The 72,089-nt window shown below is 45.2% G+C and overlaps 2 protein-coding genes across 3 annotated transcripts; both read left to right on the top strand.

Moving 5' to 3' along the window:
• The first annotated feature begins 49,263 nt into the window (after positions 1-49,263).
• LOC123190175 (APO protein 1, chloroplastic) lies at positions 49,264-53,640 on the top strand. Of its 2 annotated transcripts, none has more exons than XM_044602771.1 (5): positions 49,264-49,714; positions 49,847-49,902; positions 51,504-51,861; positions 52,010-53,060; positions 53,148-53,640. In XM_044602771.1, exons 3-4 carry the CDS (start codon positions 51,674-51,676, stop codon positions 52,842-52,844), a joined length of 1,023 nt encoding a protein of 340 aa, XP_044458706.1. In that variant the 5' UTR covers positions 49,264-49,714; positions 49,847-49,902; positions 51,504-51,673; the 3' UTR covers positions 52,845-53,060; positions 53,148-53,640. The 2 variants fall into 2 exon arrangements, with proteins under 2 accessions (XP_044458706.1, XP_044458705.1); XM_044602770.1 differs by having other exon boundaries at positions 49,265-49,714; positions 51,500-51,861.
• A 312-nt stretch (positions 53,641-53,952) lies between these two features.
• On the top strand, positions 53,953-55,517 carry LOC123185903 (heavy metal-associated isoprenylated plant protein 33). The gene is made up of 2 exons (XM_044597714.1): positions 53,953-54,436; positions 54,556-55,517. The coding sequence occupies exons 1-2, from the start codon at positions 54,413-54,415 to the stop codon at positions 55,360-55,362; spliced, it is 831 nt and encodes a 276-aa protein (XP_044453649.1). The 5' UTR covers positions 53,953-54,412; the 3' UTR covers positions 55,363-55,517.
• Positions 55,518-72,089: the final 16,572 nt, after the last annotated feature.

The following is a 72,089-nucleotide window of genomic DNA, read 5'->3' as shown; positions in this document are numbered from 1 at the left end:
GTATCCTGATCGCAGATCGATCTTGGAAAATACCTTAGCTCCTTGCAATCGATCAAACAGATCGTTGATCATTGGTAGTGGGTACTTGTTCTAGATTGTTACTTCATTCAATCCTCGGTAATCAACAACCATCCTTAACGATCCATCCTTCTTCTCCACTAGTAGTACTGGCGATCCCCAAGGCGAAGAACTTGGGCGAATATATCCCTTATCCAGTAACTCCTTAATCTGCTTCTTAATTTCCACCAAATCCTTTGCTGGCATCCTATATGGTCTCTTTGATATTGGCCCTGTGCCTGGCAATAGCTTAATCAAAAACTCAATATCTCTATCTGGTGGCATGCCTGGCAACTCTTCTGGAAATACATCAGGAAAATCCCTTACCACTGGTACTTCCTCCTGCACAACTCCTGTTAAGCAATTTACTTGAGTCCTCTCTGGCACATGCCGGGATACATACTTGATCCTTCTCCCTTCTGGGGTGGTAAGCAAAATTGACTTACTAGCACATTCTATATTCCCTTCATACTTTGATAACCAATCCATGCCTAATATCACATCCAATCCTTGGGATTCCAATACTATTAGGTCTGAGGGAAAAACATAGTTACCAATCCTTAATGGTAACCGATCGCACCATAAACTAGCCACATACTCTTCTCCGGGCGAGGTTACTAACATGGGTGACCTAAGGGCTTGGGTTGGTAGGTTATACTTATCCACAAATCCCCTTGAGATGTATGAATGCGATGCACCAGTATCAAAAAGAACGAGTGCAGTAAATGACTTAACCAAAAACTTACCTATTACTGCATCGGGCTGAGCTTCAACCTCCTCCACGCTAACGTGGTTCACCTGTCCCCTGTTGAAAGGGTTCGGCTTCTTCCCAGAACTTCCATTGCCATTTTGGCCTTCAGGACATTCATTGGCATAATGTCCGGTCTTCTGACACTTAAAACAAGTGACTTGGCTTAGGTCCTTCTTGGTTGGGGTTGATGGGTTGGTGCGGTTCTAGCCGTTGCTTCCTCCATTGCCATTACCATTCTTGGTGCCATTGTGATTGTGCGAGCTACCTCCTCCATGGGTATGCTGAAAATGTCCTCCCGGTCTAGGGGTAAAACATGGCTTCTGCTGAGCTCCTGAAGTGTACTTTCCTTGTCCATACTTCCTCTTGCGGTTCTCAATTTGCTGCTGCTTCCCTTCAATCATAAGAGCACAATCTACCAATTCCTGGTAGTTGTTGAAGGTTGCTACCATCAACTGCATGCTCAACTCATCATTCAATCCTTCCAGAAATTTCTCCTGCTTAGCTGCATCCGTAGCGACGTCATCTGGTGCATAACGTGCTAACTTACTAAAATCCTCCACATACTGGCCAACTCTCCGTCCTCCTTGGCGCAAGTTGCGAAACTCACGCTTCTTCATGGCCATAGCTCCTGCTAAAACATGGGCAGTACGAAAAGCCTGCTGAAACTGGTCCCATGTGACAGTGTCAACTAGGAAAGTGGCTGTGAAATTCTCCCACCATGATGCTGCGGGTCCTTCTAGCTAATGTGCGGCAAACTTCACCTTCTCCGCATCTGTGCATCCTGCTGTGGTCAACTCCCTAGCTGTCTTGCGGAGCCAATCATCTGCTACTATCGGCTCGGTGCTACTGAAAAACACTGGCGGATTCAGCCTAAGAAAACGGGCTAAGTGGTCAACAGGTGGTGGTGGTGGTGGTGGGTTGTTGTTGTTGTTCCCTTGATTTTGATTCTGGACTAACAACTGCATCAATGTGTTCTGCTGCTGGATCAACTGGGTGAGCTCCGGTGGAAAGGCAAATCCGGGGTCACGTCTCGGAGGCATCTGAGGGTTTAGAAGAGATGAGATATAAGAATAGAGGGGGTTTAAAGAGAAAACACTACCCATATGCACATGAGGCAAAAGCAAACAATTCACTTCAATCAATCAAACAAAGGCATACAATTGATCTAACTATCGCAAAAGTTCTCGGACTACTATATTTACATGGTGGACTACTACTACTAATGAGGTGGTCTACTAGAAATATTCTTCAGTTGTAGACTCCATGATATCTTCTCCAGCTTCATCAACATAGTCATCATCGCTACTATCTGGTTCCGAGTCGGTGCCGTCGATGATGATGTAGTCTTCCGGGCTAATCTCTTGGGGTTCTTCGTCTTCATCTACTGGCGTAGGGCCTCCCATAAATATTCCAATCTTCTTGATCAGGTCGTCATTCTTCTCCATCAATACTCCAATTTCCTCTTCATAATCTTCACGTGTAGTCTTGAGTTCTTTCTTCAGTTCCTTTATTCTTGTCTTAGCCTTCTTCAGATCTATCATGTCGACGCACATCTGGTTCTCTTGTCGTCGAATGTGCTGATTTAACTCCTGGATAAAAGCTATGATTGACCTATCCTTCCTGGTGCTGATCATCTCCCAGTGCTCATCTCGGCGCCCACAAATCTGGTAGATAGTATCCTTGAGATCCTTGCGGTAGACTTCTCCAATGCGTCCCATGGAGATGTGAGCTGCCATGCTCTTTCCTAGACTCCAAGTTGGTGCATCAAAAGAAAACTCTATGGGCTCAGTGACTCGCATGAACATCCTTCCTGGAACTTGAACTTGAATCATCCAGCACTCTTCTTCAGGTAAAGTGGCATTGTAGGTTTCGGTGAAGCTTGGTACTCCTATATTCAGGTATCTAGTGACTTCCTTCAAGTGCCGTCCAAAGGGTGTATCTTCATCCGGTTGTGTGAACTTGTTCCTTGCATCCGCCATCCTAAAGAGTAGAAAAGATGAGAAGTCAGAAGAGAAGAGAGTGAATAGTGATCTAGGTCTCTAACTTAGTGGTCGTGTCCTACAGTCAGTGTGTGCTCTGATACCATCTCTGTAGCGACCAGACCTCAAACGGTCTGATCTCTGTGCTCCAGTGTCATCCCTAGATCAGTAATGATGACACCACATAGTACTCGGAGGATTTATAGCAGAGTAGCAATCACACACTTATTACATCGAGTGTCTCAAAAGAGAACTTATTACAATAAATATAGCTTAAGGCCATCTAATAACGATAACAACGGAAGGCTTGGAAGATAAGTGAGTCCATCAACTCCAACAGCATCACCGAGTATAGAACCACGACCAAAAAAACTCCTTAATCATTGTCTGAAAAGTCTGCAACATTAACGTTGCAGCCCGAAACGGGTCAACACATGGAATATGCTGGCAATATAACACATAGAGAGTAATGGAATGAAACATCTATACTATATGCATATTTGGCTGGTGGAAAGCTCTATGGTTACAGTTTTGCGTAAAGCCAATTTTTCCCTACTTAAAAGGAATAAATTTAATTACTAACATGGTAGTTGTTAAACATTGAGAATGGTTGACAGCATTCTCAATCCCAATTAAGCATCAACATTAAAACCCAACAATATTAATTTAGAGTAACATGTTGAGATTCACAGGATAATCCAGGTACTAGATACTCAAGATGTCCATAACCGGGGACACGGCTAATCATGATTAGTTTGTTACACTTTGCAAAGGTTTGCGCACTTTTCCCCAAAAGACTCGATCGCCTCTGTTTGGTTTCTCGCACTACATGGTGTTTGAGAAGACAGATGACCGAGACATAGTCTTTCAGAAGCGCTTGCACCTTACGATCGGGTAGATCGTACCACCTACATCCCCTACATCTGCTAGTCTACCACTGTAAGAGTTCGCACAACTTAGTCAACTATGCTAGAGCCCATAATAGCTTGTGGCTGCACACGGAAGTTTCTAGTATGAATAGTCTCATGATCCCTTTGAGCCTGGGTGGCGGTCCAAAAGAAAACATGCAAGTCCTGGAATACTCAGGTGCCTCAATCCACCCAGATGTGTGTTTAAGTTGCCACCTTAGATAAACCATTAATTAACAAAACTCACATCTGTCATGGATATCACTCACCCAATCCACGTCTACTAGCATAGCATGGCATAATAAGCAAACGTAGAAGTAACTCCCAAAGGTTTGATAATAACAGGTAATAGGTACTACCTCATCTACTTCCCATCCCACAATTTAATTAGATCCTAATCATGCAATGTGTGAGGATTGATCTAATGCAATAAAACTGGGTAGTAGAAAAGGTATGATCAAAGTGTTACTTGCCTTGCTGATGATCCGCGAAACCTAGAGATTCGAAGTAACAAGCAGCGCACTTCGAGTATTCTATCGCAGACAAACAAACAAGCATACAATAAGTACTCATCTAATGCACAGGTAAAACTCAAATAAGAGATCTAACCAGAAGGTTCAACTTAAGAACTCCGGTTGGCAAAAGAATCAAATCGAACAAAGCAACGAAAGTCAAACAGCGAAAGAAAACAACTTCGTTCTAGTATTCTGGATCTAGGGAAAATTTTACAGTAGCAAAATCTTGTTTAAGTTGGTTAAACGGCTAGAGGGTTTCGAGAGGAAACTCTAGGCGCTTGAATCGCCTGATTCCGATAAACGAGCGAAAAGTTAGACTAAAACGAAAATCGGATCAGGAATCGCGATCAGAAAAATCGCGGATTTAATCCGAGAAAAAGAAAAACGACGAACGCTCGCTATTTAAATAAACCGGAAAACCGATCTATTTAAAAAAACCAAAACTAAAAAACCCGATGAAAACCCATATTTTTTTAAACGATAGCACGGAAGTCAAGGCGGCGGCGAACCTCGGCGGTGGAATCCGGCGGGCGGCGGCGGCGGCGGCGCGGGTGGCGGCTGGGGCGGGGTCGGGTGGCTGGGCTAGGGTTTCCCCCGGGTGGGCTGCCCCGGCTTATATACCCTAGTCCGGCTGGAGTCCTAGTCGGACACGACCCATTAGGCCGGTTCGTTTTTTTGTAATTATTCCGCTCGGAAGAAAAATAAAAAGAAATACTAAACGGACTCCAAAAATTCCGAAATAAATTTTCACGGGCTTCTAAAATCAAGCCGCACAAGGTGAACATTTAGTTGGGACCTAAATGCAATTTTGAAAAAATGCATATTTTTCCTAAATTCAAATAAAACACCGAAAAACTCCAAAATAAAATCTTATTTGATTTTATTATTAAATCCTCAATATTTCTTTATTTTGGGAAAGTCATTTTATTCCCTCTCTCATATTTTTGTAATAGAAATAATTGACGATAAAATAAATAAAATCAAATGATCCTATTCTCAAAATTTGAGAAAACTCAAATATGAAAATAACGAAATCCCCAACTCTCTCCGTGGGTCATTGAGTTGCGTAGAATTTCTAGGATCAACCAAAATGCAAAATAAAATATGATATGCATTGATGATCTAATGTATAACATTCTAAATTGAAAATTTGGGATGTTACAAACCTACCCCCCTTAAGATGAATCTCGCCCTCGAGATTCGGGTTGGCTAGAAAATAGGTGAGGGTGGTCTTTGAGCAAGTCTTCCTCTCGCTCCCAGGTGGCTTCATCCTCTATGTGGTGGCTCCACTGAACTTTGCAAAACTTGATAACCTTGTTGCGGGTAACTCGGCTGGCAAATTCGAGGATCTTAACTGGTTTCTCCTCGTAGGTCAAATCATTATCCAAATGAATTGTTTCTAAGGGTACTGTGTCTCTCAACGGTATGTCAGCCATCTTCATGTGACACTTCTTTAACTGAGAAACGTGGAACACATCATGAACTCCTGACATCCTTCGGGCAATTCCAACTTGTAGGCCACTTCTCCCATACGTTCCAAAACTCGATATGGTCCTGCAAATCATGGCACTAACTTCCCTTTAACTCCAAAACGCTTTGTTCCTCGAAGTGGAGATACTCGAAGATAAGCTCTATCTCCAACTTCGTAAACTGTCTCCTTACGTTTAGAATCTGCATAATTTTTCTGTTTGGACTGGGCTACCTTGAGCCTATCGCGAATCAAGTTCACCTTTTGTTCAGACTCTTTAATCAAGTCAGGTCCAAACAATTGGCGGTCTCCAACTTCGTCCCACGATAACGGTGTCCTGCACCTTCTTCCATACAAGGCTTCGAAAGGGGCCATCTTTAAACTGGTTTGATAACTGTTGTTGTAAGAGAACTATGCATATGGCAAATTATCGTCCCAACTAGATCCATAATCTAGCGCACAAGCTCTCAGCATATCCTCCAAAATCTGATTGACTCTCTCGGTCTGTCCATCTGTATGTGGATGAAAAGCTGTACTGAATTCTAGCCTGGTACCCAAAGTTTCGTGCAACTGCTTCCAGAACTTTGAGGTAAACTGGGTTCCTCTATCTGATACGATACTCCTTGGAACTCCATGCAAACATACGATCCTGGTCATGTATATCTTTGCCAACTTAGCACTGGTGTAAGTGGTCTTTACTGGGATGAAATGAGCTACTTTCGTCAATCGATCGACTACAACCCAAATCGAGTCATAGCCTGAACGAGTCCTGGGCAATCCCATGATAAAATCCATACCTAACTTATCTCACTTCCATTCGGGTATCGGAAATGGTTGTAACAGTCCTGCTGGCTTCTGATGCTCTGCCTTTACTTTCTGGCATACATCACAAACTGCTACGTACTCCGCAATATCCTTCTTCATTCCGGTCCACCAGAAAATATCCTTCAAATCCAAATACATCTTGGTATTTCCTGGGTGAATTGAATATGGTGAATCATGTGCCTCTTGCAAAATCAACTTCCTGATCTCCGAGTCATTGGGCACGTAAACACGGTCTTCAAACCATAGGGTGTCGTGCTCATCCTCATGAAATCCTTTAGCTTTTCCTTTGCTTAGTTTCTCCTTTATAGCGGCAATCTCTTTGTCAGCTTTCTGAGCTTCTCTGATTCTATCCATCAAAGTTGACTGAATCTCCAATGCTGCTACATAGCCTCTCGGAACTATTTCCAAACATAGTTCATGAAGATTTTCGGCTAACTCCCTTGGTATTTCTCCCGTCATTAACGTATTGACATGGCTCTTACGGCTTAATCCGTCAGCTACTACATTAGCCTTTCCGGGGTGATAATGCAATTTTATGTCATAATCCTTGATAAGCTCCAACCATCTCCATTGTCTGAGATTCAACTCATTCTGGGTGAAAATGTACTTCAAACTCTTATGATCCGTGTACACCTCACAATGATTTCCAATGAGGAAATGTCTCCATGTTTTCAATGCATGCACTATGGCTGATAATTCCAAGTCATGCGTGGCATAATTCAACTCATGAGGTTTCAGTTGTCTTGAGGCATATGAAACAACTCTCCCTTCCTGCATAAGCACTGCTCCAAGTCCTCGACGTGAAGCGTCGCAATACACCTCATAATCTTTGGTCTGGTCTGGCAAAATCAACACTGGTGAGGTAACCAAACGTTTCTTCAACTCTTGGAAACTAGACTCACATTCCTCTGTCCATATGAACTTGGTATCTTTCTTCAGCAACTACGTCATAGGCTTCGCAATCTTTGAGAAATTCTCAATAAATCTCCGGTAGTATCCTGCGAGTCCAAGAAAACTCCGGATCTCTCCAACTGTTGTTGGGGCTTCCCACTTGGTCATGGTATCAACTTTAGTGGGATCAACTGCTATACCTTCTCCAGATATAACGTGTCCGAGGAATCCTACTTCCTTCAACCAAAACTCACATTTGCTGAACTTGGCATATAATTGATGTTCTCTGAGCTTTCCAAGTACCAAACGCAAATGCTCCTTATGCTCCTCTTCATTCTTCGAGTAAACCAGGATATCATCAATGAACACTATGACGAACTTATCCAAAAACTCCATAAACACTTTGTTCATCATGTTCATAAAATATGCAGGTGCGTTAGTCAGACCAAATGACATAACGGTATACTCGTACAGCCCATACCTGGTGGTAAAAGCTGTCTTAGGTATATCCTGTTCTCGAATCTTCAACTGGTGGTATCCTGATCGCAGATCGATCTTGGAAAATACCTTAGCTCCTTGCAATCGATCAAACAGATCGTTGATCATTGGTAGTGGGTACTTGTTCTTGATCGTTACTTCATTCAATTCTCGATAATCAACAACCATCCTTAACGATCCATCCTTCTCCATTAGTAGTACTGGCGATCCCCAAGGCGAAGAACTTGGGTGAATATATCCATTATCCAGTAACTCCTTAAGCTGCTTCTTAATTTCCACCAAATCCTTTGTTGGCATCCTATACGGTCTCTTTGATATTGGCCCTGTGCCTGGCAATAGCTCAATCAAAAACTCAATATCTCTATCTGGTGGCATGCCTGGCAACTCGTCTGGAAATACATCAGGCAGCAGACCCGGACGCTGCAGGCTTGTGGTGGAGAGCTCGTGTGATGCCTTCGTTCATTCACCAAGAGATTCAACTCTACTACTTCCACAAGAGATACGACACAACCACACAGGTAAATTTTCTTTTTTGCTTTGCTGGTCTCTTGATCTTTGATATCTTGCTTGTTTACTAGGAACACGAGTTATGGTTGTGGCCATAGAGATAATTTGGTTGCTATTCTATTCAATCGATGTTCAATAACAAGTTGTAATGAAAAATAGTGTCGATTAAAATCGACTTCAATGCATAGGGATAATTTGATCGATATTCGATTCAATCCATGGCACCCCCGAAAAAAATAAAATAAAAAATCCATGGAAAATAACAAGAAAACCAGTGTAATCTACAAAATTGATTAAATTGGCTTTAATACATGGGATAGAACTTTTTATTTAACAAGGGAGTGTCTTAACGAGCGACTGTGAGAAATTTTGTTCTGGCGGTACCAATCCTTTTGTCGTTCCATCTGCCGCAACCACGCGGGGTGGCGATGGGGTAGGAAAGGTGAATCGAGCTGGCAGCAGGACCGGCAGTCATGCCATAGCTATAAACCGTTCATAACAAATTGATTAAGTTGGCTTCGGTTCATGGAAGATGACTTGATTTTGTCCTGTCATTATAGTAGAGGCAGAGGTTCCAATGCTCTGTTGCTGCAATGCCGAGTTGTGCAGTTGGAAATCGGTGCAGATGTGGTTGTTTGGATAACCCTATGCAGAAAACTAGCAAAGTTTAGTGATGCAGAAGTGTCGAAATGATAATAAAACATGACAAAGTATAATGCTTATACCATTAATGCGTCGTATTGTCGGAATCCCATTCTTTGGTTCATTGGCATCGACAATGTATTTCCATGTGGCAACTGCATTGAGGCACTTAGCAGTGGGTTGTACTGCAAGTGCGGTGCAACCATTTGACTTGTCATAAACTCCAAATGACCCTACAAAAATGATAGATAAATGTCAATAAAATTAATTTTTCTATGTAAACCAAGCAGGATAGTTTTATACCCGTGATGTGCTTTTAGGTTGTACTTGTAAAGAATCACCAGTATTCTTCTGTTTTGTTTTTGCTATCTCTAAGCCACCAGTTGGTTGTGGTGACATTGAGATTGTATTACCAAGTGATGGCTGCACTGAAGCATTTAGGAATGAGTTGTACTATAATTGCGGCATACCCATTTGGTGTGTCATAACCTCCAAATTACCCTATAAAAAGTGATAGATGAATGTCAGTAAAATTAATTTCTATGAAAAAAGTGTGACAATTTTATACCATTGATGTGCTTGTAAGTTGTGCTTGTGAAGAATCGATTGTCTTCTTTTTCTTTTTTGTTTTTCCTTTCGCCAAGCGACCACTGGGTTGCGGTGACATCGAGATTGTGTTACCAAGCAATTGCTACATTGAAGCATTTAAGAATGGGTTGTACTGCAATTGCGGTGCACCCATTTGATTTTGCATAAAATCCAAATACCCCTATATATAAAAAGCGATAGATAAATGTTAGTTGAACTAATTTTTCTATGTGAAACAAGTTGGATCGTTTTATACCCTTGATGTGCTTTGAGATTGTAGTTGTAAAGAATCATCGGTCTTCTTTTCCTGGTTTGTTTTTGCTTTCTCTGAAACACCAGCGGGTTGTGGTGACATGATAATTGTATTAGAAAGTGTTGGGTGAATGGAAGCATTTAGAAATGGGTTGTACAGTAATTGCGGTGCGCCCATCTGATTTGCCATAAGCTCCAAATGACCCTATAAAAAGTGATGGGTAAATGTGAGTAAAATTAAAATTTCTATGTGAAAAATGTGGGACAGTTTCAGACCATTGATGTGCTTTGAGGTTGTACTGGTAAAGGATGATATGTCTTCTTTTTCTTCTTTGTTATTGCTTTCTCCAATCCACCAATGGGTCTTGCTGATCCTCGTGCAGTCTTCTCCTTCTCCTTCATACCTCTTGGATTGGCAAGCCCCTCGTTGTGTTTTGAAACTCTACTAGAGTCGATAAGTGGACCTGCAACTATAAATTAAAATGTAAGTCTTATACAAAACTCTATGCAATTAGTAGTATAATATATACCTTGCGAAACGGAGGAGTTTCCCAAATCAGGATCATGATCAGGATCAGTTCTATTTTTCAAGTATTTCTCCACAGCTTCTGCTAGCTGCTCTGCGCATTTAGCAACCATATCATATGTTTCGTCTGATTCAGAGGCACGAGCAGCTATTTTCACAAACATTCTACACAACTCCTTGTAGTAGTTTGACATTTTTGCTTTTCGATCCTCATGTAGATTGCGATTGCTTGTTATCTCTAGAACTTTGGCGTCTATTGTCCACCTTTTCAAGATATATTGTTCAGGGATATGCTTGATATTATTGATATCAAGTACCTTTAAGCAATGATGGCACAAAATTCCAGCAAATTCAAACTTCTTGCAACTACAATTCACCCTTTCTTCATTTGGAGCAAATCTAACAACATGCTCACGTTTTGTGTCATGAAATTTTACCGTGTAAAACTTTTGCTCTGTATCACTGTCATCACGAAGGAATGTGTCATAATTCAGGGTCAGAAGCACTTCCTCCTGAAACATCTTGAATATTGCTGGAGTATATGTAGTTACAGCTTGCCTTAATATATAGCTACATTCCGCCTTCATCTTGGGAGTAGTTTGTGATGCCTTGAAGTCACACTTCACTTCTTCAAATCTTTTATCTGCAACAAGCCGTTTGAAATGCTCGAAAAAGGTAAGCATGTCATATTTAATACTGATGTAACGCTTCAGTTCATTGTTCATGCTTTCACTTCTTTGGGTAGTGCTCATGTGGGCAGAGAATGTATTTCTACCATACACTAGTGCCCATTGCTCCCTTTTCTCGAACAACCTTTGGAGCCATGTATTCTCACGTAGTCCATACTTATCAAGCATATCATTCCATGCACTTATAAATTCTTCTTCGTCCTCTATGTCATAGATACAGTGCTGGAAATCACTATTGAACTTCTTATATTCTGGAACAACTCCAGCAAGGTGCTTGCAAGCATTTTGATTCATATGCCACACACAAAGTCTATGGTGAGAGTGAGGTAGAACTTCACTAATTGCCTTGGCCATTGCTGCATCTTCATCGCTAAGAATTGTTTGTGGATGTTTCCCTGACATAACTTTTAGAAAAGTTCTAAAAAGCCAACCAAAACTTTCAGCAGTTTCATCATAAAGAAGTGCAGCACCAAACACAATAGTTTTCTTGTGATTATTCACCCCAACAATCAAACCAAATGGACGCCCATCATTTAGTTTCCTATATGTGGTGTCAAAACTTATAACATCACCGAAAGTTGCATAGTCTGAGACCATTTTGGAGTCATCCCAAAATATATTAGTTATCAAATCGTACTCATCTACTTGAATTGAATAAAAAAACTTGACATCTTCTACTACCTTCTTCTCCATGTATTCTAACACTCCCCCTGTATCACCTTTTGCTGCTTGCAATGTTCTTTTTGAGTACAAACGATTTTTCATGTCTTGAGGGATAAAACCAAGGTTTTCTTGTCCACATGCTTCTTTGGCCATAAGATCAATAGTTGCTTTATTAGAAATGCCTACAGACTTTGCGACCTCTGTAGCCGCTATTTGTGCATCCGTCACTTTTCTGTGAGATCTCAAGTATTGGGCCATGGTTCCAGTAGCAAGAATGTGGTTATGTGTCTCCTCAAATTCGTTAACTTGATAAAATCCATTCCTAAGATCTTATTTTCATATGTGCATTACATCCACATCGTGATTCAGGCCTACTATAACTGAATGTATCTTCTCTCTTATCTTCGGCACATGTTCCTAATAGTTTAAATTATTGTCTTAGTGCATCTAAAATTATTATACTCCAAACAAATTACAAGTGGTCCATACCTTGACGAGAACAGAAAAATGTTCTCTGTTGTATTGCATTGGAGTTCTTTACTTTATGCTTACTGCCTCTCCGGATGCTAAAACCCATAAATTAAGCATACTTGTTATAAAAGGAATAAGCCTCTTCATCAGATAAAAAATTCATTCCAATCTTTGGTATCCTTTCATTAATACGATCGTTCGCATAGCTAGCTGCGGTTTCTTGCACATCCTGTATCAATCAATATACATTTTAGTTAATACACAGATGTTTAACAACCATGTTTATTTGCCATCAGGGAGAAGGAGGATATGAAGACAAAAAATCACTAGGAAGATGAAAAGGAGGATATGAAGAATATAAGTAAGAATCTCACCGTTGGTGGTTCTGATCCATTATCGTCATTGTTGCCATGACCACCCCCTGGAGAAGCCATCAGGGAAGGATAAGAAGATCCTTCGCTTCAATCTCTAGGCCGCTCCATACTCGGAGACGTTGCATCTGCTTACGATGTTGATTGATGAATGATAAAGAGTCTCCTGATTGTTTCAGTAGGCTGTATTAATATTTATATTTTCTGGTCCATTCCAATGCAATTTAGAGATAAGGATGTTGTTTTGGTGGGATTAAGAGATCTGATTGGGCGGGATTATTTCCCTCCATTGTTTTATTCAGTTTTGATGACCAACAAGTATTACGGGTCTTTTCTTTGGGTAAATCAAGTATTACGGGTCAATGTGTATTAGGAAGGATATTTTTGATTGTTTTTTCTGCAACTAAAAATGGCCCCATGAGGGGAGGCAGGGATGGGCGACACGTATCAGGGGCGCATGGATGGGCGCACGCCCAGGGCGCAGGTAAGCCCCGTCCGTGAAGATGATGTCGGATATCCTTGCTATCTACCACCGGGAATTATTTCCATTTACTTCTTGTCTTTTGACAATTGGTACTCACTTTTGTGGTAGAATTTATTGATCATCTTTACATTGGCTTTTGTTTTTTATTTGCCTTTTCTCTTGCCAAGGATTGTATCATCTCCCTTTGTCTTCCATACCACTTGTGGATCTTGTTTATTTCTTGATCTTGTTTAGTGTTTTCTAGATATAGTGAAAGTGGTGATCCCACCTTGTGCATTTTGTATTCAAATGCAAATTCTCTCAATGCACTAGTCTTGGGGGAGCTATCCTATTTTCTATAAAACACTCGTCTTGCGATCCTTATCAAGTGTGTGTTGGTGGAAGGCAAGTCGTTTTCATTTTGGTACTTTGTGCCATCATGAAACTTTGTAGAGAGCTTGGTTTGTTTGGAACCATCCTCTCTTTTGGGAGTTTGATACCTTTTTTGAGTGTATCAATGGATATCTCATTCCTTGATGTATCTTTTATGGATATCCTCCAAGTGATGTTTTATTCATTTGGTATCTTTTCTTCACTTGGTTTTTCTTTGTCATTTGGTATCGGTTCTTGAAAGTCTTGAGCATGCATATTAACTTCATGTAGTATCTTCGGCATGCTTTCTTTCTTCGAACCAATATATAGGGGAAACTCCACCAAAGTCTCAAATTGGATGAGATGTGCATGAATTTCATTTCCTTTTCTATATGCACACATTTATGTGGAGTTTGTCCTATGTATTGTTGGTGTTTCTAACTCTTTGGTCCCAATGAGTTTGGGTACCATTTTGTTTGTGTTGTTGTTCTAGGAACAATTGGAGATACATTGGATGCTCGGCTCACTCACAAGGAAGGTGTTGTCATCATGTGCTTATTGGAGTCGAGCTAGGATGATCAATGAACTACTATCTACCTTCAATTGGTATCTACTACATCCTTCCAATGTTAACTCGATAACAAGTATCTTCATATTCTTCATGCACACATTTCTTGCATCAACCATGTGTAGGTTGTATCATGGCATGTTATTCATTCATTCTTGTGATACTTGTTTCCTTTCTCAAAGCATCCCAACAATGATCTCTTGTTGCTAGTTGTGATGTCTTTGTTGTTCGTGTGTGGACTTCATTTATATACAATAAGACCATATCTAGCCATGTGCTATGCTCCCAAGCAAATATCTTATTGGTATATGTATGACCTCCCTTTGGATATCTTGTTCCTCGTGTTGTAACTATTTCGGGTGTACATCCTTCTTTGTAGATATATGTCATCATGATTTCGTCTACCTAGAATCTTATACACTTGACAGAAGTTGCATATCTAGTTGATGTCCTTTCTTTCACATCTACCTTGTCTTTCTCTTGTTATTTCTTTGGTGGCTCCGTGAAAGCTTTTGCCTTGAGTGCGTGTCTTATATCGTTGCATCTTGATGCACTCTTGTGTGGTGAAGATTATTTTCCTCATGCTTATATTTACGAGGCTTTTGCCATCTTAATTGGTATCCCTCGTCTTGATGAGGCTTTCATCCTCTATCTTCACCACGGGTTGTCACAAGCATAGGTTCTTTATATGCTAATTAGTAAGCTTGTGAACCCATTTGGTAGTTGTGTGTGGGAATGATAGGCCTTGCACCGTGTGCCTCATTCTTTCAAGACTTTATTGATGCTTAATGCTCATCCGTACATTAGTCTTCTCAAGTGCATTGCCTTGACTCACACACATCATTTTGGTTGAGCCCATCCTTAAGTTGCATCTTTCACTTGTTGCTCAACCATGTGTTTGTTACATGTACTAGGCTTAGTTTCCTATATGCTCACTTGCACTTGTTGTAAGTTTCTATTGATTTTGGGGGAGCTGTGATCCTATTTTGTGCACTTTGTATCCAAATACAAAAATTCTTATGTGTGCACAAATCATGGGGAGCTTCTCTAGTTTCTTTAGAACACTCCTTCGCTCATATCATAATATCCTTTAGTCATGTAGCTCGTAGGATCTTTGGTCTAGTTGGTTCAATTGATACCCGTTTATTTCTTGCTTCAATTGGCACCTTTTGATTGCTTGATTGCTTGTGTCTCTCTTTGTTATGTCCTTGTGGCATATCATTCCTTTAGCAATCTTGGTGCATCAATATAGTTGGTCTTCCTCCAAGTATTACCGTTGGATATGTGTATTGCATTCCACTCTCTTGTTGAGAAATACACAACTTATGGAGGAACACAATTTATATTGGCCTTCTAAGCTTTTCGCCCATTTTGGCAATCGATGCCAATGGGGGAGAAGTTTCAGAGAGTTTTGTGGATAAGTTTAGGGAGTTTTTTCTTCTTGCTTTGGTTTTGTACCTAAGCATTTGCATCTCATACACATGCATTATTGGTTGTTGCATTGCATGGTGATAAATAATTCCTTATATAAACTCTCTTGAAAGTGATTGTCATCAATTACCAAAATGGGGGAGATTGAAAGGACATGCGGTGCCCCCATGTGTGGTTTTGGTAATTGATGACAATCTCTATGGACTAACGGTTGCCTTGAGATATATTTGAAGGATTTGTCCATAGGATTGTCTTGAAGTCCTTGTGTTGGTTTCAAGGAGTTTATGAGATGGCCAAAGTGCTTTTCAAGGAATTATCCAAAGATTGGTCATGTGTGAGTTGAGATGGCCAAAGTGCTTTTCAAGGAATTATCCAAAGATTGCAAGCATGTCTTGAAGAAGAAGATTGTGTGATCATTCACATTACCTTCAAGACATCATCCAAATGAAGAGAGTTGGAAAGATTCAATGTTGATCAAGACTAAGTCAAGAGTGAATCAAGTTGATCAACTCACAAAGCGTAGAAGAAGTACCGAGAGGGATCAAGTGATCCCATGGTATGGTAAGCATTGTCCATTACACTTTGTGTACTAACCCATGGTCTACGTGAGAGTTCTTTGAGGGGTTAGGTATGTTTCCATGGTCTTGCATCAAGAGGAAGATCTCATACAACCCATGGAGGATGACATCAAGTGGTGATCGTCATCAAGTTTGCAATGTGCAAGTTCAAGTGGAGCAACTCGAAGAGTGGCTCACCCATAATGGAGTATGGGGGAGCAATCAAGCTGGAAGCTTGCCGTTCATTGTGGTGTCAATGGAATTGTGAAGATGTGCCAAAGAGTGGCTCACCTATAGTGGAGTATGGGGGAGCAATCAACTAGTATTCATCGAGCCAACACAATCAAGAAAGGTGGTCCAACTTGAGGAAGTCAAGATCGTCATCATCTAGCTCAAGTGGACTATGTGCAAGGCAAAGGTTTGCCCTTGATAGGTTTTCTATTTTACCGGTCTCATAGTGGTAGTTGGGAGACCGGGTTGTAGGATCGATTGTCGTACTATCAAGGGGGGCTCTCTAGGGAGTAGCTTGATCATATCATTCGTCGAGAGCTCAAACCATTGCATCCTTGCATCATCTTTCTTGGTTATTGTTTGGTTCCATTTGTGAGTCTTAGAGCTTATGGTCATCTTGATGACAAGCTTGAGTTCATCGAAAATGGAGTTCGCGTGCATCTTCTATGATGTTTTTGGTGTTGGAGGTTTTACCGGTCTTTTCCGAGGAAGGGTTCTCACCATTTTATTATGGTCCTTTTCTCACTTGCTTCTTATTGTTATTTCTCTCAAGTTTGTGTTAGCCCTTGTCATTAGCTTTCCAACAAACTTGGTTTCGTTGAATTCGGAGCTCGTATGCGAAAGTTGTGGCTGTTTTGATATTGCCTGTTTTACACAGAGAGGTTGTACCGCCCCATGGAGAGATTGTACCGCTTGACTGGTACAACCGGTGTTTGGAGCGGTTGTATCGCTCCAGAATTGGTCCGGAGGTTGTACCGGTCATGTACGGCTCTACCACCGGACTGGTCTCTATTGTGGTGCGGTTCTTGGGCGGTTGTGGGCCGGTTGTACCGCTTATTGCCTGTTACCGGTTGTACCGGTGCTCATAGAGGTTGTATCGCTCCTATGTTGTTCTGTACATAACGGGCAGATTCATGGGGACCTATTTAAGGGGGTCTTCTTCCCCAATGGTTCCCCATCTCTTGAGCTCGTTTTTGCCCCCATTGTTGACCTTCTTTGAGCTTTCTAACTCTCACTCCCTCCATGGATTCTTGCTAGTTTTTGAGGGAAAAGAGAGAGGAGATCTAGATCCACACTTTCACCAATCACTTTCTCCTCTATGTGAGGGGAACCCCTTGGATCTAGATCTTGGAGTTCTTGGTGTTCTCCTTCTTGTTCTTCCTCTCACTTTCCTCCCTAGCATTAATTGCTTTGGTGGGATTTGAGAGAGAAGGACTTGGGCACTCTGTGTTCCCTTGCCATTGCATTTGTGCATCGGTTTGAGTTCTCCACGGTGATACGTGGAAGTTACAAGTTGGGAAGCTTATTACTCTTGGGTGCTTGGTACCCTTGAGCTTGTTCCTCTTGGGTGTTTGGGCGCCCTAGACGGTTGGTGGTGTTCGGAGCTCAATCATTGTGGTGTAAAGCTCTGGGCAAGTGTTGGGGTCTTCAATTAGGTTGTGGAGATCGCCCCGAGCAATTTGACGGGTACCGGTGACCGCCCCCAAGGGTTTCCAAAGTGTACAGGTTCGGTGACCGCCCCCAAGGGTTGCCATTTGTACGGGTTTGGTGACCGCCCTCAGGGGTCCCTTAGTGGAATCACGGCATCTTGCATTGTGCGAGGGCGTGGGGAGATTATGGTGGCCCTAGTGGCTTCTTGGGAAGCATTGTGCCTCCACACCGCTCCAAACGGAGATTAGCATCCGCAAGGGTGTGAACTTCGGGATACATCGTCGTCTCCGCGTGCCTCGGTTATCTCTTACCCGAGCCCTTTACTTATGCAGTTTACTTTGTGATAGCCATATTGTTCTTTGTCATATATCTTGCTATCACATAGTTGCTTATCTTGCTTAGCATAAGTTGTTGGTGCACATAGGTGAGCCTAGTTGTTTTAGGTTTTGTGCTTAGCAAATTAACCGCTAGGTTTATTCCGCATTTGTTCAAGCCTAAACCGTAATTATTTTAAAGTGCCTATTCACCCCCTCCCCTCTAGGCAACATCGTCGATCTTTCAGATTTGATCAACCGTAGTTTCGCCGTGGTTTCGCGCGTCTTCTCAGATTCAAAAGTAGGTTCAGATCTGAGCGGTGCGGTACAACCGTCCGTTCGGTGCGGTACTACCGCACGTTTTGTGGCACTAAGGTCTTACTACCACTCCACGCCACGGTACTATTGTATCCTCACACGGTACTACCGCGACTAGGAGCGGTACTAAAATTTTAGTACTGCATGACCAGGCGGCACTACCATTGTTGTCCCATCTTCCTCGTAGCAATTATCCCGTATGCTTTCTACATGTTTCCCTTGCTTTGCCATGGTCTTTGCATTGATTCTTCTCGCTCTTTGTGTGTGCTTTATCTTGTGTTTTAGGCGGTGGCTCTTGCCGTTCCAATCCCAGTCGTGACACTGGCTCCAAGCGGCTGCGCAATCCTCAAGATGAAGCACCAGAGGGCTCCAGTGCCCCCAAGCGCAATGTCAAGACCACTGCCAGCAGGCAAAAGGAACCTGCTAAGGGCTTGGACGAGATTCCCCTCACTGAGTACATCGAATGCCTGAAGATCAACCCTCATGTGAATGCTCATGCTATCCGGAGAGGCAATGAGTTGTTTTGGACCAAGCAGCAGGCTCTCATTTATCTGGATGTCATCAAGAATAAGCAAAACACCTACGTGGATGTCAAGTGGATAGACATGAATCACTTGAGGAAGGACAAGTTTCGTGACTACTTTGGAGAAGCTCTGGATTTGGTGGAGCAGTTCAGTATTGAACATGTGATCTCTTTCCACCTTGACTATGACCCTGAGCTTATCTGTCAGTTCTTTGCCTGAGTTCACTTTCACCCCGGGGATGAGCGGAGGATGACCTGGATGACCAATGGCCGTCAGTTGTCTGCCACCTGGAAGGAGTTCATGGATCTACTCCACGTTCCTGATGACGGGCTCCACACACCCGTTGGTGTTCGCCCCCACGCCAATTCTGAGTCTGCTAGCAAGAACAAGCTTCAGCCGTTCTATGTTGAGAAGGTGCTTCCTAGTGGCAAGTCGACTTGGGTGCTGAACTCTTTTCTGGATATCATGCATCGCATCTTCCGCAACACTCTGTTCCCTTGCATTGGCGACAAGGACAAGGTTCATTCCTATCTGGTGGACATGATGCTCCTGTGCGCGGAGGCACGTACATCTCAGACTCAACCACTTGATGTCTCACACATCATGAGGTGTGAGCTTCGATTTGCGGTGTACACCCACAAGGTACCTATCTATGGACCATACCTATTTCTGTTGATCTCCACGACTTGGGAGAAGCTATACCCTGGTGATGAGTTCCTTGCTCCAGACTGGATTCGGCATGAGTCCATCAGTCTCCGCGTCAAGCCCAACTGGGCCAACACTACTACTCGTTCCGAGGCGTCTGCTGCTAGGAGGGCTGTTGGTGAGGAGGAGGCTGGTGTAGAGGATGTTGCTGAGGACCGTGCTGCTAGGTCTTCCCAACCTTCCTCTGAGCCGTCGTGGGCCTGTAAGTGCATCTAGTGCCACCCCTAGTTGGTTTTGGAGTATTGACGACAAACCTGGTTGAGGGACTAATGTGTTTGTGAGAATTGCAGGATAACACAGGTAGAAGTCCCTCATTGATTCGGTTTTCCTACCAGAGATGACCCCTAAAAATGTATGAAGACATTGAAGTCAAAGGTGGTATGTGAAGACATTCACATTGAAGACTATGACAAGAGAAGACATCGCGTGAAGACTATGGAGCGCGAAGACTTAGCAGTTTCGTCATTCTGTGTTTTTCTTTGTTGAGTCATAGGAACCACCGTACTGTTAAGTGGGGTCCAAGTGAACCAGTCAAAATGACTGAAGTGATGCTTAACCAAAATCCTATGTCTTCGAGTGAAGACTATGAGAGCAAATCTTGTCCAGAGTTGGATAAGTCAGCTTTGCTTGTAGCCCAAGTAAAGTTGTCGTGTGTGTTTGAAATCTGACCGTTGGAACACGTGTCAGTTCCTTAGTTACCCAGGGTCATTTCGGACAAATCAGGTCGGGTTGCCTAGTGGCTATAAATAGCCCACCCCCTACAACCATAAACGGTTGGCTGCTCAGAGTTAGTGTACGGCTTTTGTCGTTTGAGAGCAACCCACCTCGAAGCCTTTGAGAGAGAATTCCTTTTGTCGTTAGGCATCACTGAAATCTTCCTGTCTGTGTGATCTGAAGACTTATTATACTTGAGGACTGTGAATCCTCCAGCCGGTTAGGCGTCGCGTTCTGAGCATCCAAGAGTCATTGTGGATTGCCGGTGAACGAAGTCTGTGAAGGTTTGGGAGTCTACCTTGAAGACTTACCAGAGTGATTGGGCAAGGATTGGGTGTCCTTAGCTCAAGGGGAATAAGGTGAAGACAAGGTCTTCTGAGTTGAATCTCAGCCTCCCTAACCAGACGTACAGTTGTCACAGCAACTGGAACTGGTCCAACAAATCATTGTCTTCAACGAGTCACTGGTTTCATCCTTCCCTTTCCTTTACTTACTGTTGATCCTTGTGAAGTCATTGTATGATTGCATTATATTTTGTCTTCACTGAGTGACTGCTTGTTCTTATTGGCTTCACAATATCTTTCTACCTAATCTTTACTGCCTAGCTGCTATTAGTCATTGTGCTTTTCACTCCATTGAATACTTGACTATGGCTTGCCTAGTGTAGTCTACCTTCCGCTGCATGGTAATAGGTTTATTTCTATCGTTTGTCTTCGAAACTTCCATGTTTTGAAGACTTTCATAAAAATCGCCTATTCACCCCCCCCTCTAGTCGATCACTAGCACTTTCAGGGCCAAGAAGTTGAAGGACAAGATGAAGACTCTTTTATGCATGCAAGCTAAGGGACTAATGTGTTTGTGAGAATTGCAGGATAACACAGGTAGAAGTCCCTCATTGATTCGGTTTTCCTACAAGAGATGACCCCTAAAAATGTATGAAGACACTGAAGTCAAAGGTGGTATGCGAAGACATTCACATTGAAGACTATGACAAGAGAAGACATCGCGTGAAGACTATGGAGCACGAAGACTTAGCAGTTTCGTCGTTCTGTGTTTTTCTTTGTTGAGTCATAGGAACCACCGTACTGTTAAGTGGGGTCCAAGTGAACCAGTCAAAATGACTGAAGTTATGCTTAACCAAAATCCTATGTCTTCGAGTGAGGACTATGAGAGCAAATCTTGTCCAGAGTTTGATAAGTCAGCTTTGCTTGTAGCCCAAGTAAAGTTGCCGTGTGTGTTTGAAATCTGACCGTTGGAACACGTGTTAGTTCCTTAATGACCCAGGGTCATTTCGGACAAATTAGGTCGGGTTGCCTAGTGGCTATAAATAGCCCACCCCCTACAACCATAAACGGTTGGCTGCTCAGAGTTAGTGTACGGCTTTTGTCATTTGAGAGCAACCCACCTCGAAGCCTTTGAGAGACAATTGCTTGCGAGGATAAAGGCCTAACCACACAGAGCCAAAGAGTGTTAGGCATCACTGAAGTCTTCCTGTCTGTGTGATCTAAAGACTTATTACACTTGAGGACTGTGAATCCTCCAGCCGGTTAGGCGTCGAGTTCTGAGCATCCAAGAGTCATTGTGGATTGCCGGTGGACGAAGTCTGTGAAGGTTTGTGAGTCTACCTTGAAGACTTACCAGAGTGATTGGGCGAGGACTGGGTGTCCTTAGCTCAAGGGGAATAAGGTGAAGACAAGGTCTTCTGAGTTGAATCTCAGCCTCCCTAACCAGACGTACAGTTGTCACAGCAACTGGAACTGGTCCAACAAATCATTGTCTTCAACGAGTCACTGGTTTCATCCTTCCCTTTCCTTTACTTACTGTTGATCCTTGTGAAATCATTGTATGATTGCATTATCTTTTGTCTTCACTGAGTGACTACTTGTTCTGATTGGCTTCACAATATCTTCCTACCTAATCTTTACTTCCTAGCTGCTATTAGTCATTGTGCTTTTCACTCCATTGAATACTTGACTATGGCTTGCCTAGTGTAGTCTACCTTCTGCTGCATGGTAATAGGTTTATTTCTATCGTTTGTCTTCGAAACTTTCATGTTTTGAAGACTTTCATAAAAATCGCCTATTCACCCCCCTCTAGTTGATCACTAGCACTTTCAATTGGTATCAGAGCAAGGTACTCCCTTGTTCTGTGTGATTCAGTTTAACCACCTGAAGTTTTAGCTATGTCGACTGCATGGATAATCAAAGTCTCCGTTGCGTGCCCAGTCTTCGATGGAACTAAATATCCCTACTGAAAGAATAAGATGCGCATGCATCTTGAAGCCATTGATGTCAACCTATGGTATGTCGTCAAGAATGGCGTTCCCAAGGCTGGTGAAGGTGTCATCGCTGCTGATGTGACGTTCGTTCAACTGGACTCCACTGCCAAGAACATCATCTGTGGTCATCTGACCAAAGGACAGTATGGCCGTGTGAGTGCTTTGGAAACATCTAAGCTAGTCTGGGACTGGCTCTCCAAGGTCAACGAAGGCGTCTCAACCCAGAGAGATCAGAGAATCAGTGTCCTTCGCAACCTCTTCAACCGCTTCAAGAGAAATGACAATGAGAATGTCTAGCTCACGTTTGATCGACTCACTGACATCACAAATGAGCTTCAATCCCTCGGCGCTACTGAGATCACCAAGCATGAAGTCGTCAAGACACTCCTGAGATCACTTGACAGCTCGTTTGACACCCTAGCCCTGATGATTCAAGAACATCCTGACTTCAAGACACTCGATCCGTCTGACATACTTGAGAGGCTCAACACACATGAGTTTCAGCTTTATGAGAAAAGAGATATCTACGGTCCTAACTACGGGAGAACTCGTGCCTTGAAGGCAAAAGCTGTCTCCTCATCTGAAGAAGAATCTGACAATAGTTCTGATGATCCTGAAGACATTGGAAAGGAGCTTGCTATGCTTGTGAAGAAGTTCCAAAAATTCACCAAGAAGAAAGGCTTCAGAAAGTCCTCACGATCAAGCTCAAGGAATGATGAAGCTTCTGCTCATGACTACAAGAAGAGAACATGCCACAAGTGCAAGAAACCTGGCCACTACATCTCTGAGTGTCCGCAGTGGGACAATGAGACCAAGAAGAAAAAGAAGAGCAAGGAGTACGATTCTGACGACAAGAAGAAGAAGAAATACTCAAAGTCTTCTTCCAAGTCTTCCTCAAAGTCTTCATCACACAAGAAGAGCTCATCTGGCAAGGCTCGTGCATTTGTTGGCAAGGAAATGGATTCAGAGGAGGAGTCTGCTTCTGAGGAGGCGGAGGTGGAGTCTGAGGAGGAGTCCGATTCTGGTGTGGCAAGTCTGGCTACAGCCTACGTTGCCAAGTCCATCTTCAACACTGAAGACAATGTCACCAACGCTGATGCTAATGATAAGGACGACTCCACTCCCACTTACTGCTTCATGGCATGCGATGCCAAGGTAAACTCACGCGCCACTCACTATCAAACATCAAGTGAAGATGACTCTGATTGTGGTTCCAAACCCAGCTACAAAACACTTGCTAAAATTGCAACTGAACAACAGAAAGCTATGGAACACATTCAAAAACTATTAGACAAAAGCAATGACATGTTAAACGCTAAAATGACTCGATCTTAGTCCTTAATTGAAGACATAAAAAATCTTCATGTTAAGTATGAGGAACTTGAAAGTCATCATGAAACGCTCTCAACAACTCATAAAAAGCTTTCCTATGATTATCTTCAAAGGAAGCAAGACCTTGAAAAATTGAGAGCGGCTCATGAAGATCTTCAAAAGGAAAACGAGTCACTTCGCGCCAAACAGATCAGTTCCACTCAGGAAGGATTTGAACCACCATGTATTAAATGCATTGAGCGTGACAACGCTACTTCTGTTGCTGAATGTTCTACTGCTGCTACTGTTGCAATATCTTCAACTGTTGATGTGGTAACTAACCCCTCTGCTAAGGATGCCACTGCTATTGCTGATGAGAATGCTAGGTTGAAGACATTGCTTGAAACAGGGATGTTCAAAAGTCTCAAAGGGCATCAGACACTATGTGATGTCCTCAAAAGGCAGATCCTGAACCGAAACCCTAGGAAAGAGGGTGTTGGGTTCGAAAGGAAAATGAATGCTGATGGATCTTACTGGAAACCCGAGCAGTACCCCAAAACCACATGGGTTGCTGCAAAGGGACCTTCAGTGGATCCATCCACCCTATCTGGCTTCAGTTGTGCTAATCCCATTGTTATTGATGAATCCTTTGATGCAAACTATAAACTGTTTAAGAATCAGAATGGCGAAGTGTTTGCCAGGTATATTGGTACTAACTGCAGGAATGGGCCGCCTATGAAGAAGGTCTGGGTGCCAAAAAGGTGTTTGGAGAATCTTCCTGTGAATGTCGTCATGACACCACAAGTGAAGAAGACAAACCCCAGACCACAGGCTTCATACGGGCCAAAGGGTTCATATAGACAGAGGACTCACCTGATTCGCACTAATGCAAATGTTTTGCAGGGAAGCCATACTCAGGCCTATGAATATGAGTGCGGTTCATCAAACCGCCATGTTCATAAGACCAAGAACTATTCTGCTTATTCTTATGAGTACTATTGTCCTCCTGCAAGACTTTTTGCTAGGGCTCCAAAGCCAAAGTCTCAGATGCTGCACTTAGACTCATTGCTTCGAAGCCACCCTTGAAGATGTGGGTGGCTAAGAAAGCTTAACTCTCTTTTGCAGGGAAAGGTCTCCAGCCGAAAACCAAAATCGTCTGAAGCTATTGCTGGGGACCTTAAACATCTTGTAGGGCACAAGATCAAATGCCCAAATGGTCTTATTATGTATTTTGTTCCTGAGTCGCTTGCTACTTGCCCTATCAGTCCTAATCTCGATCTAAGCTTTCATAATCCACTGGCTCGTCAAATGTTTTTGCTTCACAATTCTCTTCGTGAAGCCTATCCCCCTAACTGCACTGTAGGGTACGACACCAGCTGCTTCAAAATGGATTATTGATAGTGGGTGTACCAATCACATGACCAGCAAGCGAAGCCTTCTTATGGACTCAACCTTACGTCCATATGATAAAAGTCACATCACATTTGCTGACACTGGTAAAAGTAAGGTATTGGGTCTAGGTAGAGTTGCAATCTCAAAGGATCAACACATGGATAAAGTCATGCTTGTTGAATCCCTTGGTTTCAACTTAGTGTCTATCTCAATGCTTTGCGACTTAAACATGATTGTGATGTTTGGAAAATATCGTTGCCTTGTTCTAATGGAATCTGAAAGATGATTTATACGTGGTAGATTTCTCAGCAGGACCACAACTTGCCGTATGTCTTCTAGCAAAAGCTTCAGAATGCTGGCTCTGGCATCGGAGGCTGGGGCATGCTGGCATGAGGAATTTGCACACTCTTGCAAGAAAGAAGCATGTCATAGGCATCGAGGGCGTCAATTTCAAGAAGGATCACTTATGCGGTGCCTGTGAAGCAGGAAAGATGACGAGGGCCAAGCATCCCTCGAAGACAATCATGACAACGACTCAACCCTTCGAACTGCTCCACATGGACCTTTTCGGTCCCACTCATTACTCAACTCTTAGTACTACTGCTTGTCTCTATGGCTTTGTCATTGTTGATCATTATTCAAGATATACTTGGGTGCATATAATCCTCTACAAGACTAAAGTGCAGGATGTCTTCAGACGCTTCGCCAATCGAGCCATGAACAACTATGGCGTCAAGATAAAGCACATCAGAAGTGACAATGGCACTAAATTCAAGAACACTGGCCTAGATACGTATCTTGATACTTTGGGCATCACACATGAATTCTCAGCTCCATACACACCACAACAGAATGGCGTCGTGGAACGCAAGAACAGAACACTTATTGAGATGGCCCGGACGATGCTTGATGAATACAAGACTCCAAGAAAGTTTTGGCCTGAAGCCATTGATACTGCCTGCCATATCATCAACCATGTTTATCTTCACAAGATTCTGAACAAGACATCCTATGAGCTCCTTACTGGCAAGAAGCCAAATGTCAGTTACTTCAGAGTTTTTGGCGCCAGGTGCTGGATCAAGGATCCACATCACACTTCAAAATTTGCACCGAAAGCACATGAAGGTTTTATGCTTAGATATGGAAAGGATTCGCACTCCTACAGAGTCTTCAACCTCTTTCACTATAAAGTGGTTGAAACTGTGGATGTGCGGTTCGATGAGACTAACGGCTCGCAAAGAGAGCACCTGCCAAATGTGCTAGATGAAGTTCCATCCAGTGAATCAATCAAACTTATGGGAACTGGAGAAATCATACCATCTGAAGCTTAGCCTGAAGAGGAACTTATCATCTCCGCACCTGATCAACTTGAAGACAATGCTCAGCCTGAAGACAATCCTTCTAACTATGACAATGATCAGCAAGAGCAAAATCTTCATCCTGTACATCCTCGTGTTGCAAATGAAGTGCAGATTGAGAGAATAATTGATAGCATCAATGCACCAGGTCCACTCACTCGTTCAAGGGCAACACAGCTAGCAAATTTTTGTGGGCACTTCGCATTCGTCTCAATATCTGAACCCAAGAAAGTTGATGAAGCCTTCATGGAACCTGAATGGATTCAAGCTATGCAAGAAGAGCTTCAACAGTTTGAGCTGAATAATGTATGGGAACTGGTTAAGCATCCTGATCCTCGCAAGCACAATACAATAGGCACCAAATGGATATATCACAACAAGCAAGATGAGCATGGTCAAGTTGTCAGAAACAAAGCTCGTCTCGTTGCTCAAGGATACACTCAAGTTGAAGGGATTGACTTCGATGAAACATTTGCTCCTGTGGCTAGACTTGAAGCCATACGCATACTGCTGGCATATGAAAATCATCATAACATTCTTTTGCATCAAATGGATGTGAAGAGCGCTTTTCTCAATGGCAAGATTGACGAAGAAGTGCATGTTGCACAACCGCCTGGCTTTGAAGATCCAAAACATCCCGACATGGTGTACAAGCTCAACAAGGCACTGTATGGCCTCAAACAAGCCCCTAGGGCTTGGTATGACACACTCAAAGACTTCCTGAAGAGCAAAGGATTCAAACCTGGTTCCCTCAACCCCACTCTCTTCACGAAGACATATGATGGTGAACTGTTTGTGTGCCAAATATATGTGGATGACATTATCTTCGGCTGCACCAATCAAAAATACACTGATGAGTTTGGATATATGATGCAAGAGCAATATCAGATGTCCATGATGGGTGAGCTGAAGTTCTTCCTAGGTCTTCAAATACGTCAGCAACGCAACGACATCTTTATATCTCAAGAGAAATACCTCAAAGATTTCCTGAAGAAATTTGGAATACAAGATTGCAAAGGCTTCACGACGCCAATGCCAGCCAAACATCATCTGGGTCCCGACGACAATGGTAAAGAGTTCGATCAAAAGGTATATCGCTCCATGATTGGTTCCTTGCTTTATTTATGTGCATCTAGGCCAGATATCATGCTTAGTGTTTGCATGTGTGCCCGGTTCCAAGCGGCCTAGGATTATGGTATCCAAAGGGCTCAGAATTTGATCTAGTTGGATTCTCGGATGCTGATTATGCTGCTGACAAGGTGGATCGCAAGTCTACATCAGGCACATGTCATTTTCTGGGACGATCACTTGTATGTTGGTCTTCAAAGAAGCAGAACTGTGTATCTCTCTCCACTGCTGAATCTGAATACATTGCTGCTGGATCTTACTGCGCTCAGCTTCTATGGATGAAGCAAACGCTCAAAGACTATGGCATTCATCTGAAGCAAGTGCCACTCTACTGCGACAACGAAAGCGCCATCAAGATTGCCAACAACCCAGTTTAGCACTCGAAGACAAAGCACATTGAAATTAGTCATCACTTTCTCAGAGATCATGTTATGAAGGAAGATATACATATCATACACGTCAACACTGAAGAGCAATTGGCAGATATCTTCACCAAGCCCTTGGATGAGAAGAGGTTTTGCAAGTTACGGTGTGAGCTAAATATCTTGGAATCCTCAAATGTCTTGTGATCAGGCACACATCCTAACACTTATGCATGTTGATGACTTAGATGTGCAACACACGAAGTAAAGTATATCTTCAATCAATGAAGACTTACATTCTGAGTGTGAATACATTAACGTGGAATTTGACTTCGGAGCGCCACGATAATTGTGCGCCGTGTCTGGGTCTAATACTTCCTATACGGTGGGTAACGCCACCACCAAATTCTTCTGTTTGAAGTGTTTTACCCATGGCGTTACATTTTCTACGTCTTCACATTTGGTTTGTCTTCAATTTCAACTTGTCTTAATGATTATCTTCACTGAGTTGATATGATTGTCTTCTGGTATATACTGATTTGGTTTCAGTCCTCTACAACATTCACTTATAGCTATAGCTTCTTGATGAATCTTTTGAACTAAGTGAATGTGATCGGACCCTAACCCCTCTATGCTTCTTTCCTAAGTCTATCTATCCAAATCATATGCATTCTATTGATACTGTCAAATGTCTTCTCTACATCCATGTCAGCAGAAGACACAGAGACAAACATTAATCCGTTTTCAATGCTAAATCCTTTCACCTGAAACCCAGAGAAGTGGGAACGACCACCCGACAATCCAGGCGTGTGTGGGAACGTGGAACAACCTTCGATGTGTTGCATGATAGCCACGTGTCCTTCGGATGTGAATCACCAGGGGCACTTGTGTAATAACTCTGTGTCGTCCCTATCCCTATAAATACACGCCTCACCACAGTCATTATCCCTTCTTCCACTCTTGCACAAACCCTAGCACCACCACTAGCCCTCGACGACGCTGGCGATGAAGCGCTTAGCTGCCGCGACCTCATCGATGCTGTCTTCACGCCGGCCGCGGACATCGTCCTCTCCGCCGTCGCAGTAGGTGTCCTCCGTTGCCAAGTTAGGGCACGGACGATCGAACTACTCGGCCTCCTCTCCCACTCAGTCTAGCAGTTCTTCGTGTGGTAAATAAAACTTCCTTTTTACGGCCCCCTTTGATCCTATAGATTCATCACTTTCTACCACAAGCAGTTTCTCTTCACACAAGTTGAATCTATTTCATACTGCATCTCATAATATGCCTAGTATGTTCACTTATGCTTCACAAAGAAGTTAGATTCCTCACTTGTACGTATTCGTGGATTCGTACAAATCTGGAACCAACTCTCTATCTATGAGTGAATATCTTCGCACTATGAGGTCAATGTCTTCTAAACTGATTTATCTTCAAAATCTTCTAAGAATGCATATGACCTCTTCCCCTTCCCTCGCACCTTAATGCTGTCACAGGTACATGTCCGTGGGAGAATCCCTTGGTTCTCATAGTCTGCATTCGTTTGCAGAATTCTTACAGCATCACATTAACTCTCCCGAAGCCAGTTCCTGTTTAGCAAGCAAGCGGAAGCCTTTGAAGACTTTGAACATATTGAAGCCATTCAGTTTAAACTTCATGGCACCAGAGAAACCTACCAGAAAGGGCGGCAGACAGCGCCGTGGGGGTACATCAATGGATCTGCCCAAAGATCTTTATGAACTGTACAAAACTGACCCCGAAGAAAGCTATGGTCAGCGCAAGACACGAATCCAATGGATTCGAAGATACTGGGCCGAGCCTTGTTCAAGTACAGGTTTGTGACCCAGGAATATGCTGAGAAGAATGCCATCAAGTGACCGTGGGGAGACATCCTATACAAAAATCTTCAATCCAGGTCCAGAGCTGAAGCCATTGAACAAGGCTTCTATCCTTGTATGGTCCGAGGACCACAGCCTGAGAATGCAGATCCATCGTCATTGCTATGGTGTCGTGACGACAATCTGTTCAAGCGCAACTTCCAGTTTGCCAAGAATTTGGCCAAAGAAAACAAGAAGTCGCGGGGATTAGACTTCAACCCAGGCCCCTCTGCTCCACGTGCCGATGGCTCACCCGAAGCTGAACCCAATCTTGTTGGGCCCTTCTACAACCTGGAAGGTCTCATCACTCACATTATGGTTCAAGGGGCAGTCGTGGATCAACCTGCAGATGATGCTGAATCTAACAAAGCACCTGCACCACCGAAGCCAACGAAGCTGAAGAAGCCTAAAGCTTCAATGTCTGCCTCAGCACCAAGAATCTTACGGGCGAAGCCACTGGCTACTGCACCTCCTGAAGACAGTGTGCAGTCTGAAGATCTATCATTTATCTCCAAGAAGACTGAGATGAAAAAAGAATACTGATCAGGCATTGACTGCTGCTGCCATTCTGCGAGACGAACACATTGATCTGTCTAGTGATGAAGATCTTGCAGATGACGCTCTTGAGCAACTGATTAAGAGCAAGGAAGAAGCAGAAATCTTCAATGATTTGCTTCTCTTTGACGTGGCAATCCTCCACAACTTCATTGATGAGTGGTTTGAAACCCCCAATCTCAGCTTTGATGATCTGCAACTTCCAATTGGCCTCAGCGTCGCTTTCACTGGCGCCATTGCTTCTGAGCTAGCTCTAGCTCAGCGCATCGTTGAACTGAAGCAAAAGATCGACTATGAGAAATCTCAGTTCAAGAAGCACATGGCAAAGCTCAGCGTGCAAGATGTGAAAAATTTCAAGATTATGCTGCACGAGCTCAAGGAAGCCTTTCTCAAGAAACATGAAGAAGCTAAAGGTTCTCGTGAGCGCATGAAGAGTCTGGCTGACAAGTGCAAGCAAGCCTACAATGAAGCTGAGAAGCGCAAGGCCCTTGGGCGTCCTGGCATTGACCCCAGAATGGCTGCAAAAAGAAGAAGAAGCCATCGACTGACACATCTGCACCTTCAAGGTAGGAAGAACCTCGCATTGTCTTCCCAAGCAGTATGACAGGCTCGAAGCCTAAGGTCCCCACAGTGGCTTCAGAACTAAAGAAGACAAGGGCTGCCAAGGCTGAAGCCAGAAAGAGGAAAAATCCTGAAGCTTCTGATGTCGCTCCCTCCAAGAAGAAGCACAAAACCAAGAAAGATCGGGCTGCTCCCATAGAGCCCCTTGTTGTCGAGCCCATCTTGGTTGCTCGTACTAACTCTTCCCATCAAGAACGACGGATGATAGTTCATGAGCCTGCTTCCACAGAGGCTCCTGAAGCTGAAGACATTCCAGCAGTTGACCCCACCGCTGTTGAAGACATTGGTCACCATGACAATGTTGAAGATGATGAAGTCCTTCCTCAGATCGAGCACTAATTGGTATCATCGCCTGTGCTCACGCACAGCGAACTCATCAACATTGGTCATCCTCTGACACCAACTGCTTAGGATGCATCATGGGCTGATCACCCACAGAGACAAGACACTCCAAGCTCTCCCCAACCGCAAGCTACCCCACCAGTGCAAGATGATGATGACTTTGTGGCCCAGCACACTCCATCTCCACAAGCGTCACCCGCATTATGCAGGCTTCGCAAAGGACAAAGGTCCCAAGTCACTCCCACAATGCACGTGTCTGAACCCGAAGCCAAAATGGCTGAAGACATTCCGGCTGCATCAGCCGATGAAGAAGAAGATGAAGAAGAAGCCCCAAGAGTTACAAGAGTTGCTACACCCCCGTCTCATCAAGATGTTGTTCTCGAGAAGAACATGACCGACCCTCCAGCTTCTGAAGTGGAGGTTAACAACCCTGAGGCGGCCACCAACATCACTGCTGACGCCAATGACGTTGTCATGGTTGAAGCCAATACGGCACCAAAAACCAATGAGGCACCAGAAGTCAATGCAACACCTGAAGTCAATGCTGCAGCACCTGAGGTCCAAGCACCTGAAGCACATGTGGCCCCTGAAGCCCATGAAGACAATGTCAATGCCCCTGTTCCCCCTCCAAGACCTCACACAATGGAGCTGGCATTTGATCATGGTCAGTCGGTTATGGTTCGATGGCCCATTCTGACTCCTTTGTCTGCTGCTGGTCCATAATTTGAGTACCACGTCGAGCACATGCCTCAAGTCCAAAAGCCCAAGCCAAGACTTCCACGATTCCCAGGCACTGCCACTTCACCTGGGGTCTTCAATGCAAATGGCTTCATGGCACATAATACCTTCTTCAACAGCTCCAAGAACCCTTATACAAGACCGCACATTTCCTCAGATCGGTTCTGGAGCTATCAGCAGCGCAGCTACTATTCCTATGTCCTATACAATCAAGGGCGCATATTTCCACATATGCGCCTCGACTCTGAAGCTATAGCTGGACTGCCCTGCCTTGAAGAGGCATTGGACTGTTCCAGAGATGCTGGTCTGTTGTAGTTCGTCACTGACAAGGAGCACTGGAACGAAGAATTGCTGCTTCAATTCTATGCCACTCTTCATATTCGAGGCTACAACAGGGATCCGAAGACTTGGGTCCTTGAGTGGATGACAGGCAATATCCATCATGAAGCTAAATCTCTTGATATCATTGAGCTCATAGACCTGCCCACTCCTGGTGAATACTATTAACCAGGTTGTCAACAACATCAAAATGCCTTGGAAAGCATCTTTCAGAAGCCAGAACCCAACATGAGTCAAATGCTGAGCATGATGAAGCCTCTGCCTCACGACGCTAAATACTCATCTGAGTTCTTTGTTGAAGACCTAGAGTACCTGCCTCGCACCATTTACCACATCATCAGGAAGACTCTATGGCCTGTCAAAGGACACTCATCTGCAGCGAAGCTTGAAGGAGCAATGAAGACTTTGGTTTTCTATATCTTCAATGGCATCAACTTCAATGCTCAAGACTTCTTCATCAGGCAGTTGGCTGCGTTTGGCTCTGACATCTTTGGGTTGAAATTCTATGCTCCATGGGTCATGCGTCTGATAAAGCGTCACTCCGCCTTCAACTATCAGCCATCTGCGTGCAATCATCTTATATTCTTGCCCGAGGTTGATCTGTCAGTTGAAGCCATTTACCCAGAACCTGCTAAAGATCCCATTTATCTTCACAATGCTGATCACCAAAGCTTCAGCCAACCCATTGAAGGGATTCCAGCAGTTTCTCGTGTTTATCCCCTAGCTGGAAACACACGTGTCCCTCGTGCTCAAACTGATGTCACTGGTAGCACCATTGCGCAAAGGCCTCAAAGACGATCTCGTGTCCTCAATGACCGAGAGCTTCTCGTCGTGCTGCATCAGAAACAGGACAAACATCACGACTGGCTTAAGCGTCAGATGCAAAGCCTCTTGGTGGATGTCAACCGCATTCGCAATCTTGCCACCAAGAATGCCTTTGTCACTCATGAAACCTATCGGAGGTCGTGGAAGAGTTTGACCCTACTGAGTGCTGAAGCGGATCTGCACGATGATGGCTTCACCGAACGCTTCAAGTTTGACTCAACTCCTCCCAGAAATGCTCACTTGCGTCGGACTCCCTCACTTGAAGACTCTGAATACTCGTCCTCAGCTGCGACCGTGAATGCCAGAGTCATCGATGACCAAGATGATGCAACTTCACCTCCTCCACCTTCAGCGTGAATCAACACTGCACCAAGTTCGTCTGCACCGCCAACCAACACCGACGACCCTGCTGCTTCACCAACTCCTCAAGGGAACAAGTGGGTGCTCTATGTCTTCAAACCTTTTTGGTCCTTACTGACAAAAGGGGCAGAAGCATATGAGTTTGATAGTCTTCAAGCGGGTCCATATGGGCGGTGGTTTTATATTTTGCCTAGTGTTTACAACTCTCGCTTTCTGATACATTTGGTTCTTTGAGTTGTAACACTTAAACTAGATGGTCATCTGCTACTTATTTTCTATTCTGTGATGCGATGATAAATTCCGCATGTGCGATGATAACTTCCGCACTTAGGTCATTCTGCAGACGTCCATTTTTCATTATGCATGTCATTATCTTCACATACTTATCATGCATGATGAATTGTCATCATAACTTGAAAAGGATCTCCACAAGTACAACCTGCCATGTGCATTTGCATACCAAAAGCAAATTACTTATATGCACATCTTCAGGGGGAGCCTTTGACACTTATGAAGATAATCCCCTATCCTTTACAATTTCACATATTTTATTCCCCGTTGAAAACTTCAACTAGTTTGTCATCAATCACCAAAAAGGGGGAGATTGTAAGTGCATCTAGTGCCTCCCCTAGTTGGTTTTGGAGTATTGACGACAAACCTGGTTGAGGGACTAATGTGTTCGTGAGAATTGTAGGATAACACAGGTAGAAGTACCTCATTGATTCGGTTTTCCTACCAGAGATGACCCCTATAAATGTATGAAAACATTAAAGTCAAAGGTGGTATGCAAAGACATTCACATTGAAGACTATGACAAGAGAAGACATCGCGTGAAGACTATGGAGCGCGAAGACTTAGCAGTTTCGTCGTTCTGTGTTTTTCTTTGTTGAGTCATAGGAACCACCGTACTGTTAAGTGGGGTCCAAGTGAACCAGTCAAAATGACTGAAGTGATGCTTAACCAAAATCCTATGTCTTCGAGTGAAGACTATGAGAGCAAATCTTGTCCAGAGTTGGACAAGTCAGCTTTGCTTGTAGCCCAAGTAAAGTTGTCGTGTGTGTTTGAAATCTGACCGTTGGAACACGTGTCAGTTCCTTAGTGACCCAGGGTCATTTCGGACAAATCAAGTCAGGTTGCCTAGTGGCTATAAATAGCCCACCCCCTACAACCATAAACGGTTGGCTGCTCAGAGTTAGTGTACGACTTTTGTCATTTGAGAGCAACCCACCTCGAAGCCTTTGAGAGAGAATTCCTTTTGTCGTTAGGCATCACTGAAATCTTCCTGTCTGTGTGATCTAAAGACTTATTACACTTGAGGACTGTGAATCCTCCAGCCGGTTAGGCGTCGCGTTCTGAGCATCCAAGAGTCATTGTGGATTGCCGGTGAACGAAGTCTGTGAAGGTTTGGGAGTCTACCTTGAAGACTTACCAGAGTGATTGGGCGAGGACTGGGTGTCCTTAGCTCAAGGGGAATAAGGTGAAGACAAGGTCTTCTGAGTTGAATCTCAGCCTCCCTAACCAGACGTACAGTTGTCACAGCAACTGGAACTGGTCCAACAAATCATTGTCTTCAATGAGTCACTGGTTTCATCCTTCCCTTTCCTTTACTTACTGTTGATCCTTGTGAAGGCATTGTATGATTGCATTATCTTTTGTCTTCACTGAGTGACTGCTTGTTCTGATTGGCTTCACAATATCTTCCTACCTAATCTTTACTGCCTAGCTGCTATTATGTTGGAAATATGCCCTAGAGGCAATAATAAATTGGTTATTATTATATTTCCTTGTTCATGATAATTGTTTATTATCCATGCTATAATTGTATTGATAGGAAACTCAGATACATGTGTGGAGACATAGACAACACCATGTCCCTAGTAAGCCTCTAGTTGACTAGCTCGTTGATCAATAGATGGTTATGGTTTCCTAACCATGGACATTGGATGTCATTGATAACGGGATCACATCATTAGGAGAATGATGTGATGGACAAGACCCAATCCTAAGCCTAGCACAAGATCATGTAGTTCGTATGCTAAAGCTTTTCTAATGTCAAGTATCATTTCCTTAGACCATGAGATTGTGCAACCCCCGGATACCGTAGGAGTGCTTTGGGTGTGCCAAACGTCACAACGTAACTGGGTGGCTATAAAGGTACACTACAGGTATCTCCAAAAGTGTCTGTTGGGTTGGCATGAATCGAGACTGGGATTTGTCACTCCGTGTAAACGGAGAGGTATCTCTGGGCCCACTCAGTAGGACATCATCATAATGTGCACAATGTGATCAAGGAGTTGATCACGGGATGATGTGTTACGGAACGAGTAAAGAGACTTGCCGGTAACGAGATTGAACAAGGTATCGGGATACCGACGATCGAATCTCGGACAAGTATTGTACCGATAAACAAAGGGAATTGTATACGGGATTGATTAAGTCCTTGACATCGTGGTTCATCCGATGAGATCATCGTGGAACATGTGGGAGCCAACATGGGTATCCAGATCCCGCTGTTGGTTATTGACCGGAGAGTCATCTCGGTCATGTCTGCATGTCTCCCGAACCCGTAGGGTCTACACACTTAAGGTTCGGTGACGCTAGGGTTATAGAGATATTAGTATGAGGTAACCCGAAAGTTGTTCGGAGTCCCGGATGAGATCCCGGACGTCACGAGGAGTTCCAGAATGGTCCCGAGGTAAAGATTTATATATAGGAAGTGCTATTTCGGCCATCGGGACAAGTTTCGGGGTCACCGGTATTGTACCGGGACCACCGGAAGGGTCCCGGGGGTCCACCGGGTGGGGCCACCTGCCCCGGGGGGGCACATGGGCTGTCGGGGGTGCGCCTTGGCCTATATGGGCCAAGGGCACCAGCCCCAAGAGGCCCATGCGCCAAGAGAAGAGGGAAAGGAAGAGTCCTAAAGGGGGAAGGCACCTTCGAGGTGCCTTGGGGAGGAGGGACTCCTCCCCTGGCCGCACCCTTCCTTGGAGGAAGGGCCAAGGCTGCGCCCCCCTCTCCCTTGGCCCTATATATAGTGGGGGAAGGGAGGGCAGCAACACCTAAGCCCTGGCGCCTCCCTCTCCCTCCCATGACACATCTCCCTCCTCCCGCAGCGCTTGGCGAAGCCCTGTTGGAATCCCGCTACTTCCACCACCACGTCGTCGTGCTGCTGGATCTCCATCAACCTCTCCTCCCCCCTTGCTGGATCAAGAAGGAGGAGACATCGCTGCTCCGTACGTGTGTTGAACGCGGAGGTGTCGTCCGTTCGGCGCTAGGATCATCGGTGATTTGGATCACGACGAGTACGACTCCATCAACCCCGTTCTCTTGAACGCTTCCGCGCGCGATCTACAAGGGTATGTAGATCCACTCCTCCCTCGTTGCTAGATGACTCCATAGATTGATCTTGGTGACACATAGGAAAATTTTGAATTTATGCTACGTTCCCCAACAGTGGCATCATGAGCTAGGTCTATGCATAGTTTCTATGCACGAGTAGAACACAAAGTAGTTGTGAGCGTTGATTTTGTTCAATATGCTTACCATTACTAGTCCAATCTTGATTCGGTGGCATTGTGGGATGAAGCGGCCCGGACCGACCTTACACGTACTCTTACGTGAGACTGGTTCCACCGACTGACATGCACTAGTTGCATAAGGTGGCTAGCGGGTGTCTGTCTCTCCCACTTTAGTCGGATCGGATTCGATGAAAAGGGTCCTTATGAAGGGTAAATAGCAATTGGCATATCACGTTGTGGTTTTTGCGTAGGTAAGAAACGTTCTTGCTAGAAACCCATAGCAGCCACGTAAAACATGCAAACAACAATTAGAGGACGTCTAACTTGTTTTTGCAGGGTATGCTATGTGATGTGATATGGCCAAAAGGATGTGATGAATGATATATGTGATGTATGAGATTGATCATGTTCTTGTAATAGGAATCACGACTTGCATGTCGATGAGTATGACAACCGGCAGGAGCCATAGGAGTTGTCTTAATTTATTTATGACCTGCGTGTCAACATAAACGTCATGTAATTACTTTACTTTATTGCTAACCGTTAGCTGTAGTAGTAGAAGTAATAGTTGACGAGACAACTTCATGAAGACACGATGATAGAGATCATGATGATAGAGATCATGGTGTCATGCCGGTGACGATGATGATCATGGAGCCCCGAAGATGGAGATCAAGAGGTGCAAAGTGATGATGGCCATATCATGTCACTATTTGATTGCATGTGATGTTTATCATGTTTATGTATCTTGTTTACTTAGAACGACGGTAGTAAATAAGATGATCCCTCACTAAAATTTCAAGAAGGTGTTCCCCCTAACTGTGCACCATTGCGAAAGTTCGTCGTTTCGAAGCACCACGTGATGATCGGGTGTGATAGATTCTTACGTTCACATACAACGGGTGTAAGCCAGATTTACACACGCGAAACACTTAGGTTGACTTGACGAGCCTAGCATGTACAGACATGGCCTCGGAACACAAGAGACCGAAAGGTCGAGCATGAGTCGTATGGTAGATACGATCAACATGAAGATGTTCACCGATGATGACTAGTCCGTCTCACGTGATGATCGGACACGGCCTAGTTGACTCGGATCATGTAATCACTTAGATGACTAGAGGGATGTCTATCTGAGTGGGAGTTCATAAGATGAACTTAATTATCCTGAACATAGTCAAAAGGTCTTCGCAAATTATGTCGTAGCTCGCGCTTCAGTTCTACTGTTTAGATATGTTCCTAGAGAAAATTTAGTTGAAAGTTGATAGTAGCAATTATGCGGACTAGGTCCGTAAACTGAGGATTGTCCTCATTGCTTCATAGAAGGCTTATGTCCTTAATGCACCGCTCAGTGTGCTGAACCTCGAACGTCGTCTGTGGATGTTGCGAACATCTGACATACACATTTTGATAACTACGTGATAGTTCAGTTAAACGGTTTAGAATTGAGGCACCGAAGACGGTTTTGAAACGTCGCGAAACATATGAGATGTTTCGAGGGCTGAAATTGGGATTTCAGGCTCGTGCCCACGTCAAAAGGTATAAGACCTCCGACGATTTTCTTAGCCTACAAACTAAGGGAGAAAAGCTCAATTGTTGAGCTTGTGCTCAGATTGTCTAAGTACAACAATCGCTTGAATCGAGTGGGAGTTGATCTTCCAGATGAGATAGTGATGTTTCTCCGAAGTCATTGCCACCAAGCTGCTAGAGCTTCGTGATGAACTATAATATATCAGGGACATATATGATGATCCTTGAGATATTCGCGATGTTTAACACCACAAAAGTAGAAATCAAGAAGGAGCATCAATTGTTGATGGTTGGTGAAACCACTAGTTTTAAGAAGGGCAAGGGCGAGAAGGGATACTTCATGAAACGGCAATTCAGCTGCTGCTCTAGTGAAGAAACCCAAGGTTGAACCCAAACCCGAGACTAAGTGCTTCGGTAATAAGGGGAACAGCCACTGGAGCAGAATTACCCTAGATACTTGGTAGATGAGAAGGCTGGCAAGGTCGATAGAAGTATATTGGATATACATTGTGTTGATGTGTACTTTACTAGTACTCCTAGTAGCACCAGGGTATTAGATACCGGTTCGGTTGCTAAGTGTTAGTAACTCGAAATAAAAGCTACGGAATAAACAGGAGACTAGCTAAAGGTGAGCTGACGATATGTGTTGGAAGTGTTTCCAAGATTGATATGATCAAGCATCACACGCTCCCTTTACCATCGAGATTGGTATTCAAACCTAAATAATTGTTATTTGGTGTTTGCGTTGAGCATAAACATGATTGGATTATGTCTATCGCGATACGGTTATTCATTTAAGGAGAATAATGGTTACTCTGTTTATTTGAATAATACCTTCAATGGTCTTGCACCTAAAATGAATGGTTCATTGAATCTCGATCATAGTGATACACATGTTCATGCCAAAAGATATAAGATAGTAATGATAGTACCACCTACTTGTGGCACTGCCACTTAAGTCATATCGGTATAAAACGCATGAAGAAGCTCCATGTTGATGGATCTTTGGACTCACTCATTTTTGAAAGGATTGAGACATGCGAACCATGTTTGTTGGTAGATATGCATGAAGAAACTCTATACAGATGGATCGTTTGGACTCACTTGATTTTGAATCACTTGAGACATGCAAATCATACCACATGGGCAAGATGACTGAAAGCCTCATTTTCAGTAAAATGGAACTAGAAAGCAACTTGTTGGAAGTAATGCATTTTGATGTGTGAAGTCCAATGAGTGCTGAGGCATGTAGTGGATATCGTTATGTTCTTACTTCACAGATGATTTGAGTAGATGTTGAGTATATTTACTTGATGAATCATGAGTCTGAATTATTGAAAGGTTCAAGTAATTTCAGGGTGAAGTTGAAAGATCGTCGTGACAAGAGGATAAAAGATCTATGATATGATCATAGAGATGAATATCTGAATTACGAGTTTGGCACAGAATTAAGACATTGTGGAAATTGTTTCACAACTAATACAGCCTGGAACACCGTAGTGTGATGTCCGAACATCATAACTGCACCCTATTGGATATGATGCATACCATGATGTCTCTTATCGAATTACCACGATAGTTTATGGGTTAGGCATTAAAGACAACCACATTCACTTTAAATAGGGCACCACGTAATTCCGATGAGATGACACCGTATGAACTATGGTTTAGGGAAACCTAAGCTGTCATTTCTTAAAAGTTTGGGGCTGCGACGCTTATGTGAAAAAGTTTCAGGCTGATAAGCTCGAACCCAAAGCGGATAAATGCATCTTCATAGGACACCCAAAACAGTTGGGTATACCTCCTGTCTCAGATCTGAAAGCAATAAGGGATTGTTTCTAGAATCGGGTCCTTTCTCGAGGAAAAGTTTCTCTCGAAAGAATTGAGTGGGAGGATGGTGGAGACTTGATAAGGTTATTGAACTGTCTCTTCAACTAGTGTGTGACAGGGCACAGGGAGTTGTTCCTGTGGCACCTACACCAACTGAAGTGGAAGCTTATGATAGTGATCATGAAACTTCAAATCAAGTCACTACCAAACCTCGTGGGATGACAAGGATGCGTACTACTTCAGAGTGGTACGTAATCATGTCTTGGAAGTCATGTTGCTAGACAACAATGAACCTACGAGCTATGGAGAAGTGATGGTGAGCCCGGATTCCGATAAATGGCTCGAGGCCATAAAATCCGAGAGAGGATCCATGTATGGAAACAAAGTGTAGACTTTGACAGAACAACTCGATGGTCATAAGGCTGTTGAGTGCAGATGGATTTTAAAAGGAAGACGGACAATGATGGTAAGTATTACCATTAAGAAAGCTCGACTTGTCGTTAAGATGTTTTCCGACAAGTTCAAGGAGTTGACTACGATGAGATTTTCTCACTCGTAGTGATGCTAAGAGTCTGTTGGAATTATATTAGCGATTACTGCATTATTTATGAAATCTTGCAGATAGGATGTCAAAACATTGTTTCCTCGACGGTTTTTGAGGAAAGGTTGTATGTGATACAACCGGAAGGTTTTGACAATCCTGAAAGATGCTAATAAGTATGCAAAGCTCCAGCAATCCTTCTAAGGACTGGAGTAAGCATCTCGGAGTTGGAATGTACGCTTTGATGAGATGATCAAAGATTTTGGGTTTATACAAAGTTTATGAGAAACTTGTATTTCCAAAGAAGTGAGTGGGAGCACTATAGAATTTCTGATAATATATGTTTGACATATTGTTGATCAGAAATGACGTAGAATTTCTGGAAAGCATATAGGGTTATTTGGAAAGTGTTTTTCAATGGAAAGCCTGGATTAAGATACTTGAACATTGATCATCAAGATCTATAAGGATAGATCAAAATGCTTAATGGTACTTTCAAATGAGCACATACCTTGACATGATCTTGAAGGTGTTCAAGATGGATCAGTCAAAGAAGGAGTTCTTGCCTGAGTTGTAAGGTATGAAGTTAAGACTTAAAGCTCGACCACGGCAGAATAGAGAGAAAGGACGAAGGTCGTCCCCTATGCTTAAGACATAGGCTCTACAGTATGCTATGCTGTGTACCGCACCTGAAATGTGCCTTGCCATGAGTCAGTCAAGGGGTACAAGAGTGATCTAAGAATGGATCACAGGACAGCGGTCAAAGTTATCCTTAGTAACTAGTGGACTAATGAATTTTCTCGATTATGGAGGTGGTAAAAGAGTTCGTCGTAAAGGGTTACGCCGATGTAAACTTTGACACTAATCCAGATTATTCTGAGTAGTAGACTAGATTCGTATAGTAGAACAGTTATTTGGAATAGCTCCAAATGTAGCGTAGTAGTTGCATCTACAAGATGACATAAGAAATTTGCGAAGTACATACGGATCTGAAAGATTCAGACCCGTTGACTATAACAGCTCTCACAAGCATAACATGATCAAACCCAGAACTCATCGAGTGTTGATCACATGGTAATGTGAACTAGATTATTGACTCTAGTAAACTCTTTGGGTGTTAGTCACATGGGGATGTGACCTTGAGTGTTAATCACATATCGATGTGAACTGGATTATTGACTCTAGTGCAAGTGGGAGACTGTTGGAAATATGCCCTAGAGGCAATAATAAATTGGTTATTATTATATTTCCTTGTTCATGATAATCGTTTATTATCCATGCTAGAATTGTATTGATAGGAAACTCAGATACATGTGTGGATACATAGACAACACCATGTCCCTAGTAAGCCTCTAGTTGACTAGCTCGTTGATCAATAGATGGTTACGGTTTCCTGACCATGGACATTGGATGTCATTGATAACGGGATCACATCATTAGGAGAATGATGTGATGGACAAGACCCAATCCTAAGCCTAGCACAAGATCATGTAGTTCGTATGCTAAAGCTTTTCTAATGTCAAGTATCATTTCCTTAGACCATGAGATTGTGCAACTCCCGGATACCGTAGGAGTGCTTTGGGTGTGCCAAACGTCACAACGTAACTGGGTGGCTATAAAGGTACACTACAGGTATCTCCAAAAGTGTCTGTTGGGTTGGCACGAATCGAGACTGGGATTTGTCACTCCGTGTAAACGGAGAGGTATCTCTGGGCCCACTCGGTAGGACATCATCATAATGTGCACAATGTGATCAAGGAGTTGCTCACGGGATGATGTGTTACGGAACGAGTAAAGAGACTTGCCGGTAACGAGATTGAACAAGGTATCGGGATACTGACAATCGAATCTCGGGCAAGTATTGTACCGATAGACAAAGGGAATTGTATACGGGATTGATTAAGTCCTTGACATCGTGGTTCATCCGATGAGATCATCGTGGAACATGTGGGAGCCAACATGGGTATCCAGATCCCGTTGTTGGTTATTGACCGGAGAGTCATCTCGGTCATGTCTGCATGTCTCCCGAACCCGTAGGGTCTACACACTTAAGGTTCGGTGACGCTAGGGTTATAGAGATATTAGTATGCGGTAACCCAAAAGTTGTTTGGAGTCCCGGATGAGATCCCGGATGTCACGAGGAGTTCCGGAATGGTCCGGAGGTAAAGATTTATATATAGGAAGTGCTATTTCGGCCATCGGGACAAGTTTCGGGGTCACCGGTATTGTACCGGGACCACCGGAAGGGTCCCGGGGGTCCACCTGCCCCGGGGGGCCACATGGGCTGTCGGGGGTGCGCCTTGGCTTATATGGGCCAAGGGCACCAGCCCCAAGAGGCCCATGCGCCAAGAGAAGAGGGAAAGGAAGAGTCCTAAAGGGGGAAGGCACCTCCGAGGTGCCTTGGGGAGGAGGGACTCCTCCCCTGGCCGCACCCTTCCTTGGAGGAAGGGCCAAGGCTGCGCCCCCCCTCTCCCTTGGCCCTATATATAGTGGGGGAAGGGAGGGCAGCAACACCTAAGCCCTGGCGCCTCCCTCTCCCTCCCATGACACATCTCCCTCCTCCCGCAGCGCTTGGCGAAGCCCTGTTGGAATCCCGCTACTTCCACCACCACGCCGTCATGCTGCTGGATCTCCATCAACCTCTCCTCCCCCCTTGCTGGATCAAGAAGGAGGAGACGTCGCTGCTCCGTACGTGTGTTGAACGCGGAGGTGCCGTCCGTTCGGCGCTAGGATCATCGGTGATTTGGATCATGACGAGTACGACTCCATCAACCCCGTTCTCTTGAACGCTTCCGCGCGCGATCTACAAGGGTATGTAGATCCACTCCTCCCTCGTTGCTAGATGACTCCATAGATTGATCTTGGTGACACGTAGGAAAATTTTGAATTTATGCTACGTTCCCCAACATATTAGTCATTGTGCTTTTCACTCCATTGAATACTTGACTATGGCTTGCCTAGTGTAGTCTACCTTTCGCTGCATGGTAATAGCTTTATTTCTATCGTTTGTCTTCGAAACTTCCATGTTTTGAAGACTTTCATAAAAATCGCCTATTCACCCCCCTCTAGTCGATCACTAGCACTTTCATGGCCAAGAAGTTGAAGGACAAGATGAAGACTCTTTTATGCATGCAAGCAAAGGGGCAGTACAGGATTCACGTGGCATGCAAGGAGAGTCGCCGCCGCGACAAGAAGGTTATGAGGCTCTTTGGAGAGGACGTCTCTGGCGGTTCTGAGGATGCCATCACGCCAGAGGCTGCATGGATGGCGAAGCAAGGCTTCAAATGGACTAGTTCTAAGGAGGACATCGAGGAGACCGTCCCCGCCGCCGAGTCTGACAAGGAGCACGAGGAGCATTGGGATGATTTCTCTGCCTGAGCCACCCCTTGTGTGTAGGTGTCCTCTCTGCCTTTTTGGCGTCTCGATGCCAAAGGGGAGAGAGTGTAGGGATTTGCGTGCTTGTGAGTCGTGTCGTGTTTGGAGTCGTGTCGTGTTTGGTGTTTGCTTTTTCATTTGGACCTCATTTGCTTTGGTTTAGTTTGCGCCTTTGAGACTTATCCTTTATATGGTGTAAGACATATGCACTCTATTCTATCTTAGTGAGCTTATGATTGTGCTACTTGTTATGCTCGTATTTGCTATCTTGTCTAGTGTTAGCCTTACTTTTGCAAGATATGCCTTGTCTCTATAATATAGGGGGAGCTTTGATCTTAGTATGTGTGCCGTGTAGTCCAAAGCACCCATCTAGTTGGCACACATCTAGGGGGAGCCCGTTTATATTCTAGAGAAGAGGGGTTTGCGTTTGCTTAACATTATTGCCATTGTGCAAATCCCGTATTGTCATCAATCCACCAAAAGGGGGAGATTGTAAGGGCATATTTATCCCTAAGGTGTTTTGGTGATTGATGACAATGCTTTTGCGGACTAATCGTGTGCCGTGAGTTTCCCAGACATTTCATCGCTAGGCACAAGACGGTTTGGTGCCCCTCGAAGACTATTGAAGACGACATTTTTTCTACGTTTCTTTTAGGTGGATTTGAGTCGTAGGAAAGACGTACTATTAAGAGGGTGTCCGTGTCGGAAAGGTTTGGATGGAATCATCACGTACACGTTTTCTTCCTTGTCCCCTCCTTTCCCCTGCACTTTGGAGCATCCTCCGTTTATTCTCTTCACCTTGTCCTGGCTGCTGTTGATGGGCTGCGGTAGTACTGCTCCTTCTTGAGCGGTAGTACCTCAGGCACCCGTGGTAGTACCATACTTCAGCGCGGTAGTACCGCAGGTGCCCACGGTAGTACCGCTCCTCTAGAGCCGTGGTACCGTGGCCCCTAGGCCAAGTACCGCTCCTTCACGGTAGTAGGGGCAGATGTAATTTTTTACATCCGTGCCACCGCGGTAGTACCGCATCCCTTGCGCGGTAGTACCGTGCGTGGTCTGGCTCTACTGCGAGGCGATAGTACCGCTCCTCTGCGGTAGTACTGTATCGGATTTTTGCTTCGTCCGTGTTCCAATGGAAGTAGGCACGGATGTATGTTTATTCGCGCTCTTCCCAGGCTAGGGGTTTCCTGCCTTGCGAGAGTACCGCAAGGGGGAGCGGTAGTACCGCGCCTGCGGCAGTACCATCCTTAGCCCTTGTGCTTCAGGTCTGCCCTAGCTACTGCTGCTGCGGTCAGGAGCAGAAGTACCGCATGGCCTTGCGGTAGTACCGTTGGTCGCGGGCTGGTAGGTGGATAACGGTTGAATTTTCGTCCTAAGCTATAAAAGGGGTGTCTTCTTCTTCTAGTTGACTACCTCTTCCAACCCTAAGCTCCATAGTTGCTCCAAGCTCCATTTTTGCCCGATCTCACTCCCTAGCCAATCAAACTTGTTGATTCGCTCGGGAGTGGTTGAGAAGGCCCCGATCTACACTTCCACCAAGAGAAATTTGATTCCCCCCACTAATCCCTTGCGGATCTTATTACTCTTTGGTGTCTGAGCACCCTAGACGATTGAGGTCACCGCGGAGCCATAGTCCATTGTGGTGAAGCTTCGTGGTGTCGTTGGGAGCCTCCAATTGAGTTGTGGAGTTTGCCCCAACCTTGTTTGTAAAGGTTCGGTCGCCGCCTCCAAGGGCACCAATAGTGGAATCACGGAATCTCGCATTGTGTGAGGGTGTGAGGAGAATAGGGTGGCCCTAGTGGCTTCTTGGGGAGCATTGTGCCTCCACACCGCTCCAACGGAGACGTACTTCCCCTCAAAGGGAAGGAACTTCGGTAACACATCCTCGTCTCCACCGGCCCCACTCTTGGTTATCTCATGCCTTTATTTGTGCAAGCTTATTTGTGATATATCTCTTGCTTGCTTGTGTACTTATGTTTGTTGCATCATATAGGTTGCTCACTTAGTTGCATATCTAGACAACCTACTTTGATGCAAAGTTTAAATTGTTAAAGAAAAGCTAAAAATTGTTAGTTGCCTATTCACCCCCCCTCTAGTCAACTATATCGATCCTTTCAAACAACGGGGGGAGAACACGAGCTCAAAGGATAAGGTTCATTGGGGAAGAAGACCCCCTTTTATAGGAGGGGAAAATCCAACCGTTATGTGCTTAGCCCGCACATGAGCGGTACTAAAAGAGGCAGAACACGGGACCAAAGGAGGCAGGGCAGAGCAGAGTACGATGGCAGTAATGCAGTAGCGGTACTACCGCCCGACCGGAGTGGTACTACCGCTTAGGCGGAACTACCGTGCCTTACTGTCGTGCAACTACTGCTAAACCCGACATGAAAAGAGCAGGACCCAAAATCGAGGCGGTAGAAGAGCGGCACTGCAGTGGTACTACGGCTGAGAGCTCCAAGCGGTACTACCGCTGGGACCAGACAAAAGCCACTCTCAAGAAGACAAGAACTGCCATAACTTCTGCATATGAGCTCTGAATTGAGCAAACTCAAGCTTGTTGGAAACAAGACGACGAGTAGCATCAAAACATCGACTGGTTATAGTACGAAGAGGCAGGGGAGGTATGCCTAACAAAAAGAGGAGTGAAACCTCCAACCGAGAAGAACCGGCAAAACCTCCAACATCGAAAACATCATAGAAGATGCATGTGAACTCCGTTTTCGATGAACTCGAGCTTGTCATCAAGATGACCATAAGCTCTAAGACTCACAAAGAGAACCAAACAAGAACCAAGAAAGATGATGCAAGGATGCAATGGTTTGAGCTCTCAACGAACGATACGATCAAGCTACTCATCGAGAGCCCCCATTGATAGTACGGCAATCGATCCTATAACCCGGTCTCCCAACTACCATCATGAGACCGGTAAAATAGAAAACCTATCAAGGGCAAACCTTTGCCTTGCACATGGTCCACTTGAGCTAGATGATGACGATCTTGACTTCCTCAAGTTGGACCACCTTTCTTGATTGTGTTGGCTCGATGAAGACTAGTTGATTGCTCCCCCATACTCCATTATGGGTGAGCCACTCTTCCGCACATCTTCACATGTCCATTGTCACCATAATGGACGACAAGCTTCAAGCATTTGATCTCTTCATGATGCTCCACTTGAACTTGCACACCGCAACCTAACCCCACAAAGAACTCTCACGAAGACCATGGGTTAGTACACAAAGCGAAATTGACAATGCTTACCATATCATGGGATCACTTGATCCCTCTCGGTACATCTTTTGCGCTTTGTGAGTTGATCAACTTGATTCATTCTAGACTTAATCTTGATCAACCTTGAATCTTTTCAATTCTCTTCATTTGGATGATGTCTCGAAGGTAGACATGAATGATTACACAATCTTCTTCTTCAAGACATGCTTGCAATAAGCTCGACACTCACATGACCAATCTTTGGATAATTCCTTGAATGGCACCTTGGTCGACACAAACTCTCCTTGAAACCAACACATGTACTCCAAGAAAAGCATATGGACAAAACCTTTAAATATAACTCAAGGCAACCATTAGTCCATAGAGATTGTCATCAATTGCCAAAACCAAACATGAAGGCACCGCATGTTCTTTCAGCGGCGTTTGTGCTCTGAAGGTTACCTCTTCCTGGGGACCTCCAGGGGTAACTTTTAGTGGCTTGGGAGCATGCCAAGTGGTGCGTCCTGCCGCCACCACATGTGGCGTGCTGGGCGCTCCCTCTAGATTTTTTTTAATTTTTCAATACACGTTTCCGGGTTTAAGATAGGTTTTTTCTAGGCTTTCTAGGCTATTTGGGGTTCACCTGATTTTTTCCTGAGGGTTTGGAAAAAACAACTATGTGAACTTTTTTTGCATGGGAAAAATATGCCTTCACGAGAAACACAAATTTGCTTCTCGTGAAAGCACGGAGTTATGCTTCTCGGAAAAGGAAAAAAATTATACTTCCACGAGAAGCATAGATTTGCTTCCGCGAGAAGCATAATTGTGCTTCTCAAAAAGAGAAAAATATGTGCTTTTGCGAGAAGCACAAATTTACTTCTCGTGGAGTCACAGATTTATTTCCATGAGAAGTGTAACTGTACCTCTTGGAAAGGAAAAATATATTGTCCATGAGAAGCACAAATTTGCTTCTAGTGAAGACATAGATCTGTATTTCTGAAAAACAAAACAAGCTGTGCTTCTCATTTTTTTTTGAAAAACCGCAACCGTGCTTCTGCCTTTGTTTTTCTTTTCGTTTTTTCATTATTCATTTTTTTGCTTTTTGTTTTTTATCGGATTTTTTGGTATTTATTTTTTTCATTTATAAAAAAGTTAGTTAAAACCTATTAACATGTGATCCAATTTAAAAAATCTTGACGCGGGTCCAATGGTAAAAACGGTTCGGGAGTTGGACGCACCGTTCAAGAATTCTTTTAATAAATAAATCTAAAAGAAAGAGAAACTTCTAAATTAACATTACGATAAGCGATGTACAAGTAATGCGTCACTTGTGAGCGTCTGGAGAGTGATCTTTACCAGTAATAACCCTTAACAAGTGATCTCGGGCAAATAGAAATTCCCTTTCTTTAACCGAGTGGAACAGCCATCCATGCTCTTTCTTTAACCGAGTGTTCCGGCCCAATACAGGCGGATGCACTTTCGTACACATTACAGCCCATTTCCCCAAGGTGAGCCTGTGTATCAGGCAGACCTACGGGCTATGTGTGAATAAGAAACGGAGATATTTTCACTGTTGCTGTTCTTATCTCTCTCCGCCATTCGTGCAACGCTCGTCGCCGCCCGTGAGCTCCGGCCGTTGGTGCCTAAGCAGAGCTCCACCCTCCCTCCTCCGGCGTCCTCTTCTCCAGTGTAGCCTCCGTGCCCGCGACCTACCCGATAGTTTCTCCGCTGGGCTCGGCAGTAGCGCTCCCTGCGTAGTGGCGCGCGCGAGGAGACGGCGGCTCGGTCTCTCCCTGGGCACTTCCGCCCCGGCCCTTCTCTTCCTCCTTTGCCGGCGCCGCCGCCGCCCTTCCTCCGCCACCGGCATCGTCTGCTCCTCCTCCGTCTCCTGGCAACCGAAGCAGCAACTGAACCCACATTAAGTTGCCTTCCGTATCTGCTGAATTTACAGCGCCTTTTTGGGGGGCTGGGTTTGTGGCATGGAGATACTTAACTGTAAGGGTAGGTTCTCACTGTCAAGCAATCCTCATTGCCTTCCACAGTTCCATTGCCTTTTCAGTATCCTAATTCTTACATTATTATCAGAATTGTGTATGATTGCGTCTAAAGTTTACCTTTGAATCTTCAATTCAGGCGTTCGTTTTAGCTTGACAGGCATCAATGGAACCAGGGCCAACCAGTTAGTAAAGGTATCGATTCCTTGCTCTCGCTATACAACCAGTTCCCAGTCAATCACAGGACAGCCAAAGAGGCTTGAATGGATTCTTATGTCATCTGTAGGTTAGCCAATCGAGTATACAAATTGCCCTCCAACCATTCAAGGTAGTCAAAATGGAAGTCTATGATGCTGTGTTGCTCGCATGAATGGTTATCATAAGAAGTGTGGTGCTTTTTTTTTTAGAAAAAGAGGAGGACCCCCGGCCTCTGCATCTGGGCGATGCATAGGGCCACTTTATTAATTATTTTCACAAGACCTTACAAAGTCATACAACAGTAAGACTAAAGCCACCATCTAAGCAACAATTGTCGCTACTCCTATCCAATTGATGAAGGGGCGCTGATAGTCTAGGCCTAATACCAAACAGACATCGCAGCCAAACCTAAACATCTAAGACCTGAGGTCCCAACCAGGGCGCCTGCCGGGTATGGGGCACCTACCAGTCCGGCGCACCCCTCAACCAGGACGTCTGCCGGGTATGAGGCCGCCGCAGCCACCTGCCACCAATCCATCTTCAGAGCTGTACTGTTGCATGTACCGTGCCAGGTCTCTCTGCCATCGACGCCACCACGACGCCAGACAGCGTCGTCCTCCTGCGCGAGTCCATCCTCGCACGTCGAACTCCGAATCTGCACCGTGCCACGCCGTCGAGATCCGTCGCCATCAATGTGTAGGATGAAGCACCGCTCCACCAAAGATGTCGTCCGTTGGTCCCGCGAAGCCGAGTGCACCTCCAAGAATGCCGCCCCCAAGGGGGTAACGACACATGCTTGCCGCCGACATCCGATCAGTTGATCTAGGGTTTCCCCCGGAGGTATTGAGTGGAGTTGGGAGTTTCACCTTGATGATGCCTTCATGAAGGAAACGATGATAGGGGCATCGTCATCATCGGCTCCGGCCATCAACCGAAAACCAGGTTTTCACCCGGATCCGTCCCAAGAAATCCACCCGACAACCTGTGCACCGTGCCACCGTAGGAGCCTTAGCGCACCGGCCACTGCTTGATTGTGCCACCACTGGAGCCTAGGAGGTGGGCTCCCACCCCGCCTCGCCAAGCCCCGAGAGCCGCCGAGATGGATCCCACGCGCTCGTAAGAAGTGTGGTGCTATTCCATAGCAGAACTTTTTCAGCACCTGTGCCGCACTTTAACTCCCATGCCTTTGTCTAGCTTATTGATTGACAAATTGCTGTGACATTAAAGACCAATACAAGTATATCATCTCTATACACCCAGCTGGGAACAAAAATTATTCAGATTCATAGGGCCTATCAATTTTCAGTTAGTGGATATCTTATGCAGCTAGGCCTGCTGCAGTGCCATTTTACATTGAATTTTGCTTTACGAGATTCCCTTCCAGTCTGCACCATTATCTTTGTGATTACATTCTGGCAGATAACTACCATTAACGGCCCGTTGGTCCGTTTTGCTGTAGTTTTGGTTTCGGTAGAATGCTCGAAACGAATTTGTGATGGAGTGCTGCCGCAGTCGAAGAGTTTTACGCTCACTGTCTGTTTGCAAGCACTGTGATCGGTTTATACTTATCCCTTTTGTTTACAACTTGTCACAGATAGGATCCCAACCTCAACGAGTTGGCCGGGCAAGGTCAGTAACATGCTGTGAGTACTCTCCTGATCCTGCTAGCAAGAGGCATGAGAGGTATCAGCAACAACCACAAAATGTTGATCTCCCAGAATTACACCCGAAGAACAAAAAGAAGCCATTTCCTGTCCCAATTAAAAAGATGCTGCAAGCTTCCCGCAAAGATAAGAGGCTTGCACAGATGAGGATAGAGAAGCCTCTTGAGCCCCCAAAGAACGGCTTGCTTTTACCAGAGCTTGTCCCTGTTGCCTACGAAGTCCTTGAGAACTGGAAAGTGCTCATCAGAGGCATCTCTCAACTTCTGAATGTTGTTACAGTTTATGGTTGCAGGTAAGCACTAAATTCTGATCTGTGTCATAAGCTGTTTATACATGCATTAATGTTTCATGACCCTTGTATAGGTACGTCGTTCACTATCCTGTGACATGATTCGGCGAGTAGTATCTTGTATATTAATATCCGTCTTGTGATTTTGTAGAAAATGCCCTCAAGTCCATGTTGGCCCAGTTGGCCACCAGATACAAGATTGCTATGGTTCAGGAAGCCAGCGACGAAATAGTCACCACTCTTGGGTCAGAGGATCCATCAACGATGTGCTCATCCCGATCGAATCTTACCATCTTTTTGACCCATTTGGGCGGAGGGTCAAGCATGACACCAGGTTTGACTTCGACAGGATTCCAGCAATTGTTGAGCTATGCATTCAGGCTGGTGTCGACCTACCACAATATCCCACAAGGAGACGGACTGCTCCTGTGCGGATGATTGGCAAGAAGGTTATTGACCGTGGCGGAGTTGTCGATGAGCCTAAGCCACACCGATTGGAGGACTGTATATCTCTTCTTGCTGAGCTTGACACATTTAGCAACCAACAGGGACAGTCACCCGCGCCGGCCAATGTGAAAGAGCATGCAGAGAGGACACTGAAAGCATACTGTGATGTCCGGCGGGGTGTTACGCAGCTGATGAGCAAGTATACGGTAAAAGCATGCGGGTACTGCTCTGAGGTCCACGTTGGTCCATGGGGACACAATGTGAAGCTCTGTGGGGCTTTCAAGCACCAATGGCGAGACGGCAAGCACGGGTGGCAGGATGCTGTTGTGGATGAGGTCATACCACCGAACTATGTGTGGCATGTCCCTGACCCCACTGGCCCTCCTCTCAGATCCTCTCTAAGGAGTTTCTATGGCAAAGCTCCGGCCGTGGTCGAGCTATGTGTGCAGGCGGGAGCTGAAATACCTGCAGAGTACCGGCCAATGATGAGGACTGATATCATCATCCCAGACCCCGATGAAGCTTGGATGGCTGCATGAAAACAATGTTCTACCCCTGCACTTCTGAAGATGCCCGGAGTCCAAATTCCAGCCGAAGGTGCTTGTTACCTGGATGCCCCATGGTTGGGCCCTGTCATATTGCGTGAGGCAGCAGCAAATGCATAGGTTGTATTATAATACTAATACTACGCTGAACCATGACCAGACATACTCTCAAAATTGATTCATAGATCCGCTAAAAGTATTCATCAAAAGGTGATCCCCGAATATCCTGCCTTCGCTCGCCTGTCTTCCTAGTGATACTATGCATCTTCAGACCATTTGATCGCTGCTTTGCTGCAGATGCACAACTTGAAGAAAGGAAGTGGAAAAGGACGTCCTCTGCTATGGTGTATATAACCTTGTTTAATGGTGTGAGATGCCTTATGCTTCCCTATGCTAGACTGTGAGGCACTTACGATGGCTCGATACAGATGGCTTCCCCCTTTCCTCTGCTGGTACCAAGCTTAATGGCGAGCTGATTCTTGGGATTAAACTAATCACTGAGATTTGTTCGGGTATTTGTGCGTCTGGCTGTGATTAATCATGGACTAAAAGCTGTGCAACTTGTACCTGCCCCCAGAATCCCAGATCATCGCTCCCGGTGCGGCTACATGTATGCCATCAGATTTATCGGTATAATGTACTCTCTCCTCTACTCTTTTGTGCTGTATACTCTGTAACATGGGTGCAAAAGCTGTATCAAATGGATGGTTACAGAGCCATGAAGTGGACTTAGTGTATTTGTTTCTAAAGGATGTATGACAGGCAATTCAGCCAGCCTGATCAATGCTTCCATGCTCTTCTCAGCAGTGAACTGCAGATATCATAAACCATTTGCAGTTACAACTTTGCATAAACCATGTCCCAGCAAGTCAACAACATAATCTCAAATTAAGGGCCCCGAGCTCGCACAATTTTTTATCTTTTTTGAATATAGCATATATGCACTAGGAGAAGAACCTTCAGTTGAAGTAATATTATAGTACTCCCTCCGTCCCAAAATTCTTGTCTTAGATTTGTCCAAGTACGGATGTACCAAGTCACGTTTTAGTATTAGTTACATTTGTATCTAGACAAATCTAAGACAAGAATTTTGGGACGGAGGGAGTACTAGCTAAAGATGTGGTCATCACATATATTATTACAGTAGCCAGTGAAGATGCCACAGCATAATGTCTCTGCCCTGCTCTGGTGCTGGCGCAAGAACAGAGAAAACATGGTGAGCGGCTGCCATGCAACTGAAAGTACACAATTGTTTTTAACTGCAAGTACACATCATTGAGTTGTGCCCGGTATATACCCTCTCCTCCCTTATGCTAGGATGATTAAAATACACTGGTAAATACAGCTAGGAATCAACAGACGGACCGTGCACGTATGGCCGGGTATCTAAACGGCTCCAGTTGCAAGAGCTCTCTGCACTGCACATGTGTGTTCGGTGTTCGTTCACTGGTGTATAAATACAGGGCGGCAACGGTCTAGCCAACCCACCTCATCACTCACTCACTCAGCTCCAGAGCGATCGGTCGCCTCTCTTGAGCTCCCGCGCCGTAGTCATCATCGCCATGGCTAAGGAAGAAGAGCTCAAGGTATGCATAGCATTCAGTCAGAGACTCAGAGCTCAGTTGTCCGTTGATGTGTCTTCCATGGTGCTTGATTGTGGATGGGCAACCTCTGACCTGGTTTTTGTTGGTGGTGGTGTGTGCAGAGAGTTGATTTGAAGGTGAACGTGAGCTGCTGCGACGGCTGCAGGAGGAAGGTGATGAAGGCCATGAACCTCAAGGGCGTGCTGAGGACGGAGATCCACCCGTCGCTCGACCGGGTCACCGTCGTCGGCAACGTCGACACCAAGGTGCTCGTCAAGAAGCTCGCCAAGGTCGGCAAGATCGCCGAGGTGGTGGAGGCGGCGGTGCCCGAGCAGCAGAAGAAGCGCGAGGGCGATGGTGGGAAGGACCGCGACGGTGGCGACTGGACGGCGCCGGCGCCGGGGATGGCGGGCGAGAAGAGCAAGCGCAAGGAGGACGGCATGGACAACGGCGGCAACAAGCCCGCGGCGGCGTCGTCCAAGAAAGAATGCACCAAGTGCGCGCACCAGCACAAGCAGTCCGCGCGCGGCGGCGGTGACGCCGATGATCACGGCAAGAAGGCCAAGGGCGCCGCCGGCGACGAAACGAGCGCCTTCAAACAAGAAGCCGATGGCTTCGCGGCCGAGGCCAAGGCCTCCGCTCCCGACCACGCGCCGGCGGCAGCGCACCACAACTACTACCGCGCCGAGCCGCCCAGCATGGCCGTGCCCATGCAGTACATGCCGACGATGCCGTACTACGCGGCGGCGAACGTGACGGCGCCGTCCTACTACAACGGCGGCGGGTACTACGCGATGCCGCCTCCGCCGCCGGCCCCGATGCCGTGGCAGCCTCCTCATCAGCAGCAGCAGCTGGTCCGGCCTCAGCCGTCGCGCTTCGACGTGGACTACTTCAACGAGGACAACGCCGTCGGCTGCCACATCATGTGAACCTTGCATGATCGATGGAGCCACGTCCCATGGATCGAGGACAACGCTAATCCACCATTTTTTCCCTTCTCCCACCATTACCTCGTTCATGTACAACATCCACCTGATCGATCGCCATGAATTATTCAGTTTATTTCCTGGAATCCTATGTTGAACTGTTGATCGAGCAAAATCACATCGCGATGCATTTCTCGCGACGCAACATCTCAGAGAAATTTATCAGACCGCAAGAGTTAGTGCTTCTCCAATCACACCCCGCAAAAAACCTACCGCATCCGTCTGGACGGAGGACCAGTCCACAGACACGGATGCAGGAGGATGTCATCCAATCGTAGTCACATTCCATTCACCGGTAAATCTAAATTTAAATCTACGTTGATCCACACAACATGCCGGATCACATCCCTGATCACAACTAAAAGAAGGTAAATATGCTTAGTTTTTACATGCCCAAACCCAAAAGAACATCAGTCTATGCATTCCTGTCGGATCGGCCATCCTAGCAAGATGCTTCCGGATCAAAGAGGTGCTGTCGCTGCTGCGTAGGCAGCCTCCGCGTCCGCGTCCGCCTCCGCCGCGTCCTCATCTTCCGTCGCCGCCGATGATATTTCTACCGCTCCAACATCTGGTAGCGGACGTATTGCATGATAATTCTAGTGTCGACATCCAAAGAGTCGATATTCAAGGTCAACACCTTGATATCCTCCGCATTGGCGGTCATCTTCACCCTGTTTTCCTCGAGCGCAGCCTTGTTCTCCTCAAGCGCCGCCTTCCTCTCCTTGATCATGGTCCTTCTCTCTTCGAGCTTGATCTTCTTCGTCGCATCCATCAACTGTGTGAACCTCTCCGCCTTCCACTCCTCCTTGATGTCCGAGCGCCTCACGCATGCCTCTTCCTTCTTCGACAAGATCTCCTCTAACCTCTCCGTCAGCTTGGCCGCCGCACCTTCTCGCTTCGCCATCTCCTCCTCCCACTTCTTGCCTCGCAGATTTCTTCTAACCTTCTTCGGCGGTTCTTGGGTTGGGTCAGTAGGGTCACTGGTTTCTTCCTCATTGGCCTGGGCGACGGTCTTGGCAATGAAAATGTTCCACTTCAGCTGTCCATTCAACTTCAATCAACAATGCATAACGGTGAAGAACTTCTTCTCCAACTTCTTGTACACCACACAAGCACGAGTAGGATACAGAAGTGAAATAATGCATATTCGTCTAGTGAGCAACAAAACAATACATGTCCGGCTAGTGATCAACAAAACTAGAGCAGATCCGACTAGTGATCAACAAAACTATAGCATATCCGACTAGTGATCACCAAAACTAGAGCAGATCTGACTAGTGATCAACAAACCTATAGCATATCCGACTAGTGATCACCAAACTAGAGCATATTTGGCTAGTGATCAATAATACTAGAGCATATCCGAGTCTTCCACTTGCCCGTCCTCATAGCCCCCTCCTCCTCCCCTGCCTCTGTCGAGGATGATATCGAGCATCTTCTTGTCCACGTCGTACGCCGACTCCCCCGCTCTCGGCATTGCGGCAAACAACACGCGGGCACCCATCTGCTATCCGCCCGCCGTCCTCGCCCGGACGAGCGACGATGAAGAATACTCAGAGAAGAGCGCCGCCCCCATTAATATCGACGATGTAAGGAACCGTACCGGCGGGGTTTTCGAGCTGTTTGGCGGCGTAGTAGTATGAAGGCTTGTAAGGCTCCGGCCACGACGCCGTCTGTATTGTGGGCGCACCCGGCTGGTGGTGTCCGCCACGGCCTCGCCTACCGCCCCGTCCACCACGCCCATCGCCACCACCAGGCTCACCTGCGGCCAGACGCTTCCTCATCTTCTATTCCATTGCAGCATTCGCTTTGACACGGCGATTTTGCCGCATCCCCGAGCTGATCTTTCGGGCGAGCGTGATTCTCGGGTCCTACGGCACCTCCGTCGCCTCCATATCCGACAGGTTCTTCGACGGTTCCATGTGTCGGCGGCGGAGGGAAGGAGAGGGTCGGAGAAAAGAGCGGGAATTGAGTGGAGAGTGGTCGGGAGTGAAAAAAGAAAATGAGGAATTTTGGTGTGAAAACAGTGCGGGATGCTACAAAAGCGCGGGCTTGGCAGAGAGCGACATTTCCCGTGTTCGGACTCCCATCAACTCCCTCATGTTTGTCTTCAATTTACGAGAGAAATCACGTCCGAACCGCCGCGGACTGATACAGGTCAACTTTGGATGGCTTTCACGGTCCGAACAATTACAGGAGGTTTATGGGTCGGCGTTGGTGATGTCCTTACCCCGGTCAAATTAACCGCGAAGTAATTACTTTTTCCTTGCGGTCAAACCCATTTACAATGGAACAGCGGCCATCGAATCTTCTTTACTCTAGGCAACACAAGATTGATAGCAATGGATCAACGGCCCTCGAATCTTTTTTGTTCTGAACCAACGGCATATCGGCCGTCTTTTCTCTGAAGGAGAAACAGTACGGTACGCGCGCGTGTGACGGCGACCCGGCGGGCCGGGAGCTGCTGTTCCGCGGTTCATTCTGTCGCCGTGGGCGGTGGAGACGGGCGGGCGCGCGCGTGCGCCAGTCTCCGATTCGCAGTACACGGCGACGGCGACGGGGTACTCGGCCGAAGTCTGGAAGAAGAAAATAAAGCGAAGAGAGGCTAGAGAATATATGGTGAGACCCGTTGGTCGCCGGCCCAGCCGGCTTTTGTTTGTGCGCGGCGCATCCAATCCATCGGACGACGGAGCGGGCTGGGTAGGGGCATCTCTAATGTCGTGCATCAAACGTTTGGATATCATGATTTAGACACTTTTTACCACCGAATGACGTGTATCAAACATCCGTGGATCAATTCTTAATCTGAATTTTCTAATCAGAAACAAACTTGGGGGAGAGGTTTGGGGAAGTCCGGATGCCCACCAGTCAAACTCCTACACATACAACCCATCCAAAACCCTTCCCGGAGCCATTTCCCCCTCCTTCTTATCCCCCTCCCCCCTTCCCCATTAGTCTGTATCAGCACCCACCAGACCATCGTCACTCGTCACCCAATTCTTGCCGAACCTCCGCTGCTCCATCCGAGCGCCTTGTACTTTGCCGCCATTGCACCCGACATCCGTCTGCAACAATGTATCATCCGCACACTGGCGACGTTGTCCATGACGGAGCAAATATTCAGCCAGATGCCATTGAGAATCTTTCTTTTTTTTTTACTTTCCCCTTGATTAACATGAAGCAAGCACGATGGCGAGGGGCTTGATGAGGGAGGATGTATTGTTGTGTGGCGCGTGGTTGGCCATATTTTCACTCATGTTACAACTTGATGATCACATCATTGTATAACACACGCACGCTGCCGCAATGTACCAAACAACGGACGGCAAACCCTTCACTTTGACGCCTTGTTGGATGATGCTCAGGAGGAGCCCATCTGGGTGAAAAGCATGTGTCGATTAAGATGTTCAAGCTTGAGGAGATAACCCTTTTGATGAAAGCCGCTTTTCAAGGAGTATGGCTGAATTTCCTATCGATGAACTTTAAAAACTTGTCGACATCCAATGCATTTTGAATTTAAATGTATGAAGAACTGCTATTGATATATGATTCAAAGTGAGATTGCATGGTGAACGTTTGATTTAGTTTTAATGTATTTTTATAAATAAACATATATTTGATGCATCGAGTTTTCCTTTATCCGTTTTCCATAAACATGCAAGAACGTGTTCACGGACATCTAGGATGCGTTTGGTTACCTGCATCATTTTTTGCCACTTTGCATACTTTTCCCAATTGAGCTTGGCTGAACATATGCAGGCAAAAAACCAACATCTGCATGTTGATTGGTTGCCTGCATTGCATCAAGGCCCTGATGGGTGCATGTTGTTTGGTTGCCTATGTTTGTGCTTCGGGTGTGAGCAAATGCAAAGCACGGCTGTTTTGTTGTGTGCAAGTACTTGATCTGCTCACCCTTTCAAATGTGATGGACTTACCACCCATTTGCCAGCACACAACATAGAGAGGATGATCAACACAAGAACAACAACAGCAGATCACGAAGAACAGAGCACAAAACATGAAAACAGGCACCTAAGCTAGGCATAAGTAGGATAATAACACTACTAGGCATAAGTTTAAAGAGCAGGGCATCACATGCCCCTGCTGGACCCCAGGGTATTGCTCCCTGGGAAAAATATGGACATGTTCATAGCAAAAGATAAGTTCAAACTTAACCTAAACTACTTCAGTTCTGAGTTTCAGACTTCACAGATGAATTACAGGGCCTGAGTAATTTCGCTGACGTAGCTGTGCTTGGAGCATTGGATCGTGCAGATGTTGGAGTGGTTAGCGTTGAAAGATCTGCACCTTCAGCCCCAGGTCGGAGAGTTTGAAGACTACAAGGTCACCATGGATGATCTTGTGCCGGTAGCAGAAGTACTGCCAGCCGTGCCCCAGCACCATGTGCTCCTTGAACATCTGCACCTGGACCCAGAACTCGCACCACTTGTGTGACGCCCCGAGGCCGATGTGCCAGGTGTCTTCCAGTTATTCGCTGTTGTTGCCTTATCATTTGCTAGCGTGTCATGCATTTCATATCATGTCATCATGTGTATTTCTTTTGCATATATGTTCGTCTCATGCATCCGAGCATTTTCCCCGTTGTCCGTTTTGCAATCCGGCGCTCCTATGTCCTCCGGTGTCCTTTTCTACCTCTTTTCGTGTGCGGGTGTTAAACGTTCTCGGGTTGGACCGAGACTTGTCATGTGGCCTTGGTTTACTACCGGTAAGCCGCCTGTCAAGTTTCGTGCCATTTGGACTTCGTTTGATACTCCAACTGTTAACCGAGGGACCGAAAAGGCCTCGTGTGTGTTGCAGCCCAACACCCCTCTAAAGTGGCCCAAAATCCACCAAAACCTCCTCCATCATCTAGATCGTTCGATCACGATCGCGTGGCCGAAAACCGCACCTCATTTGGACTCTCCTAGCTCCCTCTACCTATAAATATGTGATCCCCTCCGAAATTCGCGGTCTAACCCTAGCCTTCCTCTACCTCGCGCCACCGGACTGCGCCAGACCAATCTCGCTTCGCCACCTGTCCCCGCCGCCTTCTCTCTCCTCGCCTGCACCGCCGCGGCCCTGCAGGCCCACGGCCGGCCCGCCCGGCCCATCTGGTCACCGCCCCCGCGCCTGGGCGTCCCCGCCGCCGCCGTTTCCCGTCGCCGTTCGCCGGTGCGGCCCCGTTCACCGCCGCGTACCTTCGTGCTCGCCGGAGCAGCAGCGAGCTCCACCAGCGCCGCCATGCGCCTCGCGACGCGCCCCCGCCGCGCCGCAAGTCGTCCGGACCTCGCCGGTCTCGTCTTGCTCCGCCCCACATCGCCGCCATGGACCCGCTCAAGCTCGTCAGAGGAACTCCACCTCGCCAGAGTTGCGAGCTCGCCGGAGAGCTCCACCGCCTGGATCTGGTGAGGGTGGACCAGATCCACCACTCCCCCGAACCAAACGCGTCCCGGATCTCGTCATCCCGCTCCGTCCGATCCTGTTGACTTTCTCGGAGAGGTATAAATTTCGTCTAAGTCCCCAGAGCTCAGTAATTTTATGCCATGTTCATCGCATCATAATTCTGCATCCATGGCTCCGTTTTGGGCGTGTAGCATATCGAAATGTTCGTCTCGTCGAGTACTCCATTTCATCTCATTGCATCATTTTCATTTGAGCTCATCTTGATGCCCAAAATGCTATTGTAAGAGGGCTATGTGATGATTAGTTTCAGATCTGTTTCAACAAATGCACTTTTGTCATTTTTGCCATGATTGATGTGTGCATGATATGATCCTGAGCTCTACATGTGTTTTGAAGTATGCCATGCCATCTTTACAGGGGTGTATGCCATGTATTTTTGTGATCTTTGTGGTGACTAGCACAAGCATGCAAAGTAGCTTACTTAATGTTGCTGATTTCAGAGACTTAGAAATATTGTAAGTCCTTGTCCTGTTATTATTTTTATGCCATGTGTTCATGTTGCTACCGAGAGATCTATGCCTCTTTTGAGCATGATCAGTAAGGATGTTTTGTAGATAATGTTGTGCTCTATCCATCCATGTCTTTGTTTGTATTTATGGAGCACCCTAGCTTGAGTCAATCGAGCTCTACTTTTATTATAAAATGTTCCTGTCAGATTGTTAACATGTTTATCAATTTTGCCGAGCTTGTTGTTGTTGATCCATGCATTCTATGTTGTTATTCTTGCCATGTCTAGCTTCTATGACATGTCTACTTGATGGGTGTATTCTTAGTTTGTCATGCAATGCCTCGTGGTGAGTGCATCGAGCTCGTAAACATGACCACTTGATATTTGTTTTGCTATGTTCCAGTTTTTCACTAAGTCTGAATCTGTTAACGTTAATTGCTATGTTCACATGGTTGCCATTGTATTTTCTGATCCCTTTTGGCTTATGGTCAGTAAGAGACTTTTGTTGTATGCTTTGAGTAGCTTCATTCCATGCCTTGCTTTGCCATGATATGTTCCTTTAGTATGTAGTTATCATGCTCTAAACATTGCTTCCTGATGTTAAATTCCTGACTTGTTGGTATTTTCACTAAGTCTGTAACCTGATATCTTTTTGCACTTTTGTCATGCTTGTCTGAACCTGCTATTGATTTAATTAGCCGTAGCTCAGTGCTCATATTTTGTCAAGCATCTTGAGTGGATCCCTGCCATGTATTTTGTTGCTATGTTTGAGTGCAGTAGCTTAATTATCTTGATGCATTTAGATGGCCACTTGCTCTTAATTGCAGACCAGTGTCATATTTGTTTTGCTTGCCATTTCCAAACCGTGCATCCGATTCCGGCGATCTTTATATCGATTTCGACCGAAATCAACTCCTCTTTTCAGTTGCACTCTTGGATTTACACGTTGAGGCCAGGTTCAATCTTTTATTTCCAAATCATGCATATGCATCACATATCGCATCCCGCATATCATGCCATGTTTTGCATCATGTTGCTTGAGCATTGCACGTGGTTGATTGTGTTCCCCTTTGCTTGTGTTCTTGCTTTGGGTAGAGCCGGGAGACGAGTTCGTGTTCGAAGACCCGTTGAGTACGTTTACGAGGATCAAGCTTTCGTCTTCTCGGAGAACTTTGCAGGCAAGATGACCATACCCTCGAAATCACTTCTATCTTTGCTTGCTAGTTGCTCGCTCTTTTGCTATGCCTATGATGTGATACCTACCACTTGCTTATCATGCCTCCCATATTGTTAAGCCAAGCCTCTAACCCACCTTGTCCTAGCAAACCGTTGTTTGGCTATGTTACCGCTTTGCTCAGCCCTTCTTATAGCATTGTTAGTTGCAGGTGAAGATTGGAGTTTGTTCCTTGTTGGAACATGGATATTTGTTGGGATATCACAATATCTCTTATTTATATTAATGCATCTATATACTTGGTAAAGGGTGGAAGGCTCGGCCTTATGCCTGGTGTCTTGTTCCAGTCTTGCCGCCCTAGTTTCCGTCATATCGGTGTTATGTTCCCGGATTTTGCGTTCCTTACACGGTTGGGTTATAACGCGAACCCCTTGACAGTTCGCTTTGAATAAAACTCCTCCAGCAAGGCCCAACCTTGGTTTTACCATTCGCCACCTAGCCTTTTTCCCTTGGGAGTCGCGCATCCCGAGGGTCATCTTTATTTTAACCCCCCAGGCTAATGCTTGTCTAAGTGTTTGTCCAAACTAGAGCCCCTTGCAGCGCCACCTCGGGGAAACTCGAGGGATGGTTTTAGCTGTATGGATTTCTTATCCGGTGTGCCCTGAGAACGAGATATGTGCAGCTCCTATCGGGATGTCGGCGCATCGGGCGGTCTTGCTGGACTTGTTTTACCATTGTCGAGGATGTCTTGTAACCGGGATTCCGAGTCTGATCGGATTGTCTTGGGAGAAGGAATATCCTTTGTTGACCGTGAGAGCTTGTGATGGGCTAAGTTGGGACACCCCTGCAGGGATTTGAACTTTCGAAAGCCGTGCCCGCGGTTATGGGCATATGGGAATTTGTTAATGTCCGGTTGTAGAAAACCTGAAACTTAACTTAATTAAAATGCACCAACCGCGTGTGTAACTATGATGGTCTCTTCTCGGCGGAGTCCGGGAAATGAACACGGTGTTGGAGTAATGCTTGATCGTAGATTGTTCTAGGATCACTTCTTGATCATAGTTTGTTCGACCGTGCTTTTGTCTTCTCTTCTCGCTCTCATTTGCGTATGTTAGCCGCCAAATATGCTAGTCGCTTGCTGCAGCTCCACCTCATACCTTTAACCCTACCTATAAGCTTAAATAGTCTTGATCGCGAGGGTGTAAGATTGCTGAGTCCCCGTGACTCACAAATATTTTCAAAACCAGCTTGTAGGTGCCGTTGAACCGTGCAGGTGACGCAACCAAGCTCAAGGAGGAGCTCGATGAAGATTGTGTTCGCTATGTTGTTCCGTTTCCAGTTGATCAGTAGTGGAGCCCAGTTGGGACGATCGGGGATCTGTGTAGCATTTGGGGTAGTCTTCTTTTATTTTGGTTCCGTAGTCGGACCTTGAGTGTACCTGGATGAAAGTAATGTTTTATTCATGTATTGTGTGAAGTGACGATTGTAAGCCAACTATGTACCTTTTCCCCTTATTGTATTACATGGGTTGTTTGCAAAGATTACCTCACTTGCGACATTGCTTTCAATGCGGTTATGCCTCTAAGTCGTGCTTCGACACATGGGAGATATAGCTGCATCGAGGGCGTTTCAAGTTGGTAATCAGAGCCTTCCCCGACTTAGGAGCCCCCTACTTGATCGAATCGCTGGCGTTGTTGAGTCTAGAAAAATGTTTTGAGTCATTTAGGATTATATATATCGGAGAGTAGGATTCTTTTTACTCCTCAATCCCTTCGTCGCTCTGGTGAGGCCTCCTGACGTAGAGTTTTGACTATTCTCTTCTCAAATTTCACTAAATTTTTTTAGGATCATGCGGGTATCTCGGAATCGTTCTGATGGTTTTGTGATGAGAACATTGTTCTTGGTGCCTCCTGACATTTAGGGGTTGTGGCAGTGTCCCGGGGAGTTGAGCTGCAAGGTGTTGTCGTCACAATTTTATCGTTGCATTTCTAGAATACCTGAGTTTTGCCGACATCAAAAATCTCTTTTATGCAGTTGTTGGTGAGATAACCTCGATGCCACCCAGTACTGGGGCAGGAGTTTGGGAGTATTGCCATAACTTGTATAACGAATGCTTTTAGAAGATTGAGGTAAATGATTTCCGAAGGTTTCTTGGTTATGTGTTGAAGGATGCATACAGCTGGATGTAGGATTTGCTAGTTTTTGGGTGAGATATTATGCTTCCCCTGTATCCCCAACACCTGATTGCATAACTGGAAAGTTTCGGGAGTTTATAGGTGGGAATTCAATTAGCTCTTAGGATATCTTTCCGACAGATGTATGATATGAAATTGGGGTTCGACGTTTTGTGGTCCGCCTATCCACGGTTGGTTTTACAGTGGTCTCGTTGTGTCTTAATGAGTCATTGGCTATGCTGACTCGAGGACGCTTCATATGTTATGTGCACTGCCTTGTACATGATGGTGCTGTACGATCGAGCCCGTGTAGGTTCCACCACGAAAACTTCGGACGAAATCTCTATCATATGTTTGTTCCGGCTTATTCCGCAAGCCAATCCTTTGTTTTGTTTTGAGTTGTGGTATTCAAGTTGCTTTGAAGTCAAATGTTGATTCCATACCTTCCCTAAGCGGTGTTCTCATACTCCGATGTGAACACTAATCCTTCATGTTAATCGAGATTGTCATGTCAATCCTTTTCAACCGGTGTGTTTTCTCTTCAAGCGGATCCAATCATTTCAACATTCGCAAGATTCAATCTCAGTTTTTCATCAACGTTGTTCGTTTCGTCCGTCTTCAAGTTGACTTTGTTTTCCCTCCCTCCCACCCTTTTTCTTCAAGGACTCATATATCTTAATAAAGTATCCATTTTATGCATGTGAAGACTCTTCATTATTGTCTTGAATGTTCTTATCCGGTGATTCTCATGAAGATTCTATCGGAGCCTCAAGTTCATCATTCTTCATTCTTTTCATCTCCGGGGGTTTCAAGTCAAGCTTTGTTGATCATATCATTTTCCTCGTTTTAAATACCTTCTCATGCCGGTGCACCTCTTAATCACCCACTTCTCACTATTCAATTGTTCCGGAGCGCTCAAGATATCTCGAAGATTCGTGTTTCCACTCTACATTCGTTCAAGCTCGTTCGAGGATGTTATCTCATTCAAGTCATTTAATTCAACCGGTGCAACCTCTCTTTTAAATCATTTCAACGGTGTTTCTTTTGAGTGGGCCCTAACCCACAGGTCTTTTCCCAGGATCTTACCTGACTCTTCTTATTTTCCGGAGCTATCCTCAAATTTCTTTTCGAAGTTTGACATAAGAATGATTTATCATCAGTCAAATGCTTTTCTCCAAGATCGGTTAAATTCTTTTCATCATTGGCTCAATCACTTCGCTTTTGATTCTTCCGGAGCGTCTAAATAATTCATGGTGGTGTTTCTCGTCATCATTCTCAGAGTGGAAGACTAAAGAAGATTTTTGTCTCAATATTGCTCCATTCTCCTCAAGATTCGTGATTCTAGCTTGTTGCCATCCTCTCATAATTATTTTCGATTATGGGAATTCTTTTCACCCATCCGAAGCAATTCAAGAGTCTTCTCAGTTTGCTATCCGGAGTCCATCAATTCAGGTTTATTCATTCTCAGCTGTCAGTTATCATTCTCCAATCTTACCGGTGCATCGTTCAAGTGATCTCTAATCAGTTCGTGATCCCTTCGTTCTCATGTATCTAGATTGTCTCAAGTATATTCGTTCATTTCACAATTCTTACCCGGTGATTCATCCCTTTACTTCGTTCATTTTCAATTCTTACGGTGGTTCGTTCAAGATCTCTCTTCCTTGGTTATCATATCAATTCATTTGTTCTTCCAAATCCTAACGATGGTTCATGGAAGACATTCTCAAGTTTATGTTATATCTCTCTTAATCTTTTCTACGAGAATAAGTAATATGCCAAATCCGTTGATTGCCATCAATTTAATTGGTGAAGGATAAGCATAATGTAATTCTTATTCTTGTTTCATCGAGTGAACTCAATTCCCTATTCCGGAGGCTCATCAAATTCCTGATTTCAATTGTTTCATCTTCTCTTTTTCCCGGAGTTCCATCCCTTTTCAATTATTTCACCACGGAGATTCATCTAAATCGGTACAAGGATTCACCTTGTGTTTTCAACATCTCTTTCCTTCTGTTTGATCATTCTTTTGTTTAACGGAGTTCTTCATGGAGGCTCTACATGATGGTTCATCAAGGATTTAATTCCTTCTCGAAGTGTACATTGAGATTCTTTTCAGAGGAGCTCAAGTTTTTTCTTATCTTGCATTCCGATGTGCAATTCCTTCTATCTCATCTTTTGAGGTGGTGTTATGGCATTCGTGACAATTTGAATTCATGTTTCATGATTCACATGTTGTCAAGAATGAGGTATTTTAAATCCATCAACCTCTTTGTTGGAATTATCTTGTGTCATTTTTCACCTAAAGCCTTCCCTAAGGATTGTTGCTAATTTATGGTGCTTATAAATGACCCAAGCTCTTCATCTATCCTTCCGGTGAAATAGTCTCGTCTCTTTGTTTATATCAATCCAATCTATTGTTTCCACTAGTGGCAGAATTTCACCTCATAATTTCGAGATGTTTTCCATAAGTCCTATACAACCTTGTCCTTTTGGTTGTTGGTTTTCCAACAACTCCGTTCGAACCTTCTCCTAAAGATGCTTTTGCAAGCTCATTTAAGGTAGAAGATGTTGTTTTCTTCTCCGTTCTTTTGTTCCGACGATCCATCTTCTATTCTTTCTCCCGGAGGTCTAGTGATGTTGCTCTTTTCACTCCTCATCTCGGTTTGTCAAGACCATATTCTTTCCTTTGCTAATCCTTTTCCAACTGGAGTGTCGTGTTTTTATTCAAGTATCTTCTCATCTTATCAAGTTCTTATTTAATTCCTTTTCTTTTCAATCGGAGTGCTGCCGAAGTTGTTCTTCCTTGTTCCTCTTTTCTAACGGAGTGTTTTCAACTTCGTCATCTCCGTTGTATTCTTTTCTCGAAATGGCTTAACCTTTTCAAGGCTCTTTGGTTTCACTCATTGGTCCAAGAAGCAACTTAGTTTTACCTCTTCTCTTTCTCTTCCGTTTTCCCCTCCGGTGCCATTCTAGATCTCGGGATGAGATCCTCTCATAGTGGTGGAGTGTTGTGACGCCCTGAGACCGATGTGCCAGGTGTCTTCCAGTTATTCGCTGTTGTTGCCTTGTCATTTGCTAGCGTGTCATGCATTTCATATCATGTCATCATGTGCATTTATTTTGCATACATGTTCGTCTCATGCATCCGAGCATTTTCCCCGTTGTCCATTTTGTAATCCGGCGCTCCTATGTCCTCCGGTGTCCTTTTCTACCTCTTTGCGTGTACGGGTGTTAAACGTTCTCGGGTTGGACCGAGACTTGTCATGCGGCCTTGCTTTACTACCGGTAGACCGCCTGTCAAGTTTCGTGCCATTTGGACTTCGTTTGATACTCCAACGGTTAACCGAGGGACTGAAAAGGCCTCGTGTGTGTTGCAGCCCAACACCCCTCCAAAGTGGCCCAAAACCGACCTAAACCTCCTCCATCATCTAGATCGTTCGATCACGATCGCGTGGCCGAAAACCGCACCTCATTTGGACTCTCCTAGATCCCTCTACCTATAAATATGTGACCCCCTCCGAAATTCGCGGTCTAACCCTAGCCTTCATCTACCTCGCGCCATCGAACAATTATCTCCGCGCCCGGACATGTCCGCGCCTCCACGCCGGACCAATCCGCTTTGCCACCTGTCCCGCCGCCTTCTCTCCTCCTCGCCTGTGCCGCCGCGGCCCTGCGGCCCACGGCCGCCCCGCCCGGCCCCATCTGTCGCCGCCCCCGCGCCTGGGCGTCCCTGCCACCTCGGGCGCCCCGCGCCGCCCGCCGTTTCCCTCGCGTTCGCCGCGCCCCGGTTCGCCGCCGCGTCCCTTCGTGCTCGCTGGAGCAGCAGCGAGCTCCACCAGCGTCGCCATGCGCCTCGCGACGCGCCCCAGCCGCGCAACAAGTCATCCGGACCTCGCCGGTCTTGTCTTGCTCCACCCCACCTCTCCGCCATGGACCCGCTCAAGCTTGTTGGAGGAACTCCACCTCGCCGGAGTTGCGAGCTCGCCGGAGAGCTCCGCCGCCCGGATCTGGTGTGGGTGGACCAGATCCACCACTCCCCCACACCAAACGCGTCACGGATCTTGTCATCCCGCTCCGTCCGATCCCGTTGACTTTCTCGGATAGGTCTAAATTTCATCTAAGTCCCCAGATCTCAGTAATTTTATGCCATGTTCATCGCATCATAATTCTGCATCCATGGCTCCATTTTGGGCATGTAGCATATTGAAATGTTCGTATCGTCGAGTACTCCATTTCATCTCATTGCATCATTTTCATTTGAGCTCATCTTGATGCCCAAAGTGCTGTTGGAAGAGGGCTATGTGATGATTAGTTTCAGATCTGTTTCAGCAAATGCACTTTTGTCATTTTTGCCATGATTGATGTGTGCATGATATGATCCTGAGCTCTACATGTGTTTTGAAGTATGCCATGCCATCTTTACAGGGGTGTATGCCATGTATTTTTGTGATCTTTGTGGTGACTAGCACAAGCATGCAAAGTAGCTTACTTAATGTTGCTGATTTCAGAGACTTAGAAATATTGTAAGTCCTTGTCCTGTTATTATTTTATGCCATGTGTTCATGTTGCTACCGAGAGATCTATGCCTCTTTTGAGCATGATCAGTAAGAATGTTTTGTAGATAATGTTGTGCTCTATCCATCCATGTCTTTGTTTGTATTTATGGAGCACCCTAGCTTGAGTCAATCGAGCTCTACTTTTGCTATAAAATGTTCCTGTCAGATTGTTAACATGTTTATCAATTTTGCCGAGCTTGTTGTTGTTGATCCATGCATTCTATGTTGTTGTTCTTGACATGTCTAGCTTCTATGCCATGTCTACTTGATGGGTGTATAGTTTGTCATGCAATGCCTCGTGGTGAGTGCATCGAGCTCGTAAACATGACCACTTGATATTTGTTTTGCTATGTTCCAGTTTTTCACTAAGTCTGAATCTGTTAACGTTAATTGTTATGTTCACATGGTTGCCATTGTATTTTCTGATCCCTTTTGGCTTATGGTCAGTAAGAGACTTTTGTTGTATGCTTTGAGTAGCTTCATTTCATGCCTTGCTTTGCCATAATATGTTGTTTTAGCATGTAGTTATCATGCTCTAAACATTGCTTCCTGATGTTAAATTCCTGACTTGTTGGTATTTTCACTAAGTCTGTAACCTGATATCTTTTTGCACTTTTGCCATGCTTGTCTGAACCTGCTATTGATTGAATTAGCCGTAGCTCAGTGCTCATCTTTTGTCAAGCATCTTGAGTGGATCCCTACCATGTATTTTGTTGCTATCTTTGAGTGCAGTAGCTTAATTATCTTGATGCATTTAGATGGCCACTTGCTCTTAATTGCAGACCGGTGTCATATTTGTTTTGCTTGCCATTTCCAAACCGTGCATCCGATTTCGGCGATCTTTATATCGATTTCGACCGAAATCAACTCCTCTTTCCAGTGGCAGTCTTGGATTTACACGTTGAGGCCAGGTTCAATCTTTCCTTTCCAAATCATGCATATGCATCACATATCGCATCCCGCATATCATGCCATGTTTTGCATCATGTTGCTTGAGCATTGCATGTGGTTGATTGTGTTCCCCTTTGCTTGTGTTCTTGCTTTGGGTAGAGCCGGGAGACGAGTTCGTATTCGAGGACCCGTTGAGTACGTTTACGAGGATCAAGCTTTCGTCTTCTCGGAGAACTTTGCAGGCAAGATGACCATACCCTCGAAATCACTTCTATCTTTGCTTGCTAGTTGCTTGCTCTTTTGCTATGCCTATGATGTGATACCTACCACTTGCTTATCATGCCTCCCATATTGTTAAGCCAAGCCTCTAACCCACCTTGTCCTAGCAAACCGTTGTTTGGCTATGTTACCGCTTTGCTCAGCCCCTCTTATAGCGTTGTTAGTTGCAGGTGAAGATTGGAGTTTGTTCCTTGTTGGAACATGGATATTTGTTGGGATATCACAATATCTCTTATTTATATTAATGCATCTATATACTTGGTAAAGGGTGGAAGGCTCGGCCTTATGCCTGGTATTTTGTTCCAGTCTTGCCGCCCTAGTTTCCGTCATATCGGTGTTATGTTCCCGGATTTTGCGTTCCTTACACGGTTGGGTTATAATGAGAACCCCTTGACAGTTTGCTTTGAATAAAACTCCTCCAGCAAGGCCCAACCTTGGTTTTAGCATTCGCCACCTAGCTTTTTTCCCTTGGGAGTCGTGCATCCCGAGGGTCATCTTTATTTTAACCCCCCCGGGCCAATGCTTGTCTAAGTGTTTGTCCAAACTAGAGCCCCTTGCAGCGCCACCTCGGGGAAACTCGAGGGATGGTTTTAGCTGTATGGATTGCTTATCCGGTGTGCCCTGAGAACGAGATATGTGCAGCTCCTATCGGGATGTCGGTGCATCGGGCGGTCTTGCTGGACTTGTTTTACCATTGTCGAGGATGTCTTGTAACCGGGATTCCGAGTCTGATCGGATTGTCTTGGGAGAAGGAATATCCTTCGTTGACCGTGAGGGCTTGTGATGGGCTAAGTTGGGACACCCTTGCAGGGATTTGAACTTTCGAAAGCCGTGCCCGCGGTTATGGGCATATGGGAATTTGTTAATGTCCGGTTGTAGAAAACATGAAACTTAACTTAATTAAAATGCACCAACCGCGTGTGTAACTATGATGGTCTCTTCTCGGCGGAGTCCGGGAAGTGAACACGGTGTTGGAGTAATGCTTGATCGTAGGTTGTTCTAGGATCACTTCTTGATCATAGTTTGTTCGACCGTGCTTTTGCCTTCTCTTCTCGCTCTCATTTGCGTATGTTAGCCACCAAATATGCTAGTCGCTTGCTGCAGCTCCACCTCATACCTTTAACCCTACCTATAAGCTTAAATAGTCCTGATCGCGAGGGTGTGAGATTGCTGAGTCCCCGTGACTCACAGATACTTCCAAAACCAGCTTGCAGGTGCCATTGAACCGTGCATGTGACACAACCAAGCTTAAGGAGGAGCTCGATGAAGATTGTGTTCGCTATGTTGTTCCGTTTCCAGTTGATCAGTAGTGGAGCTCAGTTGGGACGATCGGGGATCTGTGTAGCATTTGGGGTAGTCTTCTTTTATTTTGGTTCCGTAGTCGGACCTTGAGTGTACCTGGATGAATGTAATATTTTATTCATGTATTGTGTGAAGTGGCGATTGTAAGCCAACTATGTACCTTTTTCCCTTATTGTATTGCATGGGTTGTTTGCAAAGATTACCTCACTTGTGACATTGCTTTCAATGCGGTTATGCCTCTAAGTCGTGCTTCAACACGTGGGAGATATAGCCGCATCGAGGGCGTTTCAACTTGTTGACGGAGAGATTGACAATGCAAGGAGGGCTGCTGACCAGCCATTGCTTCATCACTGGCCTGAATTTACGCGGGATGATGAGCATGG

This window comes from Triticum aestivum, chromosome 2A, assembly GCF_018294505.1.
Source record: "Triticum aestivum cultivar Chinese Spring chromosome 2A, IWGSC CS RefSeq v2.1, whole genome shotgun sequence".
Lineage (NCBI taxonomy): Eukaryota > Viridiplantae > Streptophyta > Magnoliopsida > Poales > Poaceae > Triticum > Triticum aestivum.
This window is presented reverse-complemented; position numbering and strand designations above follow the sequence as displayed.

Excerpts from the sequence above, each read along its gene's own strand:
- LOC123185903 (XM_044597714.1), top strand. The coding sequence starts at position 54,413 with ATGGCTAAGGAAGAAGAGCTCAAG. Across the intron at positions 54,437-54,555 it reads CTAAGGAAGAAGAGCTCAAG|AGAGTTGATTTGAAGGTGAA; the intron begins GTATGCATAGCA and ends TGGTGTGTGCAG.
- LOC123190175 (XM_044602770.1), top strand. The coding sequence starts at position 49,693 with ATGGAGATACTTAACTGTAAGG. Across the intron at positions 49,715-49,846 it reads GGAGATACTTAACTGTAAGG|GCGTTCGTTTTAGCTTGACA; the intron begins GTAGGTTCTCAC and ends TCTTCAATTCAG. Across the intron at positions 49,903-51,499 it reads GGGCCAACCAGTTAGTAAAG|ATAGGATCCCAACCTCAACG; the intron begins GTATCGATTCCT and ends AACTTGTCACAG.